Source organism: Alnus glutinosa, chromosome 1 (assembly GCF_958979055.1).
Source record: "Alnus glutinosa chromosome 1, dhAlnGlut1.1, whole genome shotgun sequence".
In the NCBI taxonomy this organism is placed as follows: domain Eukaryota; kingdom Viridiplantae; phylum Streptophyta; class Magnoliopsida; order Fagales; family Betulaceae; genus Alnus; species Alnus glutinosa.
Window position 1 is genome coordinate 19,948,114 of NC_084886.1, and position 72,089 is coordinate 20,020,202.

The 72,089-nt window shown below is 35.8% G+C and overlaps 5 protein-coding genes across 6 annotated transcripts; 1 reads left to right on the forward strand and 4 right to left on the reverse strand.

The window, feature by feature from the left end:
* Positions 1 to 8,932: 8,932 nt before the first annotated feature.
* Positions 8,933 to 10,117, forward strand: LOC133862548 (putative fasciclin-like arabinogalactan protein 20). The gene has a single exon (XM_062298382.1). The coding sequence runs from the start codon at positions 8,933 to 8,935 to the stop codon at positions 9,950 to 9,952; it is 1,020 nt and encodes a 339-aa protein (XP_062154366.1). The 3' UTR covers positions 9,953 to 10,117.
* A 1,542-nt stretch (positions 10,118 to 11,659) lies between these two features.
* Positions 11,660 to 19,117, reverse strand: LOC133876455 (uncharacterized). The gene is made up of 9 exons (XM_062314736.1): positions 18,794 to 19,117; positions 18,163 to 18,350; positions 15,761 to 15,939; positions 14,631 to 14,915; positions 14,483 to 14,541; positions 14,343 to 14,379; positions 14,152 to 14,223; positions 13,416 to 13,737; positions 11,660 to 12,264 (listed from the first exon to the last, which is right to left on the reverse strand). Exons 1-9 carry the CDS (start codon positions 18,912 to 18,914, stop codon positions 11,839 to 11,841), a joined length of 1,689 nt encoding a protein of 562 aa, XP_062170720.1. The 5' UTR covers positions 18,915 to 19,117; the 3' UTR covers positions 11,660 to 11,838.
* A 13,075-nt stretch (positions 19,118 to 32,192) lies between these two features.
* Positions 32,193 to 33,703, reverse strand: LOC133876466 (probable ribose-5-phosphate isomerase 2). The gene has a single exon (XM_062314747.1). It carries the CDS (start codon positions 33,322 to 33,324, stop codon positions 32,509 to 32,511), a length of 816 nt encoding a protein of 271 aa, XP_062170731.1. The 5' UTR covers positions 33,325 to 33,703; the 3' UTR covers positions 32,193 to 32,508.
* A 3,968-nt stretch (positions 33,704 to 37,671) lies between these two features.
* Positions 37,672 to 43,558, reverse strand: LOC133876472 (protein PIN-LIKES 2). 2 transcript variants are annotated; one of them, XM_062314764.1, is made up of 3 exons: positions 43,400 to 43,558; positions 41,434 to 42,868; positions 37,672 to 38,418 (listed from the first exon to the last, which is right to left on the reverse strand). In XM_062314764.1, exon 2 carries the CDS (start codon positions 42,831 to 42,833, stop codon positions 41,478 to 41,480), a length of 1,356 nt encoding a protein of 451 aa, XP_062170748.1. In that variant the 5' UTR covers positions 42,834 to 42,868; positions 43,400 to 43,558; the 3' UTR covers positions 37,672 to 38,418; positions 41,434 to 41,477. The 2 variants fall into 2 exon arrangements, with proteins under 2 accessions (XP_062170748.1, XP_062170741.1); XM_062314757.1 differs by lacking the exon at positions 37,672 to 38,418 and having other exon boundaries at positions 41,345 to 42,868.
* A 12,231-nt stretch (positions 43,559 to 55,789) lies between these two features.
* LOC133851599 (uncharacterized) lies at positions 55,790 to 56,209 on the reverse strand. The gene has a single exon (XM_062288125.1). The coding sequence runs from the start codon at positions 56,207 to 56,209 to the stop codon at positions 55,790 to 55,792; it is 420 nt and encodes a 139-aa protein (XP_062144109.1).
* Positions 56,210 to 72,089: the final 15,880 nt, after the last annotated feature.

Here is a 72,089-nt window from a genome sequence, read left to right on the forward strand (position 1 = left end):
TATGAAATTGTTTACACCAAAGAGAATTTGAACATTAAATATGATGGTGGGAATGCCATAAAATCCAAGGCTTTCACTGCTTGAGCCAACCCGTTAGTTCGAGTTCAAGAATAGGATCTTGTCCGGCCATTTCAAATGAAATTGATATTAATTATTCATTTTATAGTTACGATTTAAAGTTGATGCATCTAATGGTTTATATATATGATTTTACATTATTTAAATTTTTAAAAGACGTGCTAATATTGACTTCACATACACTGTTAGATGCACAAATTTTAAATCTTAACATTTCATTTAAAATAGATAGCATTCATTTCATGAATAAAATCTATTCCTAAGGTTATGCATGGCATAGTACTTCTTTGTGGCAACTAGTGACTACAAAAAATAATATAAGAAGTGGGGGAACAACCTTAATCAGGTTTGCATGCATGGAAGCATCAAAGATGATATTGGCTGCAGGAATTAATACAAGTTAATTGTCTCAATTACTTTTTAATTTGCTAGCTAGTATATAGCTTCCTAGGTTGTTGACTTCTTGATTAACTAGTCATGATCCATCAATAGATGCATGATGCCTGTTTATCGATCTTCTGGTTTTCAATACTAATTCTTATTGGAGTAAAATTCACTTCAAAGACGGACAAAATTTAGTGATTAAATATTAGATGTTATATTTAACTACTCATACCATACATATGTTTATTGTTAAGAATATACGCTTGATATTATATTATTCTCTAGGTTCATTTATTTTCTTTTATATTTAAAGGATAATTTACTTGTTCATTACTTATAACCCTTCTATAAACAGAGGCTTCTATAATACACTTTAATATGCTTAATAGTAACAATGTAAGAGCATTTTTAATAGACTCACAAAAATAATTTTTTGGCTATTTTAATGAACCAATTTGCTAAAATGGTCCAAAATGAGTCCCTAAGAACATTCCTAGTAGACTCATCAAATTTTACTTACCAAAGTAGCTAAAAATCACTTTTCTCTATTATGGTAAATCACTTTTTTTAAAATTCTTCCGGCAGTCTCACCATTTAAATTATTTAGTATCACTATTCCATTTAAATAATATTTTTTCAGATTTATTTATTCTTTCTCTATTTAATCTTTTTATACAATAAGTTACCATACACCTTTATCTTGAGATTAGATCATTGCTAAGAAATTTATAGAAGTTTTCATTTGCTTCTCAACCAAATTCAAGAAAGAAACAAAGAAAAGATAAATGAAAGAACTACATAGTTTATGTCAGGGACAAAGAAACCTTCATGTCCATGAAATAAGGATATCATCGTGTGAGAGAAATGGGAGATGGGAGAAGGAAGTGGAAGAAAAAAAGAAAAAAGTGTGCTGATCATGTGATCGAGAGAGAAATGTGAAACAAAATTGGTGAGAGATTTGGTGAGTGAATATTACTCATCAAAATTGGTTGGTATTTTCACTCACCAAATCTTTTTGGTTAAAATGATGAAGCTGCTAGGAGTGATTTTTTAGTGTTTTCATTAAATTTGCCTATCAAAATAGCTAAAAAACTATTTTGATGAGGCTAATAGGAATGCTCAGTCTCACCAATTTGATAAAAAAAATTGGTGAGTGAACAGTACTCACCAATAATAGTGAGCAATACTGTTTACTCATCAAAACAATAAAAAGCTATTAAAATTTTATCTCTTATCTTTTTCTTTTTCTTTTTTCTTTTTTTTATTATTATTATTATTATTTCTCTCATGCATCATATACAACCTCCCTTTTGAAAAAAATTATTTAAATAAAATAATATTTGTAAATAGTTAAAATGGTGAAGTTGAAAAGCGTACTTCAAAAAAATTGATGGCTGGTAGGTGTGTTTTAAAAAAGTAAATGATTAAAATAAAACTTTAATTATTTTGACCGATAAAACTTGATAAGACCACTAGAAATATTTGCTTCCATCCTCTCTCTTCTGTCTTTCTCCTTTATATCTTCAATTTTAAAATTGAGAATGAATTTATGGGAAATTCAAAATGGCACTCATGCATGCACGTAGGCTTGAAAGGCCTAAAAATAAATCAGTGGACAAAGAAGAAGAATTTTTGGGGTTTGGAGTACTGGAGGAAGTCCACTGAGCTTGAATGAGGGATGAGGAGTAATTATAAGAAGGTGATATTATATATATGCACCCCTTTGTATTCTTTTTCCTATTGGCTTAGAAAAAAATAAAATAATAGGGTATAAATATATGCACAAATTCCCCACAGTCCACAGACCTAGGGAATAGATGTTCATACAAATATATTCATTATCGAGCAATGTGACTGAGAAAACACGAATATTTTGACCTCTTTTGACTAGCATCTTCAGTCCCATGAGTGGGAGCCATTTAATTTAACACTCTCATTCCTTTTTAATTAAGGGTAAGGATATAAATAAATCATTATATATGTTCGACAAATTCATTCGTTAAAATTAAATCTGAATTCAAATTTGTGATCGTAGAAATTCGCTTCATTATTAAATGATATTTATTCGACTAATATACATATTCAAAATTTAAAAAGATTATAATTTAGCCCTCCAAATTGACAGTCGTTTTGCAAGTAGCCCCATGAACTGATGACGCTTGGACTCTGACCTTCCAAATTATCAAAAAGCTTTAAAAAAACCAATTTTGTCAAAATATGCCTATAATACCCTTGCCATGTTTAATTTTTTAATTGAAAAATGACATGTGACAGGGATATTATAGGCATATTTCGACAAAATGATCAGTAATTCTCAAACTTTTTGATAGTTTGGGGGGTTATAGTCTAAGTGTTGGCAGTTCGTGTGACTACTTGCAAAATGATTGATAATTTAGAATACTGCTAAATTGTAATTTTCCCTATATTTATATATTAACCAAGTGTATAATATATACATATAACATATATAGGGCTGAGCCCCCACCACACGAATCGGTTAAATCTAGTTTTCGTGAGGTGTGTGGCCTCAAGGAGTTGTTGGAAAACAAGAGGATTCGAACTTTAAGCTTGATGGTTATTCCGTCAAGTCTAGGCTTTCACCACTTGAACTAACCTTTTAGGGTTAACTATTGACCTATACAATATTATACTTATGTTTCGATACGATCGGAATCCTACGTTCAAACACAAATTGCCAGCACCCCTAATTAATTACTTTATTAATTCCTTAGTCCACAGCCATCAAATCCTCTTCATTTCAATTTCATGTATATTAAATTTTATACAATTTAATTAAATTTTATACAATTTAATTATGTATATCTTACATAAAATCTTGACCTTAACATAGATATTCATCCTATTTCACCACATTTAACGACATAATTCTTATGGCTAATATAAAAAAAGAAAAAGAAACACCGTACTTCTTTGTTAAAGATCATTTTTTTTTTTTTAATAATCTTGGATATCACACGTTTGCCAATTAGTCTACATATATGTTACTTTAGATCGGCCATATAAACCAATTGGGTTTCAAAATTCAGGTTGAGCTTGATTTAAACAAGGCCCAAACATTTTCCAAGCCGTACGTAGGCCTAAAACTTCAACAACAGTATGACTGTATGAGTTAAGATAGATTAATGATAGACACATCGTTCACAAAAACAAAAAGCTAATACCACTAAGATTAACATCTTTTGCATTGATCAGTTAACTCAAGAAAATCTTAATAGTAAGCATTGAGTTAACAAAAAGCTATTACCAGTAAGATTAAAATTGGTTTAATTTCCAAGTGATGTGTCACTATTTTATATGATGGTGACACATTTTCTAAAACAATAAATCGTATTGGATGATGACACGTCATTTTGGAACCAATTTTTAAAGAAAAAATTTAGAAATTGTAACATTTCTCATCTCTAAATGATTGGGTAAGTATTAGAGCGAGGGTTGGCTCAATCGGATTTGAGGAGTCGTCCCCTCATACTTTTTTGGGATAGGAATAAAGAATAAGAATAAAAAATCAAGAAAATCTTATGTATTGGATGCAAATGATCAATTCTTAACATCTTTTGCATTGAGTTTAATCAGAAAATCTTAATCATAAGTGGTGGTGGTGGTGGTTCAGTGATCTCAAGGTAATTTCTAAGTGGTTGGACAAGTATTAAGACGAGAGTTAGACTATGATTCAATCGGACTTGAGGGGTCGGTCCCTCTGCCTTTTTTGAATGAAACAAGATCCTTTTAAATTATTTGCCTGAATTTAAAAGAATTCGGACAAGTGATTGTAAGAAACCCACCTGACCAAATAAAAATTGGATTGGCCAACCACATATCCGTTCAAGTGAGTCTTATAAGTGGTTTCTCACAATCACCTACTCGAATTCTCTCAAATTTAGATAAATAATTTGAGAAAATCCTAATCATTAATTTCTATTAGAAAAAAAAAACCATAACATCTTATGCATTGGATGCAAAATGATAAATTCGATCTTATGATACCGAAACATTACTGATTTATTCACAATTCAAGCAAATTTTTGGGCTGAGTTTGTTATTGACACAATAGGTTAATTGCCAGCTCATAGGGAGAGGATCCACAGTTAAGAACAACCGTAGATCAACCTGAAAATATCAACTTCAATAAATATACATTTAAAATAAATGAATTTCAATAATTAACACAATACATTCATGTCATTCTAAAAATTACAGCCATTCATATGTTTTTATTTAACTATAGCCAAAATCAAAACGTAACCCAACACCAAATACCCTCTAAATCTACCAAAACAAATTGTTTTTTTTTTTTTGTTTCCTCAAACCGAATCAGAGAAACAGAGAACAGTAATGAGATCTGTAAACATAAAGAAACATTATACCCATAAAAATGTTAGCTAAACGGGACTTGAGTGACTTGAGTGATTTGATTAATCAATGTGCTGCATGCAATTAATAAAAAGCATATATATATATATGATAGACGCCTGATCCGTTTTCTTTTAAATTATTTTAATTAATTATTTCTCAAGTATTTTCTTGTGACTGATCATGGGTATATATTAGGGACACACACACACACACACATATATATATATATAGTACTGTACGTAATTAATTAAAATAATTTAAAAGAAAAAGAAACACTCAAATTTTGCCCATTCCTTTGGATATTAATTATCAATGATGACAAGAAGCATACATCAGTAAGAAACTAGTTGAAAATTAAGAAGAGCAGTTATTGTTAAGTAATACGACTTAAAATGTAAGTAGGCTTCAAACATGTGGATCAATCCCCCTGGCCGGCCTCTTCAGGTCAACAATGGCAATAAGGACACCCAGAGCCATGGACAGAAACTTGATGGAAGCCCAGGTGAACCCGAACATTGTAACAAAGCGATCGATCGATATTGGATACGTACGTACATATACTGTCAGATCTGTGCCTGTTTGTTTTTATAGCTAGGCACGTACTACGGTTCTATTTAATATAACTTGATGACTTTTGAAATTCACAATGAATATATCTGTAGGAAATTCAAAATGGCAGTACCCATACATGCATGCATGCATGCATGCACATAATTAAGTAAGCTCAAATTCCCGATGGAAAGGCCAAAAGTCACCATCGACCCTTTTGGTTTGAATTAATTTGCATCCAGTGGACCAAAAAAGTCCATTGATCGAGCTTCTTGTGCTATATTAAATGAGGGAGCCAGAAGTGTTTAATTAAGGACTTGATAATTCTATTCAGAAAATATATACATTGTGCTATATTATCTTCTTCCTTCCTTCTTTCTTTCTTTAATGATGAAGAATCTCGGTCTAAGGTAAAGTCACTTTGTGTACTCAAATCTGTAGGGCAAACCTAAGTTGTTGACTAGGCTTCTTCATTAACTAGTCGTGATCCGTCAATAGAATGCATGATGCCGGCCTGTTTATCGATCTTCTAGTTTTCAATACTAGTCATACCATACATATATATGTTTATTGTTAAGAATACTTGATATTATATTATTCTACAGCTATGTTTATTTATTTTCTTTTATATTTTAAGGTTAATTTACTTGTTCATTACTTATAGCCCTTTTATAAACAGAGGCCTAGCTCTATAATACATACACTTTAATATTCATGCTTAATAGCTAGCTAGTAACGATGTAATTAGAGCATTTTTAATTAGTAGACTCATCAAAATAATATATATATATTTTGGCTATTTTGGTGAACAAATTAATTTGCTAAAATTGTCCAAAATGAGCCCCTAGCAGCTTTACTAATTTGGTGAAAAAATTTACTCACTAACAATAATGAGCATTGTTTACTCATCAAAACAATAAAAAACACTTCAAATTTTTTCTTTTATCCTTTTTTTTTTTGTTTTATTATTATTATTTATCTCTCATGCATCACACACAGATTTCATTTTAAAAATGATTATTTAAATGGAGTAGTTACTGAAAATAACTAAAATGGTGAGGTTGCTAGATGTGCTTTAAAAAAGTAAATGCCTAAAATAGAGAAAAATAATTTTTAATTATTTTAACTAATAAAATTTGATAAGATATGATCGACTACAAGAAATATTTGCTTCCGTTCTTTATAAGTCTTTCTCTTTTATATCTTCACTTTTAAAATTGACAATGAATTTGTGGGAAATTCAAAATGGCACTCATGCATGCATGCACGTAGGCTCGAACGAATTCCTGAAAGGCCTCAAAATAAATCAGTGGACAAATTAAAGAAGAAGAATTTTTGGAGTCAGTACGTAGTGGAAGTCCACTGATCATCGAGCTTGAATGAGGGAGGAGGAGTAATAATAAGAAGTTGTTATTATATATATATATATGCACTCCTCTGTATCCTTTTTTCTATTGGCTTACAAAAAAATAAAAATAAAATAATAGGGTATATATATATGTATGCACAAATTCCCAACAGACCTTGGGAATAGATGTTCATACAAATATATTCATTATCGAGCAATGTGACTGAGAAAACACGAATATTTTGACTAGCATCTTCAGTCCCGTGGGTCGTGATTTGGAGCCATTTAATTTACCACTCTCAATCCTTTAAGGGTAAGGATATAAAAATAAATCATTGCGTATGTTCGACAATTCGGTCGTTAAAATTAAGACTAAATTTGAATTTGGATAGTAGAAATCCACTTGATTATTAAATGACAATTATTCGGCTAATATACATATTTAAAATTTATATATATTTATATATTAACTAGGTGTATAACATATACATATAATGTATATATATAGGGCCGAGTCCCCACCCACGGATCATTTAAATCTAGTTTTCGCAAGGCGTGTGGCTTCAAGTAGGAGTTGTTTGCAAATAAGAGGATTTGAACCTTAAGCTTGATGGTTATGCTGTCAAAGTCCAAGGCCCGGCCCTCACCACTTAAACTAACCCCTTAAGATTAACTATTGACGGATACAATATTATATTCATGCATCGACACGACCTGAACCCGATGTATAAACACAAATTGTCACCCCTAATTTCTATATTCCTTAGTCCACAGCCCATCAAATCCTCCTCATTTCAATTTCGTATTAAATTTTATACAATTTATTTGTGCATACTTCACATAAAATCTTGACCATAAAATAAATATTCATGCTATTTCTCTCCATTTAACGACATAATTCTTATGGCTAATATAAAAAAGAAAAAGAAACGACGTACTTCTTTGTAAAGATATCATTATTTTTTTTTTTATTTTTTTTAATAATCTTGGAGATCAGACGTTTCCCAATTAGTCTACATGTTACTTTAGATCGGCCATATAAACCAATTGGGTTTCAAAATTGAGGTTGAGCTTGATTTAAACAAGGTCAAAACATTTCCCAAGCTGTAGGCCTAAAACTTCAACAACAATATGACTGTATGATTAGTTAAGATAGATTAGAGACACATCGTTCACAAAAACAAAAAGCTAGTACCACTAAGCTTAACATCTTTTGCATTGAGTTAACTAAGAAAATCTTAATAGTAAGCATTTTGTTAACAAAAAGCTAATACGAGTAAGATTAAAATTGATTTCCAAGTGATGTGTCACCATTTTATCTGATGGCGACATTTCCTAAAACAATAAATCATATGGGATGATGTCACATTATTTTGGAACTAATTTTTAAAGAAAAAAATTTGAAAATTGTAACATTTCTCATCTCTAAATGATTAGGTAAGTATTAGAGCGAGGGTTGGCTCAATGGAACTTGAGGAGTTCTCATACTTTGTTGGGGTAGGAATAAAGAGTAAAAACAAAAAACTGAGAAAATCTTATGCATTAGATGCAAATGATTAATTCTTAACATCTTTTGCATTAACTTAACTCATAAAACCTCAATCATAAGTGGTGGTGGTGGTGATTCAGTGGTCTCAAGGTAATTTCTAAGTGGTTGGACAAGTATTAAGGTGAAAGTTAGACTATGATTCAATCGGACTTGAATGGTCGCCCCCTCTATCTTTTTCGAATGTAATAGTATCTTCTCAAATTATTTTTTCAAATTTGAGAGAATTTGGGCAGGTAATTGCTAGAAATCTACCTGACAAAATAAAAATTGGACTGGCCAACTACATATCCGATCAAATAAGTCCTATAAATAGTTTATCACAATCGTCTGCTCGAATTCTCTCAAATTCAAATAAATAATTTGAGAAAAAGAAAATAAACCCATAAAATCTTATGCATCCGATGCAAATGATAAATTCTTTCCGCTAACTTTGATCTACATCATTACATAAACACCATGCCTAATTATTGGACGACTGTGACCTTCCTCACAACCGCCCAACTAACCCCTATTCAAAAAATAACGAACTTTTCATTGCCGTCCAGATCAACGTACCCGACGCTGCCACGTTTCAATTCTTTCCCCGCCAAAAACCAAAACCAAAACCTTCCCTCGCAACATACCTCTCCACGAAGAAATCCATTCCATCAATGGCTTCCCCAATCCTTCTCCTCCTCTCTCTCATCCTCTTCTCCGTCTTCTCTCTCTCGTCTCCAATCCCCGCCGAGACCATAGGCGACGCGGCCGATATCCTGGCCGACTCCGGCTACCTCTCCATGTCCTTAATTCTGGAGGCCGTCTCCAACACCCTCCTCCCAAACTCTTCGTATCTCACCATCTTCGCTCCAGCCGACGGTGCCTTTGTTCGCTCCGGCCAACCCTCCCTATCCCTCCTCCAATTCCACTTCTCTCTCCTCCCTTTGCCCCTCGAAACCCTCAAATCCCTCCCCTATGCCGCCAAGATCCCAACCCTGTTCGCCACTCACTCACTCACCGTCACCACGTCCCCTTCCGACGACCGAATTTCTCTAAACAACCTCATGATTACCGGGTCGCCGATATTTGATGATGGGCTGTTGATTATCCATGGGATCGACCAGTTCTTTGATCCCAACTTCAACGCTTCGGTGCCGGTTCAGATCCCCGGGTCGAATCTTGGATGTGGGTTTTCAACGGAAAATGGTACGGTTGCTTTTTCGGGGGATTACTCGTTCCGTCAAGCAAGTGGGGTTTTGAGGTCCAGCGGGTACTCTGTGATGGCCGAGTTTCTTGATGTACAGGTGCCTGAGAATAAGGAGCGGACGATGATGACTGTGTTTGCTCCAGTGGATGAAGCCATGCTGAATAGGATCGGTAATTTCAGCGAGTACTCCTCGATCTTTCTCCGGCATATTGTTCCGTGCAGGCTCTTGTGGAATGATTTGGTGAAATTCGATGACGGGACGGCGTTGGTGACATATTTGGAGGGGTTTACAATAAATTCGACGAGGTGTGGTGACGTATTGATGCTCAATGGCGTGCCGGTTTTCTATCCGAACATGTATATCAGTGACTGGCTCGTGGTTCACGGCCTTCGCAAGGTTCTTGAGCTGCCGGAGAGATCAAAAGAAGCTGTAGGAGTTCCATCTAAGGAGAACGTGCCGGGTAATTGTGAGGAACGTGCCGGGTAATTGAGAGTTCTATGGCTTTTGCTTTCTGGTGAATATCTCTGTTACCATGACTTCTTGAATTTGGAGGTTCTTCAATTTTGTGGGATGTGATGTTTGATTTTGTAAATTCTGTTTCAAGGGCTCCCCTCGAATTGTTAGGAAAATGAAGAGTATACTTGAATTGTTCAACAGTAGTGCTTTAATCAATGAAGGCTCCATTCCAGAATTAGCATTTCAACTGATCTGCAATGCATGAGGGCTACTTGCTTGCATTTTTAGTCTTACTATTGACTTGTGATTGAAGAAATCATAGGATGGATGTGTGAAAATACAAGATTTTTTATTGCAGTTAATTAATTTCCGAAATCTTTGATGATAAGATACCATACATAGCCTTTGATTATTCTATATCATTATTATTGACACCATAGTTTGCAAACTCAACTGAAATTGATATTCTATGATATAAGCTTGTATATAGCTTTCTCTAGGTGGTGAAAAATCATAAATTCTTAAGCCTAGCGAACTTTAGGAGGCCATGAGAAACATGAGTGCGGCTGCGTGCTGTAAATTCTAGAAATATTGAAAACTGACAGGAACAAAAGTGTACATATATAGTTTTGACCTTAGTTAATGGAAATTAGTAAGTAGTTTACACTAACATGTCAAGCTCTCCCCCTCCATGTGAGTACTTGGCATTTAGCATTCAGCCATCATTTTTCAGAAGTGGAATCATTCCATTCTTCTGTCTCTGTTCCCATTGATTTCTGGTTACTGAGCTACAATGGAGTCCTTGAATCCTCTGTTCCTTGGCAAACATTCTCTTACAAGTGGAATCATTCCATTCTTCTGTCTCTGTTCCCATTGATTTCTGGTTACTGAGCTACAATGGAGTCCTTGAATCCTCTGTTCCTTGGCAAACATTCTCTTACATTCTCTTACATTCTGTTTCATTATCCAATACAGAAAGTTTTTCCGCAATTCTCTTACATTCTGTCTTGTGAAAAACATGCTTGTTTTGGAGAAGGATATATATGCTAGAAGCTTGGGTTCCCGTATATGCAAAAATTGAACTTCATCACAGTTTCACCTACAAATACAGGATATCAACTTTATAAGTAGACGAGAAATCTGATTCCCATATTTCTTTTTTCACCCACTAGAAATGTAGTTATTTGGTCCAAACTAATATATAGTTTTGTTGTTAGTGCTAGAAAAGAAATATGAATAGGTTCCTCAACAGATGCAGGAATTTTAACAGCAAAATGTGCCTTGGTTGTAGATGCATGGCAGTTATATAAATGATGCATCTAGGGGATTGAAGAGGTTTGTTTGTCATCCTAATGTTCTTGGTGTAACTGTCATGTTTATCATACCGTACATGGAATTATAAATAGCAATACAGCTCCCATAACAAAGTATGGGAACCATATTCAGTAACTGCTAGTCTGAAAGTCTTAATGGCAAGAAAATTTTTTTGGCCACATCGATGGTCATATTCCTCCTACATTTCCACCATCATCTTCTACCTCTTCTTTTGAACCGGTTACTAAACATCGACCACAACTACTTGTCCCAGATCATGCTTGTGAACCTGGCAAAGCAAAATTAATGATAGTTATCGCTCGTTCAGACTCTACAACTTCAGAAATCAGAATAACTGGCTTGCCTGGGAAAATAGATCTTTGAAGGATCAGTATAACAAAGTACATTAAGTAGGGCAAGACAGTAAGAAAGATGGACCAATTCATTCACTTTCACTATACATGTAACACAAATACACTATAATATTAAGCCCTCAACTCAAAATGGAGCTTCGCCCCACTTCGGTTCCTTCCCCCAGTAGGGGTTACAGTAAAACTCAAAAATATGAACCCATCTATAATACTAATTTTCTACAAAACGGACTAGACTGCACTTGGTGGGTTTGATATTGGTACATCATGGTTGATGTTACTACTAAAACAGTTCTTGAAACTCCTGCTTTCTATTGGTAAGGATAAGTTCACAAACGCTTCCTCCCTTTGGGGGCGGTTTGCGTAGAGAATCCACAGAACAAGACAGAGCAAGACTCCAACTGAAATCATGACCAATCCTGCATTCACTATCTTCAGATAATGGCCCAACGGGGGACAGTAACTTGTGGTGATCATTTTGAATGTATCCCTCACAAAATTGCAGTCCTGGAGGCTAAGTAAAGGCGGTGTGTAGTGCTCAAGTGCATAGCTCTCATTAACTGCAACCACCAACTGTCTGAAGATGTTTGGGGTCACCCTCCCCATGGTGGCGCACAGCCCAGATGCTGACACTTTGCATGTATAGTTTTGCCATACCTGAAAAAATTTACACAACCAAATAAGAGGACCTAATCAAATCTTGATTGCATGTTACAAAAGAGATAATAAAGAATCTTCCATGACGAATTATTCAGAATGGATAAAAAAAAATACCCTAGCAAACACCATAGTCCTTCCTCTGTTATCTTTTGTTCCTTCTTACGTAGACTATTATGTTCATATGGAAAGCCAGAACAGTTATGTATTAAGTGGTTTACACTGTTATGACCTTCTGTTCATCTTGCAATAGCACATAGGCAAAGTTTAATTCGAGAATCAAAGTCTTCGTTTAACATGGCGTAAGTCTATACAAAACCTTCACCACTTTGAAGCAGTCAAGCAATATAGCAGATTAGGGGAGTATTCATCTTCCAGAGGAAAAGAATGTGTTTATCTCTCTTTTATTTACTACACTTTTTGGGTATATGTGCAACATGAAAACTTCATTTCAATCAGAAAGCACATATGACATATCCATTCCCACAAACCATGACTAGAATGGGCATGTGAAACTCACTTCTATTAAATCCTTCACTATCACATTCTCTTTCATGTCCCAACCCCAGCACTCTCCTCCTAAACAATCTCTAATATCTTTTAAAATTCACGACTAAATTAGCACTTCTGGACAATAATTTAGATTTCTTTGCCATAAAAAACTTTGTATTAGAAAAACCTATTGAAAAGGAGAAGAAAAGGAAGGAAAAAATATTACAATCTCATTTCAATTTCAACCTAGACCAAAGCTGATAATGAAATATATAGTTAAACCCGAAGAGCAGTTAGCCAAACAGAAGACATTTAATTGTTCAACTAAATATGTACATGACCCATGCCTTGGATGGGAAGCCACAAGCAATGCCAGTGATTAAGCATTGCATATTAGATGTACCGTCTGTTATAATTTTCATCCCAACATGAAGCTACAAATTAACATTTCTGTACAAACTACCAGACGTTTCCAGCTCTCTTGAATGTATCAATGGTCTTCAATTACATTATATAACTCAACACATCCTGGTGTTAAGTGGATTCTATTAACTAGAGTTCTAGCTGTTTTGTCTCAATAATCAAGTAGTTTCAGAAACATATTCAAGAACAAGAAATGCAGATTTCCATGCCAAATAATTAGAATTGATTAAACGTACCACAGAAGCATTTGCCACAGACACCTCTTGAGACCCACATTGGCGATCTTGCAGCTGAGAGTCATAAGGATAACAGAGTGCCGGCATCAGAGGACCAGACTGATTGCAATAATAAGAACTTTCCTGAGAGGGATATGTATTGGCATATGTGTAAATAAATTCATTGACGACGTTTACAATTTGAACGATAACTTTTTTACTCTGCACAAGTGTCTGGTTTGTGGTTCTTTGGTCCACGCATGGAAGGATATTACTAAGAGCTGTTTCTGCATGTGGATATTCTACCCATTCCTCCATGGCCATACAGGTGTCAGAAACTGTACTGAAATTCCAAAAGTACTTCTTTTAGTAATTGGATTAAAGCATGTTTTGCATTTAGTTGTAAGTGCAGAAGTGAACGTAGCATATATTTCAAAGGCAACTACGAATGTCATAATCAGGCTGAGCTAGGTGTTTGGGGTCTTCATTTGAGGAGGGGGGGGGGGGGGGGGGGGGGGGGGGGCAGACTAGTATGATAACCGAATGAAACATATATACAAGACCTACAGACTGCAGAAACAACACATAACTTCAATTGTTTTATGGCAAGCAACTTTCTGAACATCACTTGTTAAGGGAACTTAGATAATTGATATCAAACTTTTCAATTCACATGAACAATCATTAAAAAAAGAAAAAGAAGAGAAAAGAAAAACAAACTTGGTACAGATGTATCCAACTAAAATCCAATTCTTACTTGTTGAGAATTACAAAAACTCCACAAAGCACAAATGTAATCACCACAAGCAGCCATCCACTTATTATGAATCTGCAACAATATGTTCTTAGCCATCAAATACAAATGTGAAAAGCATCAAGCATATTGAAGTAGGAATTGTACTGGATGTGGCACATGTCCACTAAACGCAAAAAAAAGAAGAAGCTTACATATGGATTGCATGTTTGTGCCCAAGGATAGAGAGTACTGCCACAATATAAATCAGTAGGTTACAAAAAGGCAAGAGTCTAGTGGATGAGAAAAAATAGAAAAAAGATATCATTCATTTGGATTTTTCAGCAATACGTACTAAGGCCAATCAGAGCCAGGAGAAGCATTACTGCTGCCACAGTTATTAAAGCAGAACGCCTGCAACAATGGACTCAAAATTAACCAACTAACATCATGATGTTGAAAAGGAATTCCAGATATAGATAAAAAGGCTAGCATATACATACACAGCATTGAAGACTTTCTTTATTTTGACAGAATTTTCACTTGTCTTCTCTGTCAGTGTATCTGCTGCAGTATTGAGATCCATATTCAACTTGTCAATATCATCCATAACATCAGAAGGGAGGAACACCTGGGCCACACTAATAGTTTTTGCTAGGGATAGATATCCTGTGACATTTCTTAGGATCTCCACAGTATAGTCCGACTGGTTTACAACATAATTCAAAGTTCGCAAAACTTCACCGTGAAATTCATCCTGCCCAACGGAGAGGAGGATACACCCAGTACTGTGTGAGAAAAGGACCAGGAGGAATTAGTAAATTTAGGAATAGTAAAGACATAATTTATCGTGTTAAAACTGGGAAATGCATGCAAGAAATTAAGAAAATCATGAAACTTCATACCAAAAAAAATAATTTTCCGTTCAAAATTAAAATGCTAGTGTCAAGACAAGAAGCGATGTCAAGTATAATTGGTTCCAACGTGAGTTTTAGTGTTCCAGCAATTATGATATGCTTCAAGTCCTAGAACATAAAGGAAACTTCTGAAGAATTAAATGGAGGCCTTCCACTTAATTAACCTCAGGGCAAAATGAAGGGAATATAGAGAAGAAAATGCTAGGAGAAAGAATGAGAGTTTTTTCTTATACTCTGCATGATCAAAAGATCTAAACTTATAACAAAAGTGAAGGTTTGGCATTTGCCACAAGGCACATAAATGTAATTATTTGCAAATAGCCTTTCAGATGGGCAGCTCATAAAATAGTTAAAGGTTATTAAATACAGAATGATAAAGTTCCTTTCTCTGACAACAGTATATTAACGTGTGCATGCATACTAGCGAAACTAAACCACTTTCTGTCCTACAGAAACACACATAAAAATGTTATCATATTCAACTTCAAACATAGAATCAAGTTCACTTAACAATTTTTCATGGGAGACATAAAAGTATAGCACTGGGTGTCAATATTCAGACTTACATAGACAAGTTAAAGAATAAATTTAAGAAAGTATTAAGGACAAAAAAAATGATAATGGAAAAAAATGAAAAATAAAAAAACAAATAAATAAAATCTCCAGTTACAAAGATAATAGTAATAGTTCAAAATGATTGAAGTTCAGAATATTACGCTGCAGCGCATGTGAATACTATAAGTAGTATAAGACAAATTCTTTGTGAACCGGGTGATCCTTTGCCTTTTATGTTTATCCTCCACCCACAGAAATGATGAACCACGAGAGACAAGCCAAAAGAAAAAAACCACAGGACAGCAAGAATGAAATCAGGGGCACCTGTAAATCCAACAGACTGCAGATATAATGGTTAAGATATGATGAACACATGTTAACAATAACAATAATGATAATGATAATGATAATTATTATTCTTATTATTATTTTTCATCTCAGAAGAGTATGCAAGCATATAGAAAATACCAACTGAAAGTGGAAGAGGAGCAACAGATAGAATGCACTGCTTGTATTTATTACCAGTTTAAGAATGTAATCTAAAGCAAAACATAGAAGGTAATGCACATTGAGTTTTGCACAACAATCAAGCCCCCCTATTAGGCGGGACTTGACATATTATTACTCAACAAATTCACAATATCCTGAATCAGCAACTACTTTTTGAACACAAATATTGTACAAAGACAAAGACACACAAGAGCATAGTTTTCCATTGTTATACCAACAACACCCTCTTACTCTTTTCCTTTTTTAATTGGTAAGTAACTCAACACATATATGGGACTTGAACCTGACATGTGACGCCCCACATCGCCTGGGAATGAGGATGTGTTATTTGTATAAATGCACCCTTTATGACACAACGCGTTTTAAAGCCATAATGGCGATGAACCTATCAGAACTCCGTAGTTAAGCGTGCTTCTGCGAGAGCAATCTCAGGATGGGTGACCTCCTGGGAAGTCTGGTTTGGGGAGCCAAAAAGCAGACAATATTGTGTCATTGGGAGTGGGTTGTTACAAATGGTATCAGAGCCATTGCCCAGCCTGAGATGGTGGGAGCGTGTACAAGCCCATGAGGGTCGCCAGCGGGGACGCTAGGTCCTAAGAGGGGGTGATTGTGACGTCCCACATCGCCTGGGAATGAGGATGTGTTATATGTATAAATGCACCTTTTATGAAACAACGTGTTTTAAAGCCGTGATGGCGATGAACCTATCAGAACCTCGCAGTTAAGCGTGCTTCTGCGAGAGCAATCCCAGGATGGGTGTCCTCCTGGGAAGTCTGGTTTGGAGAGCCAAAAAGCGAACAATATTGTGTCATTGGGGGTGGGTCGTTACACGACACCTAACCCACCACCCTGTATATATATATATGTTTTTAATAAGTCATGAAATGCATATCAAATAGCGCAGATGGGCGCAACCCTAATACATAGGCAATATACAAGAGAACGCCTAACTAGAAAAAGAAAAAAGTATAAGAAAATCATTAAAACTAATCATTAGGGGACCTAAAAATGCAGCTGTCCAAGTAAAAAGTGAGTAAAAGAAGGACATGAGCTCCTCCAACGTCCTCTCTTAGTTCTCGAAATTTTCTGTCATTACGTTCCCTCCACAAGCACTACATAAGGCAAGAAGACACTATCTTCCACACAACAACACTCTCAGAACGACAACCCGTCCACTAGCAAGCAAACAAATCAACCACTCGATTAGGCATAACCCATGACATCCCAAAGTGACTGAAGATAGCATTCCATAGAGCACAGGCAACCTTACAATGGAGAAGAAGATGATCCACAGACTCTTCATTCCGTTTGCACAAACAACCCACCAGCCAATATTTAATGGGGAGCAGAAGTGTTATTTGACCCAAAGGCCATTGGCCCCTCTTATGGGACATTGTGGCTTGTGAATTGTGATCTGCTCAACTCTTTCACTGCAACAGATATGTTATACACGGTATACACCAGTGGCAGAATTTTTGGGCTGGTATATATTTTGATATTAATATATCTTGGTTGCATCCCCTGCTTTCAAGCAGTTCACCATGGCAGCGCTTTAGAATAGAAATAAACGTATGGCCATAAAAGTATAAAATCTATCTCATGCATTAATTTACTAAGACTTTTTTGTCCTTTTTTTTTTTTTTTTTTTTTTTTGCCCTTTTCTTTTAAATTGATCCCAAGTTAGTTTCATATGACCCACAATCGAGTTGAGCTTCCAGAACATTGATTCATTCTGAAATTTTCTTACAAAGAATGTGCTGATTGAGGTCAGAAGAATAGTAGAAAAATTGGGCACAGTGCGAGTAGTTCTATCACTCTCTAATTCCTGAAGATTATCATATTTTTCATCAAAAAAGCTTTTCGTTTCTCTCACAAACCAGTAAACATAAAGAACATACTTTCCAGGACAATAGTTCCACAAACTTCTTCAAATTATCAAGTAGATCTTAATTTCACAAGCGCAGAAGCAGGAAAGTATTGCAAAGCTTGCTGGGCAATTGAATTTAAAGGAATCAATCTAATAGCAGCTATCATAATCTGAAACAGGACTTACAGCCCAGTAATGGCGATTGGCAATGTCCCAACCACCTCGGTAGCGCCGAAACCCACGAAGAATGTCCACCCTATTCGTCCGATTTGCCGCCAAAACGAGCGTGCTCTGAGGGGCATTATCGGTTGCAGGCCCTGGAGCTTGTGCAGCCTGCGAAATTGCATTCTTCCACGGCCCCAAATTCTGTTCTCCTGGATATATAACAACAACAATACGAACACAAATTCACAAAACTAAATTATTCGAACTCAGAAACAAAAACTAAGGTGTCTTTGTATTAAAGCGTACAAGGTACACCGCCAGAAATTAATGTCTAAACGGTAAACCTTAATACTTTATAACAGACAAAACTTTTGTCTCGTTTGGTAGCTGAGAAAAATGAGGGAGAAAATTTTTTCCCATTATATGATTTTCAACAAAAAAAAAAAGCAGAAAAAAGAGGAAGAAGAAGAAGAAGCGAGCTAATATTTTCAGTCTCCTTCTCCTTCCGTTTTCCGTTGTTTTCTCAGCAAGCAAACAAGAAAACGAAACGACGCTTAGAAGATCGAACCCATTACTCCGATCAGCGAACAAAAACGAAGAATAAAACTGCTGCATTCAGAATTTTCAAGCGTAGGGACTCGAGAGGACGGACCTAGAATGAAGTTGAGAGGATCGGGGTGGTGTCCATTGCGAGGCTGAGCCGAAATGGAGCTCAGAGATGCCAAAAGGAAGAAGAAGAAGAAAGAGAGCCCAGCGACCAAGAATTGCTTCATGTCATTCGCCAATCTCTCTCACTGACTCACAGCAGCCACCTCCGAAGACGAACCGAGACCATTTTCAATCCAAATCCCTGGAAAAGATTCAGATTTCAGAGTCTGATCGGCATTTCAGTATACTTGTCCGCTTTGTATTTGATGAGAAGGCAACGGAAGATTTATAGGACGCAGATTCGGAGCTAAAAAGAGAAAAAGTCTCACATGGTGGGGTTTCAGTGACGGTGATTAGGCTGTGGATACGAAAAGAGCGGGTGTTATTAATTTAATCCTAATCAATCGCCTTCTTTCTTTTCCTCCTTTTTACTGTTAATTGAATGACTCAATTAAGTAAACCACAGTTTTTTCTTTTCTTTTTCTTTTTCTTTTCTTTTTTTAGCAATTAAGTAAAGCACAGTTAATTCACACACGTTTTACTTATTTGGCCTTTGCTTAACACGGTTTGCTTCCTTTTTTATTTTTCTTTTCTTTTTTCACTTTCTGTTCACCGATTGCTCTTCCTTTGATCAATCATGAATTTAATACAAAATTAAGCGTTTGATTCGTTTAATAAAATAAGTTGAATTAAGCTTGATATACAGTTTCATATTCATGTTTCAAAACGATCCGAACCTAACAAATGATACAAAAGCCGACAATTTTTAATATAACGTAAATCCGACACAAAATTAAAGAAGTATAATCGATATATTAGACTTTTTTTAATTAAAATTAAATTACATAATCTTATATAAATTGTACTCGTGTAAAGTTGTGTATATGGAGAAAGAAAGATCGGCAGGTTGTTTTATTTGAACAGCTTTATGATCCCACTAATCTAAGTACTAGTTTTAAACAGAAACTGAGAAAATAATCTACAGTGCTTATGTGCACCATACCACAGTACGTAACATGTGTTATACTTGAGATTTCGTTGACTCCAATTTCGTTTAGTGGGCATGATGATGATATCGGAGGGTTGTTATTGAATATAATATGCGTGTGTTCCAAGTAGAGTACAAAACGGCGAGTGTAATTTAGTTAGGGAAAGCCGTGGGAAGGAATAGAATGGAAAATGTGTTGTGACTTGTGAGTGATTAGGAACATGCGGGGCCCACCCACCGCCTACTCTCCTTGTACGCGCTTAGGCGGTGGTCATGCTTTTTTGCATTGAAAGCAGGGCACCGTCTGCGTCACCTCATCTCCGATGGGGATGGCTCCGTTTGTCAACTATTTCTCCTCATATTTGAGGATTTTTTTTTTTCAGTATTAATAAAAAGTAATGAATGTGATTCGGAGCGGAAAGAATTTATGTGAAAAAGTAAATATTTTATTTAAATAATAATAAAACATTATTGATGTAATGTAAAAAGGAGAAAAAATTTAAAAATATTTTAAAGTTGATATTTTTTTTAGAGAAGTAAAAATAAAGAAAAGAGAAGAGAGGGAAATATTATACAGGGTCTTATAAAAGCCAATTATATTTTGAAAACTTCAATTAATTCTTTTTGAATTATCGTTATTTTTATAATTATCTCTCCAAATTTAAAAAAATTTCAATTTAGCGTATTTACTTTTTAATTATTTTTTTAATTTCATTAATTAGTTAGGAATTTTTATTGAATCATGTCAAAATTTTTAAAATACTCTTTTTTTTTAAAATATATATATATATATATATATATATATATATATATATATATATATATATATATATATATATATATATATATATATATATATTAATTTTTTTTAAAGATTCAGAAATGGGTATTTTTATAAATTCTATTAAATCTTGATAATAAACGCTTAAATCCTTGTAAATTTTTTTTTTACATTTTTTCCTTTAAAAAAAATTGGAGTATTTTGAGACTTTAACATTCGTATGTTAGGATTTAACAGAAAAATTTTAATAGAAATGTGGAATTGAAAAAAAATTTAAAATATTGATACATTAAATTGAGAGTTTTTTTAAGTTTATAAGGGGTAATTACAAATAAGATGGAATTTCAGGAAATTAAATGAAGTTTTTTCTTATTTTTTTCGTGTGATTAATGATTTAAAGAGACAATACGAGAAAAACCATATGAAAAGTGATCCAACGGTGAAAAATTTACTTAAACAGATACGTCATTATCCATCCAAAATTACAAATCTCCACCATTCACGCTGCTGATGATACCATTACGATAAAAAGTTGATGGGCATGGTTTATTAAATTATTTCTAGCTTTTTGCTTTATTGCTTTTTCAGAACGACTTTCAGATCATATATATATAATATCAGCACGCCACGTACGTATACATGGCTTTCTTGGGAGTTACCTACCTAATTAATCCTCCCTCCACCATCTGAAACACATCGCATATTCTTGTCGTGTCTTTCTTAATTTCCTTGTTCATGCATGGAATTAATCCCTATCCCTATCCCTATCCCTATCCCTATCCTCGATCGGGTGTTGTCAAGCGTGACTTGTAAATAGTATTAACTTGACGATTATTTTCATTTAAGGGATTGATCAGTGTAATTACCCATTTGTACGTGGGAAAAGGGATTTTAATTATTTGCTTCCAAAAATAAGTTGGATATCATAGATCAGTTCCAATATTTTGTGATTATTATCATTATTATTATTTTTTAATGAATAATATTCATATTTCAAGAGAAATACATAAATCTGTCGGAAATATTTTGAGCAGGTGTACCAATATTTCACGTTCCCCGCCATTGTTTTTTTAAGTTTAGGATATATAGATATACGTGTGTATTCCCTGACATAAAGAAATACATAAATATAAGGAAAATGTTAGATTTACAACACCAATACAACAACTGTACAACAATCTCTCACACGAGGGTGGGTCTCATATACTGGGGTCCACTCTCATGTGAGGGATTGTTGTACAGTTGTTGTATTGGTGTTGTACAAGAATCAAATCCCTAATATAAAATAGAGTAATGATTCACTACCACCTAAATATACAACTTTTCACCACCTTGTCTATGTGGCAAGGTGGTCCCCCACTTTAATTTATTTTTAAAAAATAAAAAAACTCAAAAAGTAGTGGAGGACCATCTTGCCACATAGACAAGATGGTGAAAAGTTGTATATTTAGGTGCATTGAATCATTATTCTATAAAATAAGGACAAGTATATTATATATATAAATATAGTGGGAGTCCAACTAAATTCCAAAAGAAGGGCCAAATCTCACATGCGTACGTTATTGTTTCTGTTGGGCATAGCTTGGCTTACCCGTTTTAATTGGAGTAGTTTAAGGTCTACATCAAATGCGTGGGTCACAATCCTTTTCCAGGCAAAAATATTGACAAAGCAGAAGACAAATTAACTATATATAGTGGTTCATAAGATTTTTTATTTATTTATTATTTTTTTTTCTAATTTTATGACAGAAATTCTAAGGTACGATGACTTCGTATATACACCGTTAAAGGGTAAATTTCGGACTCGTGCAAGATGCCCTCCACACGAATTCAGTAAGACTCGACTTTCTTGTGATCGAATATGGCAAATTTCAAAAAATTGTTAGCACTTAAAAGAATTCGAATATTAAACTTGATGAAAGGTGCCTTAAAGTTAAGTGGTAATTCATAAGGTTACTCCTATATGTATGTTAGATTATCAAAGTAGTTAAAAGATTGCAAAACTGTGACGTAACCCTGGGATAACTCCACCTTGGGTTTGGTTTGATTAATTAATTACCTGTTGTTGTTAATTATCATATCTCAGGAAGCACAAAGAGAGTTCATTTTTCTCTGGTTAATTGGTTCTCTTTAAAGGTTTTTTATATTTTGTAAGAATATGAATTAAATTATTAAATTTATTAATTCTTTAATTTTTTAGGATATGTACGTACGTAATGAATTAATATGGTATCTAAGTTCAAACTTTATCTTTATTATTCACTTCTCATTTCAATTAAGTATTTTACATGCAGGCTAAATTTAACTTCTTAAGGGGAGTTTGAACCCAAATGTAAAAGAGAGTATTAAAATATGAATTAAATAATTAATTCATTTATTCCTTTTAATTTAAACTTTTAGATTAAGTGGTAATTTAACATATTTTACGCCAGTTTGAGATTGCATTGAAAGCTTTTCCGAAAAAGCTTGATATAACTTTTTAGAAAAAAAAAAAAATTTATGTTCAAAATTACCCTAAAGTTAAAAAAAAAATAAAAAATAAATTATTTATCAAATCAACATTTTTTTTTTTTTTTTTGTTTCCTGAAAGAACTTTTTAGATATTAAAAATACATGTTTAAGCTATATATATATATATATATGGAGTTATTCTAGACGTTATATCTATGTCCCTCTTGTTTTTCTCTATAACTTTTTCCATGTGTCGGCAGCGCTATCCGGTTCACCGGTGCTCCTATTCTCCAAGCAATTTGGGACCATGCCATGCATGCATATATGCAGTTAATTGTGACCTAAAATGGAGGTTGGACAGCCACCGTTATTTGTATAACAACGTAACCTTGATCATTAATTAGACTTGCCAACAACCAACCCTAGCTACTTATGTAAGTTATGTTGTCAAGAAAATTAAGCTTATATTATTATTATTCAAGAGGATAAGTTTTACGTAAATGATTTATCGAACACGCAACAAAGAAAAAGTTGATAGGTTCGAATGACATGTTTTTCTCCGGGGACGCTTAACATTTATTAGAATAGAGTTTGAGAAAGAAATTTGTGTCTCTGAATTTATGAGTGTATGGGAATGTTATTTTCGACATTATTGCGCATTGCTTCACCCATTAATAGATAGCTATCGAATTTAATGCCATGAATAATACGATTCCATTAGCTTACCATTTTGTCTTAATTTCCTCTCCCTCCATTTAGGTCGTAGGGAATTTCCAGCCATAGTTTAACATACAGCATGGGCAAGTAGCCGTGGATATTTTCATTAAAGAAAAAAAAAAAAGTATTGATGTCTTTAGTATTTCCCTTTCACCTTTGGACTACAAGAAAGCTGAAAAGGAATGCCTTTATCATTTTACATTTTTCAACATATATAATTTTTTTTTTTTTTTTTTTTTTTTTTTTTTTTTGGTTAAAAGGCGGAGAGGAGAGCAGGCCCAGAGATAAAAAAGAAAAAAAGGTGTTTGAGGAGGAGAGAGGCTCCACGCCTCTCTCCCCCTAATGGTTCTTCACTCCTAGTCTTTTTAGGGCTACGAAGGTTTTTCGTTTTTTCACTGCTTAGATCCAGTGAAGCTTTCGTTATATATCCTATTTCTTTTAGGGTTATGGAGCTTTTGTTCTCCTAGTCATTTTAGGGCTAGTCATTTTAAGGCTACGGAGCTTTATGTTTTTTTTTTTTTTTTTTTTTTTCCTTCTTGTTTTTGGTTTCTTCAGGTAAGAAGGCTAACACAAGACGTCTCGTAGGGAAGCGGCCTCTCCATCTATGTCACTTGCGAAAGTTTGGCTGAACTTTATTCTTCTGCATCTATTTTTGAGGCCAGATCTATGTTTTTCCGCCGGTTCTTGCAAGACACGCGTAGTTTCGCTTTCGACGTTGGCTTGTGTTAAGTGCTTTCTCTAGTGCTTTTTTTTTTCTCTGTTTGTTTAGAGTAGTTTTTTAAAGTCTGTTTGTTAAATTTGCAGATTTTACTGGACTTTTTATGGCTTGTTAGCTAAATCAGTCATTTTTTCTTTTCTTTGTTAGTGGTGCTTTATTGTTAATGAGTGGCTCAAACATTTGTCCTTTTAATATTTGTTTATTTGTAGGCAACACTCAAGTCAAATTTTTCTGGTTTAGTGTGTAGGGTGTCGATGTACCTCTATTCACTGTATTTGCCTTCGCGCCTCTTCAAATTAATGCATGGTAACTCCCATTATTTTGTTCGAAAAAAAAAAAAATACATATATAATAATTTCATCTATAATTCTATCAATTGCCGCCGGCCAGTGGCGAAAATAGGGGGCTGCGCCCAGAACCCCGCAAAATTCTTGGAAATTAAATTTTATACGTAGTTTTTTACCCCCCACCCCCAAAAAGAAAGAAAAAAATTATATATATATATATATATATGTTAGAATTTTCCTTTAAATTCTGCAAAAAATTTCAAAATACCTTCCATTTTTGTTAAAAAAAAAAAAAAAAAAAAATGCAAGAATTTAAGTGTTGGTCAGAATTTAACGGAATTTATAAAAATACTTACGCCTGAATTTTATAATTTTTTTTTAAGAACAAAACATAGTGGTATTTTTAGAATTTTGATAGGATTTAACGAAATTTCTAACAGAGGGTTAAAATTTAAAAAAATTAAAAGATTGATACCTTAAATTGACACGTTTTGAAGTTTGGGTACTTTATTTTAAAAGTGATGAAAGATTAGAGATTATAAGTAAGTTTTTCCTAGAATGTATAATGTATTTAATTAAAAACTGGATAATTAAAATAAAAAAATTAAATTCTAATTAAAATTAGTAGAAACTTTGCATTGCCTAGTCTAATGTTAATGCAATGCATGCTACGAATTATGTTTCTTTAGAAGAAGACGTCGTACTCTTATCTTTTACCCTTCCCCCAGCACCTTGTTGATCATTTCATTGAAAGCTCAAAGCCAAAGGGGTTGCTTCTTAATTTTTAAGCCATTTTCACTCTATCAAAGTTCACAACATTAAATCACGAATAATTTTATATATGTCAATACACAGATTCACATTTATATTAAAATAGGCATGCTTGAAAATTATGGTTTAAAGTTTCACGTGAGTTTACTTATCTTGCTTGTTAAATTTCTTCACAAATCCTTCCCCATAAGCTTTGGCTCATTCGTTTGAACGATAGGTATCATTATGACAGTACCTGGACAGTGTTTGAACGGTGTCGTTCTAACAGCATGAACATTGTTAAAATAGTATATTGTTCATCGTTAAAAAGGTGAGGTTTCTTCTATGCCCCACGTGGCTCCCCACCTAACCGTTCAAATGGTACGGTTCTGTCTGTGCCACGTGGCACACCGTTCGAACGACATCTTCCAACCGTAATTCACACTAATTGACTAGCAGTGAGATATCTAGCTAGCGTACGTGGTTTTTTATATAACTTTTATTGAGGGTAGGGGTGACGATTTGTGTTCGAGTGTTGAGCTTGGGTCGTGTTGAGACATGTGTATAAGATTATATAGGTCAATCTTAACTCAATATATTTAATTAAACTAGTCAGACTCTTCAATCTAACCCATTAATTTTGAGTTAGGTTCGAATTGGGTTTTCGAATCGTGTAAAAAAATGTCGAGTTCTGGTCATGTCTAAATCAACCCTAACCGACCCATTTAATTAAATAGGTTAGATCCCTCAATCATAACCCTCTAATTTTGTGTCGAGTTCATTTCTTTTTAATAATAATAATAAAAAAAAATTTCATGTGAGTAAATTCAAACATTAGGTCAATCAGGAGATTGAAACCTCGACCAACATTATGAAAAACATGCCCACTTACCAATTAATTGAGGTGACCCCAAGAAACAAAAGGCCTGTTGGGTAGACACAAAATGTGAGGGAACATGCTAATTAAACAGGAGATATTGGAGCAGCTGAGTACTAATGTACATGTCTCGATCTCCAGCAAGAAGATGATGAGTAGTTGTAGCCATCTTTGTCGTCATCTTCACCTTTTTGAATTTGGGTGCTCTTTTTCTCCATTGATCAGTTTGCATTGGGACCATGTCATGTGACTTGCTGGCTGCTAGCTGCTCGATCTCAATTAATTAGTTGACGTTACTAATTAAGCCACTGTTTCAGTTATATGCCCCTGCCTACAAAGGTTGTACGTCCAACCACCCTTATTAACTGTATAATAACAACCTTAGTTAATTTATCAGACTTGTCAACAACCAATGCTCTCCTAGATCTCATCACAAACCTTAATCCTAGATATTCAAGATTTCACCAAAAGTGATCCTCGACCGATGAGTAGTATTCAAGATTTCACCAACTGACCAAAAAAAAAAAAACAAAGAACAAGGAAAATCTGATAAGAATTTTCAAGAATACAAGATGGGCAAGCAGCAAGAGATTGATGATAAAAAGATGATATTTTTATTATGTAATCTTCATTATTTAGCATTCCCTCTCTCCATCTAACTACAAGAAAGAAGTGACAAAAGGGTTGCCTAACAATAAAATTGGCAATTTTCAACACGACTAATAAATCTGACGCGAAATTAGTAGGTTAAAGTTGAACGGTTTAATTTGCTCGTTTAATTAAATGGGTTTAATTATGGTTAACTTATATAGTCTTAATTATATTCATGTTTCGATATGTGACATTTAGACTTGATAATTTTCGACACAACCCGCGAATCCGACATGAAACCAATACGAAATTAGCAGATTAAGGTTAATCTATATAGTCTTATACATATGTCTCGACACAACCTGAACTTGACACGTAACATTTAGGTTAGACAATTTTTTATACGACCCGTAAATTCAATACGAAATTTTCAAGTTATGATTAACCTAAATAATCTTATACTCATGATTATTAGATACGATTCAAATCCGACACAAGAATACGACCTTGTCATTCCTAACCACCTAACAGGGATAGTAACAAGAGAAAGAGGTGCAAAAGCCTTGCCTAAAGTAATTTTCCTCATCTAATTAATAGTTCAACCTATAATTCTAGATATTGGGATTGGCCCAATTACAATCTTTAATCAGAAGGAAGAGGAAATCGTGAAGTTGTAGTAACTGGAAGTTTGCTTTATTTCTTTTTCTCACATGGGGGAGATCGATCCTCAGCACTTTTCGCATGATCTGGTAATTATACGCATAATGATTGCTAAATCCCAAATAAGAGATCCGCAAGAAAAGGAAACCAATGAACCTAAACCAACTAAGGAATCGTATAATTGCTGCAAAATTTCTATTTTTTTACTTATGTTTGTTTCACACATTTTTCAACGCATTCATCATTCTTTTTCTTTTTCTTTTTCACAAAAAAAAAAAAAAAAAAAAAAAAAGAAAAAGAAAAGAGTTGCAATCAATCCAACTTTTTCGTTATTAGGCTTATTGTGATTCTGAGAATGGCAGCCCATTCGGCGGCGTTTTGAGAGGAGCCCAATGAGCAAACGAACCTAATAGTAAAATATCTTAAAATTTAAGAAAAATTACAGTTTAGCCCCTCAAGCTGTTAGCCGTTTTGCAAGTAAGTTTACAAATTACTAACGTTTGGACTCTGGCCTCCTAAACTGCCAAAACATTTCAAAAAGGCTAATTTTGTCTAAATATGCCTATAATACTCCAGTGATGTGTCATTTTTCATTTAAAAAATAATAAAAATTAAAAAAAAAAAAAAAAAAAAAAAAAAACTAATTTTATTTTTATTTTTTATTTTAAAAAAAATAATATTGCATCTCATTTATACAATAAGTTTTACAATAGGGAATACAACAATTATGTTCTCATGATATAGTACTGCCCGAATGTAGTGTGTAGATTGCAAATTCTGAACACTACTCTAAATAAGAAATTCTGTAATAACAGAGAATAAAAAGATATAATAAAATATGTAGGAAAAATATATTTTATAAATTACGAAAGCAGTTTATTACAGTTTCTAACTATTGAAAATGCAGTTTCAATATCTGATTGTTGAAAAAGCAGTTAGAAAATAGAGTTTCTGACAGTTGAAAAAACTGTTAAATATTTTAAAAATATAACCGTTAGAATAGCAGCTGTACGCATTAGAAAAATACACATGTAAATAATAAGTTTGTGGCTCGCGTGTGACAATGCGCAAGTGCTAAGTGCTTCTAAAGCGTTAAAAAGCAACACGCATGGTGCGTGCAACGGCCAGTGCTTCACATTGGGTGACACAAGTAACATTTGTGTACTCAAATTTTCAATGTGAAGCAAAGAGTAATTAAAAAAAATAGAGGAAAAGTTGAAATATTAAAATTTGAGAGAAACTTAAATTTTTATGAAATAATTTTCAGCAAAAGTTAACACCCATGCCTGTTCGACAACAATCAAAGTTTTATGTCTTCACCTTCACTAGATGACATGAAATATAGTAACCTTATCAATATGATGGAAGGATAAAGAACATATGAGAAGCTTGGTGAACCTTTTTGCAAAAAAACAAATTTGCGATAAAAAAGAGGACACTGACAAATATAAAAATAAAGCATGCAAGAAAGAAGTATGGTGTAATCTGGCAGAGAAGCTCTGTTTAGTCTAAAAGACTAGAAGAATAGAGGATAAAGGATCCTTGTCATATAATTTATGAATCTTAGTAGTGTAAACTCTTATGTAAGTCTCTTTTGTCTTTTAACTTGGCATTCATTTATAAATAATGGTTTTTGGTGCTTGTCAACCATACTTGAACCGCCTTTTGGGAGGTTCGGCCACCCCAACAAACACTCAAAGCTATCTTTTAAATTTTTTCTTTTCTTTTTATTGCATTGCTGTCATCATCTAGTCCATTCATTTAAAAAGAAGGGTAAAAAAAAAAAAAAAAAAAAAAAAAATCTACTGCACCAGTTGATATTGCATCAGATCCAAATCCACCATAGGCTGCCACTTGACTTGCAAGCATGCACAGCCAATACTGGAGGACTTGGCCCTTGCCACCCTCAATGCCCGCCCGCATACGCTTAGTCTTGCCAGCAAGTCCCTTCTGCTCCCGACTCTTACAACTCTTTACTGGCTTGCTTATAACCGTGCTCTTGTCAGGTTGCACAACATGATATCACACACTGCCTAAATCCGTAGTAGCCACAAGCTCTACTATGCCCCGCACATTGGCCTACTAATGCAAGACAATCACCACATCAGTGGTTAGAGACTTCAAGGTAATTCTCAAGTGTTGAACGAGTATCAGGATGAGGCTTTTGACTTCCAGAATGGAAATCTTTAAACCTAGTTAGTATTAGCCGCCTTAGATGCCTTAGATTTCACTGATGTTCTAATGAGATTGGATCAAGCTATGGTTTAATCAGACTTGAGAAAATAGCTACGATTCTCACTGTCTAGGATCCTCTTGTGCTATAACATTCCAGTTCTATATTGAGACGATGAGTAGCTAACATAGATTAAGTTGGTTTATAAAGATTGTCATGAGTGCTAAATTTCACATTTTCTAGTTATTATGTGAAACTGGACTTTACAAAAAAATTTAAGGAAGCTCCAAATTGACTAATCATTTTAAGATGATAGTGCAGATATGACTAGCGTTTTTTTTTTTTGAATTGTTACATGTGCGGTTCCAGCAAGCATATGCTACCTTCGTATGCCCAAATAGAGTAGTTATTTTGGTCACTCCCGCTATCCTTTTTTTTTTTTCATGAGAAGAAGAAATCGTCCAAATGTAATTTTATATATATAATACAAATGAAAATTCCTTCGTTGAGAGGTTGATTACCACCTTCAAACAAATTTCTTGGAAGCAAGTGCTATCATATTGTTGAACAACTGTTTGTTGCGTGCGAGGAGCTTGTCTGCCACAAAATTGGGTACTCGAAAAGTCTCAAAATACATTGCAATGATATAAAAAATAAAATCATGAAATATACAAAAGATGAGTGTTTTATCACCAATTACGTAAAATATAAGAACAGAACATACTCGTCTAGTGCACGGAAAAATTTGGACACTCTTTGACATGGGTTTGTTTCATCTCCATGGACGATGCAATTAATCATTCGCCACCCCTTTGTTCTCTCCTTCGACAACACCTACACGAAACAAAACCAAGCTTTCCAAAAGGCATCAAGAATAGAGCGAGATGACTCCAGTTAACAAGACAAACATATTGATTTCAATTTCTAACTACATTCTTGTTAACTAAGCAGTCTACACTCAAAGGATGCACACATCTCAGAATGTAATAGAATAGTGGCTCCTTCTGGTTGTCCATTTAACAGCTTAAACTACAGCTTCACCAATTGGCTGTGCAATCACCTTGCTTCCCAAGCGACAACCAGAAGCCTAGAATCTTTTCAAGATGGTTCAATGTTGATGCAGACTCGCATGCAAAATCCATAATCATGATGCCTGCGTCGCTTTTGAGTCAACATGTCACTCCTGCTCTTTTTGGGTTGGACCAAATCCCTCCAGGCATGCATTGAACTTATACAAACCCGTGGGAGAAAAGGTTCAGCTCCTTCATTTCAACTAGTTTCTCTTTAGGGAACACTGCGAATTGCTGTATGTTTTCTGATGAGGAGCAATCACTGCAAGAAAATCCTCATTGGCTGAGCATTCTATCAGTGCTCAGTTGACAAAGTAAGGCTCTCAGACTCAAACCTTGTGAACATTTCATATCTTATACTAATATGCACAGTGGTCTGATACTCAACATTATTAGCAGAACCAAGTAAATCAGACAGCTGCAGTCTTACAAACCAGAGTGTGTCCTAAAGCAAGGTTCTATGCTGTTATAAGCAAAAGTATACCCAGCATAGAAATAGATAAAATCAAATGACAAATCCTATGGAAATTTCACTCTCCATGACAATCTACAAATCAAGAGATATGAAATGGATAATCATCATCCCCTAAGGCACCTTACAGCATTCCTAGTGAGCTCTCCAAATTTTTTCTAAATTTTAGCTAAACAACCTACTTTTGTTATTTTATCTATCACTTTTAACAAACTTCATACACCAAACTCTCCAAATATTTTTTTATTTCAACTAAATATTAATTTTTTTTATTAGTTTTAAGCAACCATTCCAAACAAATGAGGAGAAAGGAAAAGTTCAACAATCAAGTTCGTTTCCTAAAAAAAGAACTTCAGTTTAACTTATAGTTTTTTTTTGAAATGGAGAGCTCACTAGGGATGCTCTAAAAGAGTTAACTGAAAAGTTAGACTAAAGCTTAGTGTACAGCAACTAGAGCAGTATGCCTCCCCCCACACCCAAAAAATATATATACAGATTCTTCTGTTTTTTTACCCTTGGTTAGAATGTACCCAGATTAAACAAGAATTACCAGTGAAACATACATCATGTCTTTCATGAAGTCAAGAGTTGCCCTAGCCAGATTTCAAATGAAACTCACGTTGATGATACCTAGGAAAGCGATTGTAAGTACTGAATAGGTGAACTCATGCATTAACGCCAATTCTGCTAAGCTCCAAATACAGAGAATGAAGACACCAGGCAGAACATGAATATCTGTTCACAATTGCTGAATTACAACTATGCAATACTACAACCATCCAAGAAGAACTAAAAGACTTACATTCAAAGCAGAAAAGGCTGCTGCATCAATTGAGAACTGTTTCAGTAAAACCAGTAACATCAAATATGACAATGACCAAAAATCATTTCATTTCATTTCTAAGAAGAGAGTTACATCAGACATTCGAAAGGCCTGTCATTCAGCTGTGGCCAAAACTCCAGAGCTCCTAATTCTTTCTTGCTATTCTTTTATCTCAAAACAATAACAAAACTTGAGGAGACCCTCCCCACCAATTCTATCAAATCAATGACTGCAGCAAGCAAAACCTTTTCTCCTATTAGAATAATCACCAATTAACCTTCTTTTCCCCAATTTCGCGACAAAACCAAAAATTCCAACACTCCAAGATATAAATTTGTTAGATAATAATCATAAAAATCAATTATAACTTATTCTTCACCGTGATACCGAGTTCCCCCGCCACAATCACCGTGGTCGCCATGTCAATAAACATGCCGTGCTCCACAACACCCGCGAGCCGCAAAATATCATCGCTCGCAGCCTTCAAATCCCCGATATCCTTCTTGAAGTACAAGTCCACAACGTAATTCCCGTTATCCGTCACAGAGGGTTCGCCGTTTTCACCGCAAGTCCTGAGCTTCGCAACGCAGCCCGAGTCTTCAAACAGGGCCTGCAGCCTCTGCGCCGTGAACTTCCAACAAAAGGGCACGATCTCGACCGGCATGGCGAGCCCACTACCACCCAGATACTTGACGAGCTTGGACTCGTCCACAATGACGACGAACTTCCGGCAAGAGCTTTCCACCATCTTCTCTCGCAGGAGCGACCCACCTCGGCCCTTGACGAGGTTGAGGAAGGGGTCGACCTCGTCGGCTCCATCGATAGCGAGGTCGACGACGGGGTGGGCGTCGAGATCGGAGAGAGGGATGCCGAGGGAGAGGGCCTGCTCGTGGGTCTTCTTGGAGGTTGGTATGCCGACAATGTTGTGGAGTTTGCCCTGGCGCAGAAGCTCGGCGATGCGGTCCACGGCGTGCTTGGCCGTGGAACCGGTTCCGAGGCCGAGCACCATGCCGGACTCGACGTACTCGACGGCCTTGTAGGCGGCGATCTTCTTGAGCTCGTCCTGGGTCAGAATGACCGGAGACAGAGAGGCAGGAGATGACGAGGCAGGCACCAGAATCCCCGTCTCCATGGGAGATTTCTCTGACCCAACAAAATGGGGATAAGGAATAGCCATTCCCTTGAATATCTTTACCCACAGAAAAACAAAAAAACAAAATCTGGGATTGGGATTTTAGGCTACTCAAGTCCAAACAAAGCTTTCATTTTTCTATTCTGTAAAGGAAACCCATGAACTTGATGGGTTGGAGATAGGCTCAATAGTCTATATGGAACAAATACAAAAAGCAAGATATGGGTTATCTTGGAATGTGTGGTGGCAAGAATGAGGACGAAGACGAAGTGAGAGAGAGAGAGAGAGAGAGAGAGAGAGAGAGATAGGGTTAGTGAGGAGGAGGCGCACACACCTAGGGCTTGTTTGGCTCTCTTTATAAAGCAAAAGGAGAGGTGGGGAAGATGGTGGAGAAAATCGAGGGAAAAGGGTTCTAATATATATTGCTCCCAAGCAAGGAAGGCAGCCAGAAAGAGCTGAAATCTGCCGTATTTCGCGCGGTGGAGGAAAGAGATTCCTCCAAGGAACACATCCCTGATGCCGTGGCCCGTGGGGTTGGCTTTCACATTTTTAAAAGATTTTCTTATTTTTAATTTTTATTATTATTATTATTATTATTATTATTATTATATGAATTAAAAACTTTATCTGCGTCATCTTTAGGTTCTATAGTTTATTTTTACTGAGTTGACATTTTCATAGTCTACCTTTCTTTTTTTTAATAGATAATACAGTTTAAGCATGGCAATTATAATCAGATATGTTAATAAAATTATCCCATAAATCTATAAATCATTAAAATAAACTAATCATTGGGAGCTTAAAAAACTCATAACATAGAGCAATGAAATAAACGATCGTCAGCAAAGATTCATCTATTATGCAGCCTACAACAATTAATAAAAATATAAGTAATTAAATATTTTCTTAAAAATGAAAAGAATAAAATAAAATAAAATTGTATTAAGACAAAAAAGTATAACAAACTGAATATATATATATATATATGACAAAAAACATAATATCCTCATTTATAGAAAGGAATTTGATTTAGTTATATCCGTAAATGAAAAAAGAAAAAAGAAAAAAAGAAGAAGAAAACAAGAAAGAATTAGCATTGGACTTTCTGACTAATTAAATAAGTAGTTTTTACGTGCACATATATACATATTTGAGATATGTTATTTGTATATGTTTTATATGTGCTTTATTTTATGATCTTAGGGCCCTCTGTGTCCTTGCAAATTGAATTCCACCATCCGAACCGCTTCGTTTTGGGACCTTCGGTTAACGCTAAGGTCAGATCTAAACGATCAAAGTTCATTTTTCTTGAAAAATTTGGCATAAAGGGCTTTTCCACTCATAACCCTTTTTTTAAAAAAAAAAAAATATACAAATGCCAAAATGTAGTGTATAATTTATGTGTATCTCTATATATTCACACAATATTAGCGGATATAAAATGATATTTTTACACACATTTGTAATGAGTGTGAGTCCACATACATGAATGTCATATTCTTTGTGAGTGCGTATACAAATAACACAACTCTTACACATAAATCTCACCTCTATTGAAAAAATATGTACAAAATATGTGTTCAATGAACATAACACAACTCTAAGCCGATCGGATACCATCTGCCTGGAAAAGCTCGATCCACTTGTTCAAGAGTTGCCAAATCAATTCGCAGAGAACAATCTCCCAAACGTGACAAAGGTGGGATCAGATTATCACGTGCAAAGCAACTTTTGGCTCAACTTGTTGATGGGCAATTTTGCCAGAAATACTCACTAAAAGGTTAATTAAAGAAGGTGAGAATTCTGTTCAATCATGATTCATCACGTACATATCTATTCCCATTTCCCACAAAAGTTTATTTCCAACCCTTCCTTTTCGTTCCGATTTGGTATCATTTTCCCTTTTCAGATTGTGTAATCTTTTAATTTTTTTTTATTTTTTTATTTTTTCTAGACGTTAAAAAAAAAAAAAAAAACTCTTAAAAAAGTAGTTTAATTCCATATATTTTTTTTAAAAAAAAAAAAATTAAGAGAAACTGTTAATAGTATTCTAACGGGTTTGCTTTTTGTTCACTTGATGCTGAGGTTGACATCAATCCCATGGCCATGGGTATCAACACCCATTCATCTGAGAATTATAATAATACGAAGAAACACTTCACTTTTTTAAATCTTAGAATATATGGAAAAATAAAATTAAATGGGTGGTCTATATTACTTAGGAACCCAGTGGGAAACAAGGCGTGGGGCTTGCTTTTATCACGATTCTCCGCATATTCCCAACCACTCGATTTTTCATTTATATATATATATATATATATATATATATATATATATAAATATTCTCTGTTAGCGTGGAATCTGGTTAGATTTCATATGGTCTTTAATATTAAAATATTTTAAGACTTTTTTCAGTACATATTTAAATATTACTTCAATTTCTTGGAAGGCACTATGCAGAGGCCATGTACTTGCCGTTTTGACAATGACTCACAACTCACAAGCAAACGTTCGTTTTGGAGTAAACAATCTATCGTCAACTTTTGTCCTCTTCAGCTTCTCAAGATTTTTCCACATTATCTTCTTGGGAACGTTCAATTCTCATGTTGTCTCTATTACCCACTTGTTGTCTCTACTTTCTATTTTTATTTTTACTTTTAGTAAATTTAATCTCTTTAAGAAGGGCTAGCAGTCAAAGTATCAGCAGTTAGGTTTATATTAGGTCGAGCGGTCATAATTGTATTGGGTCGACTAATCCGCCGATCTGTTAAGAGTTAATTGTGACACGATCCGTTTAGTTAAATAAGTCAGACCCTTCAATTTTGACACGACAAATTTAAGTTTAGTGGATGACGCGATACAACCACTTTAGCCCATTTGATAAATAAGTCGGGTTGGGTTGACTTGACCCACATAAGCCATTTAATAAACACACCACGTCGAATGGATTTAAACAAGATCGTGTAAAAAATTGTCAGGCATACTTTATTACAATAATATCCATGGCAACTAAGTTGAGCTACAAGAAATATAAGACCTTCAATCTGACCCGCGTAAACATGCAATAACACGGTTTTCATGTGCGCTTATCCAAACAAGAGTTGGCCTTGTCGGATTTGGTTTCTTCCGGTGGCGGGGGTAGTCAAAATGCATCTTAGAACAAGGAAATTTTTGGACAATGTTTGACCAGGAATTGCCCCCTTGGACCAACAACCTTGACCATATATGTTTGAAACGACACATGAAAACCAAATTCTCTGCCACGTCTGTGGACCAAACTCTTGACTCAAAGATGCTTTTTCTCGTGTCTCCCAAACCAATTCCCCATTCTCAATTACTGTCACAGTCCAAAAACAATGAAACCATTAGCTCCAGACCAGCTTATGAGGGAGTTGAGAAGGCTAAGACGTAGTTATAATAGCGGAGGAGACACCATCTGGAGTGGTGGGGCAGAGAACCATTAAAATCGAATATTTTTTAAATCTAGATCCGGATATAGAATTTTCGAAGAGCCAAAAGTGATGTGATGAAGGAGATATGTTGTGAGAGATCAAAAGGAACGGAAACGCATGAGGTACATGCGGAAGTGAAGGGGGCTAGTTGATGATTGAGCGGCAGCTGGCAATGGAGTAGTAAAAGGGGCGCGTGGTGGTGGAAGTTGTGGATTTTCAGTAGATCTAACCTCTAATAAGCCAAACAAAAGACTAGAAAAAACTAAATAAGAAAAAAATAATGAGGGAGTAACAAAGAGAAGATGGAGAAGAGAAAAACATGAGAGTTGTGGGGAGATCTTCCCTCCTCCCTGAACTGAGATCCAGGGGGAGGTTTTTTTTGCAGAGAACTTTTGAGAGAGAGAGAGAGAGAGAGAGAGATGCCCAATAGTTCGAGTTGAGATTTCTTAATCCAATTTCCTAGATTCTTTTACCTGAATTCTCACTACTGCCAACTCTCAGATTTCCATTTTTTGTTTCATGTAATATCCAAAAAGAACATACCAAGATTAGATAGAGTTATCACAGTTAACAGGGCATGTAGCCTCGACATCACATAGAAAACGGGAACAGTAATATTTCTGGATTTCAAATCCAATTTTCTAATATAAGGCCGTCTAATATGGTTTCTCAGTGCTGAATGGTTTACAGGCTAGCGGCTATCTCCTTCAGACCAACTTGGGCTTGTGTCTAACAGTCTTAAGGTAACTCCATTTTCAAAAAAACTCTATGTAGGAACTGGATCCTCTTATATATCTTAATTTTTCACACAAAATACAGTAAATTAATCTCATTTGATGGTTACCTGTAGATTAACTAAACTGGTTGACGATGAATATGCCTCTTCACCTGCAACACCTGCTATGAAACGGAAAACACAGAAACTGAACTCTATGGTACGTGTTACAAACAGGAAGATAGCTAGCAATCCGATGGAGCATGCCACTTTGTTTAATTTATACACATTGGACTTTAAGGCAAAAGATGTTCATACAAACCTCAAGCATTTATGAGCCGTTACAGCAGGCAATAGTATACAGGAAGAGGGTAGATAAATGATGTTAGAATAAGATGACACTTCCTACTGTGCACACAAACAAAGGTGTGAAGATGTACTTTCAAATTTCCATGAACACGCTCAGGAAAAAAAAATTGCTACTGAAAAGTAAATTCCGTTTAATGCCAAATCCACAATCTCAATCACTAGCAAAAGAAGCACCACCAAATAACCTTTCCATGATTACATAAATCACAGAATCATTTGTAACCTCAGCAAGTATACCTCATAAAATAAGTATAACATTAGGCACAATTACAACGGCGAAAAATTCTCCAAACAGTCTTCGACAAAACATGGTCAGACATCAAGTCTCAAGACAATGATCGCCATCCCTACAAAAAATAGCTGATAGGGATGCCATATGTCAGGGTTGAAGCCTGTGGTTGAGCAAACTTTATTCAGTGACTTGGGGTCATTTTCTTGACCAACATGGCTAGGCCATTTGCACTTGATGGATCAGGGAGGATACCTACCTCCTCCCACAAGATCAAAGATCAGAACAAACAGTGCAGGGCAGCCCGGAGGGGGCAAGACGTGCACAGTTAACATGAAGGCGGAGGGTGTTTGCTCTCAGAATGCCACTTTAACCTATGTTGGCACCAGTCAGAATGTCAGGTGCATGTATGTGTTTTGGAGTCATACAATTCCACAACCCCAGATTATGAGGCTCATACAAGAAGTATTCATTTAGTAGTATGGATAGTTTTACTTTAATACACATTACCCAGGCAACAACAGAAGAGAACAGCAGCACAAATGATTAAAATTATAATTTTGATTGGGACAATGAAGCTACATTAACGCCATAACTACTTTCCAGATTACCAAGTGATAATCAACATGAAATTATAATAACATATCAATGATACCAACAATGGATCTACAATTAATCAACACATGCTAACAAATAAACATGAGGTGGCGATCTTTTAGCACCCTGAAATATATTGTCCTCACATACCCTTCCTGAATTGCCAAGGTAAGACAAACATAGAAGTTTCCAAGGTCAAATGCAGGGCCGGCTCAAAATGGTCAAGCGCCAACGCCCCCCCTATTTTTTAAAGGCCCCCCAAAGAAAAAGGTTCTTTATATTTAATTTTCCCAAAAAAGAAAAAGAAGGTGAAAGGTAGTGAAAATGAAAGAAGGCAACGTGTGAATGAGAGGGTGAAAGGCCTTTAGGAAAAATAAAATGAGAGGAGACAACGTGACATGTCAAGAGGACTTAAGATAAAAAAGGTAAAAAAGAAAAAGAGAGAAGGTGACATGATATGTTTGAAACCCTAAAACATTCGAGACCAAAGCATATGCCAACGTGCTTTCTACTATAATCATAATATTATTGACAATTTTCATAACTGTTGTTTACAATTACTTATCAAAAAAAAAAATTCCATAACTGTTGCTTCTATAGAAAGAAGTTTTTCAAAACTAAATTGATAAAATCATGTTTAGACTATGTTCTAAGAAAGATTAAATTGATTAGTCATATTATCTATTAAGACTAGTATATTAAAAAACTTGAATACATGAATTTGATTAGTAATTTTGCATCTCAAAATGAGAAAATCATTATTTTTAAACAATTTTTTCATATTTTATATTTAATATATTATTATACTAGAATTAAAGAAGCCCCACTTTAAGTTTTTGCATTAGGCTTCAATTTATATTGAGCTGCCCTTGGTCAGATGAATAGACATCAAGTGCATTCAAAGTAGGTTATTATGTTCAAATCTTAGAAACAGAGCTAGGCAAAACCCGCCCGATGGTATTGAGCCGCATGGTCGGCTCCCGACAGACCTCAGCTCAGGGTCTGTAACGAGTTTTAGAATTTCGACTGGGTCAGGTCGGAATTTGGAATTCATTTTGCAAAAAAACTGAATTCCAACCCAACCCAATAATATAATAAAAAATTTGAAAGTTGTAATATATATATATATATATATATATAGAACCCTAACATATGACTTCCCTCTCTTTCATTTTTGCTGCTACACTGCACCAATCTCCTCTTTGAGGGCCTTTCCCTGCAATTTCTGCTCCGCCCAACTTCTCATTATTCTCTTCCACTGCACATTTCTCCGTCACCCTCAGCTTCAATGCCGACCAAGTAAACCGCCTCTGAGGCCTCTCCACCACTCTATCCCTGGCCTTACCATCGTCATTGATTGAATTCCCTTCATTCCTCTCATCTTTCATCAAATTCTCATTCATTTTATCAATTCCTGGCTTGCTCTTCTTCTCTTGATCCTCATTCAGCTCGCTTTCGTGGGTTAACGTGACTGCAGTCGAATCCTCCTTCTTTTCTTCCTTCACTGAATTCACGGCCAGTTCCACCACTCCGCTCCTCAATTCCTCGTCGGAAATTGGCAACAATGGATCGCCCTTGGACACCCTCTCACAGACCCTTGCTCCCCCCCTCTCCTTACTCTTCGCTCCTTTCCTTTTACCAATTTTCTTTCCCTTTTCTCTGTTTTTGGAAGCCAGATTCACTGCTTTCCTGTCACCGCCTCCAACCACATTCCTTTCACCATCCCTTTTGGCCTTTGCTCCACACCCCCCCAAACTGCCTTCCACCCTACATGCGACTCATGTGCCACACCTGCTGTGCATGAGCTCCATGCGTTGCCCCCCTCTTTTACTTCACGCGACAGATATAAGACTCTCCCTGCTTAAAGGTACCGGCAAAATCCAATGATAAACCCAAATACCAAGCCAACCCAAGATTTCCAATTGATAATAAAATTCGATGTCGTTTGGCTTGGCTCGGAATCTATTTTCCAACTCCGACCCTTAGGGGTCGGTAACCAGTCCTACTTAGAAAAGCAGTCCCATCACCTCATTTTTCTAATTGTGTTTCAAGCTTATTTTTGCCTACATGCTAAATTATCAAGTCTTAACCACATAAAACAATTTATAGAAATGGAATCAATCAAATAACTCATTTTAGTAACCTTGATCTCACTCTATGGAATAAGTCACAGTCTTGCTGAATTGTGCATTTAGTAACTTTGGTTGCAGCATTCATTGTCCATACAACCAAAAGCCATATTTTACTGGTTTTGGAAAGATTAATTGTCTAGGACTTCTCCACCAAATTTCCAAAAGACTAAAGATTTATATCAGCTTTAGATCACTTCGCATTGAACTTCTTCTATATTTCCCTTTCTCAGTATTTTAACAAACTGATCTCTAGGATTCATTTAGCCAATGTCAACTAGTTGGGAATGATTGCTTAATAATATTTCTTTTCTGAATGAGTCACTTTTCCAGGAGGAAAAAAAAACATATACTTCTGTAAATGATTTATTATAGTCAATGGCTTTACCAGAGAAAGCTTCCAGAGCTACACACAATGCCTAATAAAAAATAAGATGACTAACTTGGGTGCTAACAAAGCTTTACAGAACAAGAACTATATTAATCATTCTACAAAATCAACTTTCATAAAAGAACCATCATTGATTGGGGAGAAGCATCACTTACCCCCATCACCACTACGAAGCAGAGCACATAGAGGAAACAAACATGTAAATCTTATTTAAGTAATATACCATAATAGACAGAGTGAGAGCAGTAATCTGAGGGTATTTAAACACTAACCACTAATTGAAGGGTCCTTGAGGCAGTAAAGTATTAGCCAAACCTCAAACATATGGGATTATTTTGAAGTAGATATAAATATACACCGAAAGGGAGAAGAGGGCGAACACATGCTGCCAAAAGAGAAGTGCTGACGCCTCACTAACTGCATATCCCCTCAAGCTGGCAATTGCTCCCAATAAAATGGCACTTGGTGTTGTGTACTGCAACAAAAGTACAAATCTGTACATTGCATCACCGTGGACCAGAAAATCCAGTTTATCAGACAATGCTACTACACCAATTCCAAGCACGGGAAGCACCAAGAGCCTCGCTATGCTTATACCAACTGTAGTTCGAAGCCCAAGTTTAGAGTCATTTGGCCCCTCAGCAAGCATACCCCCAAGAATAAGCATCACAGAAGGCACCATTGCACCACCTAAAATCTCTAAACTGTCTGTAACAAAAGATAGTGGAGCATCATATCCAAAGAGAAAAGCTTTCAATTGAGGCACTGTCCCAATAATGATAGCTAACAAAGAAGCAATAGTTGGAGGTTGAAGAATGTGCTGTATTGGAGTTTGTTCGGCAGCAATTCTGATCCTCCTGACGACTTTAGGCTCAGCCAAACATCTAATGGACCTGGGACTGTTCGCACTGCCTTCTCCTGAAACCTCAACGTCAGGAAAAGATGACTGAGAAACATTTGATATGCTTTGGAAAATTCTAGCAATAAAGGGTGTCTTGGAATGTTCAGTTTCTTTATCTTCAATACCCGGCCATTCAGCTTCTACAAGGAGTGGCCTACTGACATCATTAACTGCTTCTTGTTCTTCAATCTCACCCCCTTCTTCAACAATCTCATAATATTCCAATGGAGGCTCCATCATGTGATACACGAGGGTATAAACAAGAATCACAGAAACCCATGAAGAAAAAGAGACATAAGCCACCCCTCTCGAATGACAATGGGATCCAAATGGGTTATCTGCGGTATGACAGACTGATCCAACAATGGCAAGAGGGAGATTTCCAGTATTACCAAATGCAGTCATGATAATGGTGAATCTTTTAAACTGTGGAGGCGGGCGGCAAATAACCACGACCAAGTACCCAAGGAAGCAACCAATAGCTGTACTGACTAATACATTAACCGGTATAAACCACCAATCAGCAAAGTTCTCAAGTGTAATGCTTTCACCGAGTTCGGTAAAGATTAGGCAGGGCAAGAACAAAGCAAAAACAAGCTTGCTGAGGAGCCTAAATGTCGCTCTAGGAATTATTTGAGTTTTTGGGAGTGCAAGAACCAGACCTATAACCGTGAGGGAAAGGAGCTTCATCAAAGGGATTATTGCACTTAGCAAATCTTCACCAGTAGACTTCATATTGTCTTGATAGATCACCTTTAAGTAACGCAACATGTTTCCTTTTTGTGCTAAAAAACCAGCAATTCGTTCTGCAATAAATCAAACAACAAATTCACAAAACTTGAATGAAATCAGTAGTAGTTTCGGTTCGTATAACACCAAAATCCAAAAACAGATTAACGTAAACGCCACAAAATTTTGGAATGCCCCAACATGAATTTAACATATTATTAATAAGAAATGTAAACAAAATCAGTGACAATACCACGCGGATCACATAGATTACCACAAACCACAACCTGATGGATAAAAATACAAATTTGAATTTGACAAATTATCAAAAATTGCAGATTGATCAGTAAAAACATGATTGACAAAATCATCACAAAGCACCCCAAATCAAAGCAATACACCATGGGTTTTCACAAAGCCCAGTCAAATTTAGTGAAGACGCAAGTTGGATTTTCTCCAGATCAACAAAGAAAAGAAAAGAAAAGGGTATCGCAGAATTTTCCTTTGCTCTTACAAAATCAACGAGAATAATGGGGTTTTTCAAGCATTCCACAGTAACATCATACCCAATTTGCAGAAGTTAAAAGAGACAAAGAATCAGAACTTACAGATCATAAAAGCGTAAAACTTCTAGAGCCCTAAAGATTCTGGATGAGGCTTTGAGTTGCAGAGATAAGATTAACGGGGTTTGGATAACAACCTTTATCCCCAGGGGCCAGGCATATGGTAGAGTGCAGTAGTCCCCTAATTACCACGTTGATACGACGGCATTAACACCTAAATCCCACGAGGTTAAAAAATAATAATAATAATAAATCAAGCCACACGAAAACTCATGCATATATACCCAACGATTAAAATTTATTTCTAGAATAATTTAGATAAACTAAACTAATTCCATTATTTTAAATTGGTTGAAATTTAGAGTAAATTGGTTCTATAGTTTGTCCAAGACCACCTAGATGATCATCGTCCATGGTGTTTCTTCTGAGCAAAACGGTAAAAAATTTGGCTTCCTCTTCATAAATGCAATGCCCCAATCCCTTCTTACATGCAAGGCAGATTTGAGTTTTGTCTTATAAAAAAAATTGGCAGAGTTGAGTTTGTTATCATTTATAGTTGGATAGGTCCCGGACTCGAGTTCGGTTCGTTTAATAAATGAACTAAGCTTGAACATAAATTTAAGTTCAATTATTAAACACGTTAAATTCGTATAAACTTGACTTGTATAAACTCGTATAAATTCATATTAACTTTATTTTTACAATATTATTTAACTTTATAATGCGAACATCTTAAGTATGTAAAAAATATAAAATGAATTATCTTCATAATGTAATAAATATAACTTGAATTGTTATAATTGTAAGTCTTGATATAAATATATGTGTGTGTTTATATATATATATAAAACATATATATATAAACTCAAGATTGTTTGAGATTCGAATTAATTTATCTAATTAACTCAAATGTTAAAATCTTAACCATAACTAATTAACTAATGATTGGTATGAATTTAAAAAAAAAAAAAAAAAAGAAGAAAAGGTTAATTGAGCTGCTCGTGAACAACTAGAGTTCGTTTGAAAATAAATAAACTAATTTAAACAAATTATTTAACTTAATGATAACTTCGAGTCCAAGTCGTGTTCAAAATAAAATTACACAAAAATAATGCCTTATCAGTGGGAGTTTGGGTTTGAGATTTGTCGCATTCTATGTGAGCCCCAATTTGTGGCATAACCAAAAGAGCCCCCATAGCCTAAGATCATAGGGCTTGTTTGTTAAGATACAATCCAGTACAGTGTAGTGCGTCCGGGTCCCACTCCACAGTATAATTCAACCTTTCAGTTCAACATTTACTTCCATCACATGATGCTCCTTCTTTTAAGGTGTTCTTGCAACGGTCAAATAAGTTGATTCCCATTTCGCCCCTCAAGTCAAAAAGCGCACCTCTTCTTCTTCTCTTGTCTGCTGTCTTCTTCAACTTTCTTCTGCACCTCTTCTTCTTCTCTTGTCTACTATCTTTTTCAACTTTCTTCTGCACCTCTTCTTCTTCTTTTGTCTGCTATCTTCTTCAACTTTCTTCTGTAAACACAAGTCTCCTCAGCCTAACTGTTAGAAATCTTGCACGTGTAAACTGAAGACCTCCTTCTTCCATTACCAAGTTTTCCTCTTACATACTCAGAAATCTAAGGGATACGGATTCGTAAGTATTCACGCGTTTCCCCCGTATTAATTCTATTCTCCTTCGTGGGCCAAATAATTTTGTACGCATGTGTTTAAATTTTTATCATATTCTCCCTCTACCTGACATTTCGGGCCCCGGAATTGGCGAGGAGGGCTTGCCCTGAACCAAACCTGGTGATCGACGGGCGGAGAGCCAATTTTAATATCGCTTCGTTTGGACAACCTCCGCTGTCGCCCCCCGAGGTTCTAATTTTTTTTTCTTTTAAATTAATTTCTTTTAGTACATTAATACTATATATTCATATACATATAGAGCTACGTACATATATAACACTTTGGATGTATTTGTTTGAAATACAGAAAGAACTCAAGGTGGTACTTCTTACCAAGGAGGTGCACCGTCGTCCTATAGTGGAGTCGTGGCACCCTCACGTGCTCCCCCACCTTTGTAGAATTCCTCATCAGGTAAATTTCACACTTTCAAACATTTTATTTTAATTTTTTTTTTTAAATGGGAGGTTATATGTAGAAGAGGTGTGTTTTTTGACTTGAAGGGCAAAATGGGAATCAACTTACTTGACCGTTGCAGGAACACCTTAAAAGAAGGAGCATCACGTGATGGAAGTAAATGTTGAACTGAAAGACCGAATTACACTGTGGAGTGGGACCCGGACGCACTACACTGTACTGGATTGTATCTTAACAAACAAGCCCATAGACTTTGTCCAGCCCAGCTAAAAGAAGCAGTGACACCATGCCTATATTTGGGGTTTTATCCTCCAAATTTGGGATGGGGGCCTGTATTTATTAGGGTATAAATACCAAATATGTGTAGATGGTTTTGCTAAAAAATGAGACATTTTGGCGGGGTGGGGAAAACACCCAGAAGGGTGTGTTCCCATTTCCCTGTGAAAAATGGTGGCCCAAAAGGAATTGGGTTCAATTATAGATTTTGGTCCACTGAGAGTGGTAAGGCGGTCTTCATTGTTACCATTTGTTTTAGCCCTTTATGTGCAGTCTTCCACGGGCTTTTGAGCCATTATCTGGCGGCCAAGATTAGACCCTTTTTTTTAAAAATAATAATAATAATAATAATAATTAATTAATTTTTCTTTTATGAATAATATTTGATTAGACTTTTTCCGAGTATATCAAGCATATGCTCTAAAATAAATTTTTTTGTATATTTAGCTAATACGAGGTAAAAATTCCGTTTAGTAGCTTGTTTTTATTTTTTTATTTAAACCTTCATATTTTTTTTTTTAATAACTACTTTTAAACAAGCACTATAGCTTATATATTATTGTTTTAATAGTCTCTCTTCTCTCTCTCTTTTTACCACAATCATTTTTCTCTCTCCTCTTTTGATGGTTTAAGAAAACAATTAAAAAAAAAAAAAAACTGAGAAAATAGAGAATGAAATGCAAAATCTGTTAGAGTTCGCATTGAAAATGTAATAGGTAAAATAGAAAATTGTGTTTTTTTTTTTTTTTTTAGGTAAAAAACATAATATTGCTAGAAATGCTCTAAGTGAACAAGCTATTTTTTAGCTTGACTAGAAAACCTACTTTTTTCAAGTGAACTAGTTATTCTTGCACACACGTTATACACAAAGTCCTACGTGACACTTTGTTTTAATTTTATTTTTTTTTAAAAGAAATCTTGCCACATAAGACTTTAGGTACAAAGTATGTGCAAGAATTATTTTTCTAACACAACACTCACATGCATTAACCAAAGTTTCGAAACAATATAAAAAATAATAAAAACAAGCATCAACATCTATTCATACAAAAAAATAAGTAGTTCAGATTTCTAGGAGATACATCTCCAAAAATTTCAATACAAGTTGCTAGACTCAAAATGATCAAAATCATTCGATGATTACATGTCTTATGCTATGGGTGGGTGTGCGGATGCAGATGCAGTTATTTGTAATATCTGTAACTACGTTCGCAAAAATACGGATATAACTTTTAAATATCCACACTAACGACATATTTTTACTATCCGCATCCGCGCAATTATTGTTGTTATTAAATGCAATTATTATTCGATATCCACATATTAGGTAATGACCCTTCTATGGGTCTTTATTATGATATATTTTTAAACTATTTTGAAAATAATTTAAGTTGGTTTCTAGTGTTTTGGGCTTGTTTTTATTATTATTATTTTTTTAAGTCTTAATCTTTTGAAAAAATATTGATTTCACATTACTTTTGCCTTTTTGTCTAAGTGTTACACCAGAAAACAATACAACCAACCAAATCAATGTAAACATAATTTATACCCAATCCAAAACAACACCATTTTGGTATTAAACACCAGAACGACATTTTTTTTTTGGCTAATTTATTAAATATAATATATAAAATTTATATTTTATATAAAATAGTATGTGGATGCGGTTAATAAACCGCTATCTGCATTTACGGATAATATTTTTTAATAATTGCATCAGCATATGTGGATAGCGGATGATGAATAACGAATAGGCGCGGATAGCGTATGCGAACTGTAACACCCTTGCCCCAAATTGGGAAAGAGATGAATAGCTCACATAGAGTAAGTGGTTTATAAAGATACTTATGGGTGCTAAATCTCATATTGTGTAATTACTATGTGAAACTTGGCTTTATAAAAGATTTTAAGAAAACTTCAAATTGACTAGCCTAGGGACACTCCAAATTGACTAGCCTAGGAACACTCCAAATTAACTAATTCTTTTAGAGTAATAACGCAGATGTAACTAGCGCTTTTTCTTAAGTCATTACACAAGAGGTTATTAACTGCCTACATGCATACCCCCTACCTTATGCCATTGATCAATACAAGTTGCTCTCTGCTCGGTCTCTAGGCCACAACTAGTTGCCACCCAGCAGATTTCGACTCTTAAAACCCGAAGAGATACAAGGACATGCACCAGCACCATAAAACTATATGGATGTAGAAACAAATCAGAAGAAATTACTGAAGTGGAAACTGTATTGCGTTCTTATACATGTTTACTGCAGCCTAGCTAATGGAGTACCATTTTCATCACATCAATCCCTTCATTTTTGAAAGCAGCTTCCAGAATCTAATTGCATATTTGCATGTGCTGCTCTTATTTTCCTTCCTTTAGAACTATGGCCCGTTTAATAACTCCTCTTCCCTCTCCCTCTCCCTCTCCCTCTCCTTTTCTTATGAAATAATAAAAAATTGTTGGTATAATATAAAAAAGTAAAAATTGTAAGGAATGTTTTGAAGAAGGTGAAAATAGAAGGAAAAAGGAACACATCCATGAAGCAAGTGCTGCATCTGACATGTATTCAGGACAAGTAAGATTCCTTTCATGATTCACTCATTCCAGTTAATTCATGCGTTGGAGATATTTCAAAAAGTGTAAACTGGTACTCCCTGCTCTAAAGTGGACCAAAATAGAAAAGCAGAAAATACAAAAATGAGTGAAAAGACAAGACATAGTACTTGGGTTTCTGAGTAAGATTCCCTGGCCTGGTTCTTAGTTCAACAGTACGAGAGTCGGGGACGGAGGGAGGGGGGCCATGGCCTACCTCATAAGAAGAAGAAAAACAAAATTTCAGATAATTTATTTATTTATTTTTGGGTCTATTAACTCTTAGCAAGATTTTATTTATTTTTTTTTTTTGTCCGTTGGCCCATTTTTTTTTAATCATTTTTTTAATTGGTTTCATTTCATTTGAAACGATAACTTTATTATTAAAACTTTTTTCTTTAATATTTTACGGGTAGCAACGGATATATCCAAAAATGGTAATAATAAAAATTAACTTTATAAAGTTGCATAGGTTTTATTCAAAGTAAATGAATGAGGTTTAGTAAAGAAAAAAGATAGATGTGGACTCGAGAAGTCTGGCTCCATCTCTGACGAGAGTACTTTAAGTGAGAGTGGCCACACCTGAACCATGGTTACAAGAAATAAGAATTTTAAGACGATAAATTAGATTTAATATTATTAATATAGAAGTAGAAGAGGCTAATAACATTCAGATTCTTTTTTTTTTTTTTTTTTTTATAAATATAATCTTGTATACTGTTAGAGTATATCAAAAGATTAAGAATTCAAAATTCAACTGAAGACTATTACCTAACTACAGTTAAAGATCACCTAATCAACTATGACAATAGTTACAATTGAAATTTATTACTTAGTCACAATTATCTAGTTATATAGTTGAAGTCGATTTGTATTATCTAATTCTCTTATAAATAAGCGCTTGTTATATTATAAATATCACTCGAAGAAATAAGAGTAAATGTAATTTTTTAAGTTCTATCCTTGAGATATTTCGTATTATATTATCTTTCATATATAATTAAATAAATCTTTAAAAAAAAAAAAGAAGACGTTATTACGTGGATGTCATGTGGTGGACCGAACCACATCATTCGTTCTCATGGTCACACAGTGAGGGTGGCAGCTGGCCGGTACAACAAGTCGTCCATGTACCATAGCTTCAATACTTCCAATGAACGAGGCTCAGGCTTCAGCAACCTGCCAAAAGTACCCATCTTTGCCGAGGGCTTCGACAATGTGTCCTACTTAAATTCAGAATGGTTGGAAAGGAACTATCTTGGTTGGGATCCAAATCCATTTACAGCGGCAACCACGTAAAATAACTGGTTTGCGATGGGGAATCCAACCTAATCTGGGAACCATGTCAGTCTGCTCCAAATGGAAAATAGTTGGGAAGGAACCATATGCTTCACAACTCTCATAGCATCCGGTACATGATCATCATGCATCTTAGCGCTGTTACACAGAAGACGGGAAAGTCCCCCCGGCCAACACCCTTTTCTTCATTAAAAAAAATAGATTTTATTGAAAAAGTGTTTTTTAATATCACATCAAAAAATGCTTTTTCATTAAAACTCATTTCTTTTAATGAAAAGAAAGTACTTCCTTCGTATGTCTTCCATCAATCTACATGAGCTGCCGTATATTGTGCATTCACGCTTTGTTTGTCTCCAAGTAGCAAAATACTGGTGACTACTTTATGCATGTGAGTCTCATTGTATATTGGTCTCCCCAATATATCTTATGTTATATAAGAGTTGTGTATTTAATTAAGTTATGCAACAATCATTTTCCGACTACATTTAGTTTAATTATGGTTACCCTCTATGCTAAGAGAGTAAGAGGGGTTCGCTGGGATCACTAGGTAGGCATGTTTTCTTCTTCCTCCTTATTTTTCTCTCTATTTTGGTTTTTGGTAAAAAAAAAAATAGGTTGGCATTTTTTTTTTGAAATCAAGAAAAAGCGGCAAATAGTAATAGGAAAAAGATTTAGGGTCCGTTTGGGTTTGCGATTTCAAAAAGTGCGATTTAAAATAACGATTTTAAAATGTGCGATTTGAAAAAAGTGATTTTTAAAAACGCAGTTAAGCGTTGGGCAAAATCACAGTTTAACCTTTAAAATCGCGAATTTACCTTTTAAAATTCTGCGTTTTCAAAAAGCACCATCTTATCTGCTATTTGAAAAAGCAGATTTTCTGCGTTTTCAAATCGCAATTTTTAAAAACGCAGTTCCCAAACGATCTATGTTCTGCGATTTGGTTTAAAATCGCACTTATTGTTTATGAAATCGCAATCCCAAACGCACCCTTAAACGGAGAAAGCTACCTCCTGAGCCATTGTGGGTATATATATATATACCTTAACTTGGGGTGAAAATGACGTGGATAATAATTGTCTAAATTTGTTATTCACACCTAACAAAATGCGAATAGTAGTTTTAAAGTGTATAGATGTGATTAATAACTTCATTCACATTATCTTTAAATATAATATATATTTAATTACATTATCAGAATTAACTAAAACGACGTCTTTTTGAATTTGTTAAGTTTAGGAAGTACCTTTAGATTATGTTAAATTTTTTTTATGGGATAATTGCACCATTAATTCCTGTGGTTGACTTAAATTATAAATTATTTCATATGGTATCAACATGAATTCGGAAATCTCTGTACTTGGCTTAATTTACAAATCGATCTCTGAAGTCAAATTCCATTAAAAAATTTGACGTATTTTGTTAAACACCACATCAGCCAATAAGATGGTAACATGTGTCAATCTTAATATAAAAATATAAATATATTAAAAAATAAATAAAACTTACTTTTTTTAAAAAAAATTAATTTAATTTAAAAAAAAAAAAAAAACAAAGTGGTGGCCGCCCCAGATCCTGAGGACCCCCAGGCTAATGGGGTGGTGCGCGGCCACCCTTTGCTTTTTTTGTTTTTTTTTTCTTTTTTAAAATAAGTTTTATTTATTTATTTTTTAATATATTTATATTTTTTTATTAAGATGGGCACGTGTTGCCATCTTATTGGTGCTGACGTGACGCTTAACAAAATCTGTCAAAATTTTTAATAGAATTTGACTCCAAGAATCAATTTGTAAATTAAGCCAACCACATGGATCTTTAAATTCATATTGATACCACATGGAGTAATTTGTAATTTAGGCCAACTACAAGGACCAATGGTGTAATTATCCATTTTTATTATTATTATCTCAAAGTCATACCTCACTATATTTACTTTTTTTTTTTTGGGTAATCCAAATCTCGATTAGTCTATGAAACAATGACCCTTTATGATTGATAATCGTGAATAGTATAAAAAGTGAAATCTTAATTTATTTAATCTTGCATATAGTAACAACTAAATTATTTAATCTTGCATATAGATTTAGATAATAATCAAAACATTCATTATCTTATATGCAGATAATGGATAATAACCGCAATAATAGCGCGGATGCAGATACCTAAAAGTAATAACAGCATTATGCGGATACAGATATTGCTAATGACCGTACCCGTATTTTCACCCTAACGGCTTAACGTTATAATTCATAATTAAAAGATTCAGATGTACGTGATGCACATATCTTGTTCTTTTTTCTTTTTCTTTTTCTTTCATTGGATGGCTTGTAACTTGCTGACGTGACATTGATATTGGTGCTTACATGTCAAATGAGACACACATAACAAATGAAAAACCATTAACTTTGACAATAAAGTGACAACAAGACTTATTTGGAATCTGGGTAAAACCTAAACACTTTATTTTTAAACTAAAAACTCAATAACTAGATCTAAATCAAATGAAAACATAATGACCAAATATAATTTTGCCCAAGGTAATTACAATATATATGAACGAAGGGAAACGCCACTCTCGCTTAACAACCTGAGGACTTTCCATACATTCGAAAGTTCACGAAATCACACTGATAGTTCACAAGTAGTCTCGTGTCCAGAACATGACTAGCTAGCGAAATATATACATTTTGGGAAGAGGAATGCTAGAGCATCTCCTTGTGTTCTCTTGGTGTTCTCCTACAATGGCATAGATGTAATTTTTTTAATTAAAAAATTGCATATATGCCATTCAAAAGGACATAGATCTAATTTTTTAATTACGTCTATGTCATTCCAGGAGAACACCAGGAGAACATTAGGAGATGTTCTAACATTTCTCTTTTGGGAATTCTTGTTTGGCTAGAACCTAGAACTTAGTTTTGTTGGAGAATAAACATGATTTTCAAATACATTGAACACATCTTTTTATAAATGTATTTAGTATTATTCATGTATGAGTGTTATGGAGAGATGCATGTACCAATATTTAATTGTGTACGTAAGTGCTAGATGCATCAACTCTAGCCTATAAATACATATGTACATCTATTCACTTGTAGCAAGCCAAGAAATAAATTGAGCTGTTCTTGAGTGCTTCCAAAATATTTGAGTGTTCTAGTGTTTCTCTTATTTGTCCTTACAAGCACTTAAGCTTACCGGGTAATGCTTGGGTGAAGCAAAATTTCCGAATGAATTTCAGAAGTTTTGCTTCAAATAAGCTTACCAGTTTTTCGTAAGGAAAGTAGACAATTGGAGTCAAAGGATGTACAAGACAAAAGAAGAATGTTAGAGGAGAAGTTGAGAGGTACCATGAAATTAAGATTAGTTGCCAAAGATTATAGTCAAGGTGCTAGTATTGACTAGCTATAATGAAGTATTTGCACCTGTTGCTCGGTTAGAGACCATGCATCAGATTGTTAATTTCACTTGCTGCCCAAATTGGATGGGAAAAAGGCATTTTATATGGCTTGGCATTGAGAGCATGTAATAACAGATCGAATCGATGGATATATTTCTCGAGTATGGGTTCATTAAATGTCTTCATGAATAAACTCTTTATTCTAAGGTACATGAAAATAGTAACGTGATGTTTGTTTGTTAGTATGTAGAAAATCTTATTTTTGGAGAAAGTAATCCAATTAAGCACATTCGACGAGTTCAATAAAGCAATGACTCAAGAATTTTAAATGACGGATATTGGTCTTATGCCGTACCATCTTGGCATTGATCAAGGTGAAGTAAATGAAGGCATGTTTATATCTCAAGAAGGCTATGTAAGAGAAGTCCCCTAGTTTTCACCTTCTGTGTATTCATTCAGTTTTTTATTTTTAATTTGAGTATTTTAGTAATTTTGGTTCAATTCATTAAGAGCATATGTTTTGTGATTGCCAAACTATGGAATATAAATAACTGTTCCATTTTACCATCCTCAATTTTTAGGAATAGCTATTATTTTTTTAGCCGAATACTTATTTCACGTATTAAACAGTCTTTGTTTTCTCTAAACAAAAACATTACCGGACAATCAAAAATATAATAAAACACTCAAAAACTACTTTAAACTCTATATCACATACTAACACATTTAAAAGAAAATTTTAAAAATATTAACAAACAAAACGATAAATCAAATTGCTGCTTTTATAAGTACAGAACCCACTTGACCACTTGAGAAATTGTGATTCAAGCCCAAGTTTAATAACCCCCTCTCATCCTCCTTTTTTTTTATTTTCACATCTCTAAAAAAAAATTATTAAATTTAAAATATTTTTAATATTTTTAATTTTTTATATCATATCAATAATTTTTTATTATTATTTAAATAAAAAAATTTACTATCATATAATCTTTTTTTACCTTTTTATATAAAATTTTACTTTATATCAAATCAATCGTTTTTTTTTTCTTTTGCTTAACAAAAAAAAAAAAAATTTCCATAAGGAGAAGAAAAGGGTTATTAAACGAGGCCTGAATTGAGTATGAACCACTATAGCAAAGGCAAGCGTGGCAACGTCTAAGCAGGGTCCTATAGAGTTGTAATGAGCCTTCCAGCTGTATGACAAGATATTAGCAGAGTACGGAAATAATAGAGAGTTGTCTACTTTGAGTTGAAAGACCTTGGATATTTTTTATTTTTATTTTCAAACAACGTATGATTAATATGATGCCTGCCCCAAATCTCTCTCTCAGCCTGCATATAGATTTTCATGTCGGCGTTTCACTTCCTTCTTTATAAATCCCCCATGCCTCCTACGCATTTCTCGTCGAACCTTCAGTTCCCATTCTATGCCAATCCCCTTCCATCTTCCTCTTTCTCATGCCACTCGATCTAATTTTGTTGTGCGCAAAAATTGTTACCTTATATGTTTCTGCTGTCATGCCATGCAAACACAACGCAAGCAGAGAGAGAGAGAAGGACAGATACTTCTCGTTCTCCAGCCTCTAGGGTTTCTCTGTTGCGTGTGTGTCTATGTGTTTGAGAGAGCTAGAGAGGTAAGGGTTTATGGAAGAATTAAGGAGCTCTCTTTAGTCCAGTCCGAGGCGGTTTGAGGGGTTGACACTCAGCTGCTGACTCGTTGATTCGAGAACTCACCAAAACGTGCAAGGTGTGTTTTTGATCCAACGATGCAGGAGCTGTGATCACTTGAAGCTGTCACGTCTTGGACTGAAGGGAGCTCCCTGACGTTCCACAACCTTACCTTTCACCCTTGTAGCTTGCATATATAGTATATATATTTGTGCGATGAAACCGTAGTAGTTCCGGTTTTATTCATGTGTATTAGATTTCCTTTTTATCTCCTCTTAATGTTTTTACTGTTCTTCACAAGTGAGGGGGTTTAAAATGGCACAATAATTAAAAAGATCGCAAAAATATAGTGAGATTCTTAGTCTTTTTTGTTTATACTAGAGATGTTATGACTTTTGATATCAACTTTCATATGATTCCATGTCGTAGGATTATATGTTAATGAAAAACCAAAAATATAGGGATATTTTTCCTACTATATTTATTTTATATTGAAGGTGAGAGATATATATATCGTGTTTATCTTTTGGAAGCCAATTAGAAGTAATAGCTAGTTTTTGCTTTTGGAAACAAAATGTTCATAGAAGTTAATTATTTCTAACCTTTTGTTTTGTCTTCCAGGTATTGGTGAAGAAAGCCATTGTGTTTCTGCGTAAAATGTGAAGCTTTAACTGGGTCGAAGGTGTTGCTGCAAGAATTATTTCCATGATCTTGCATGTTGGGGAAGGAGATGATGCATGTTCGAAGAATCCTTTGATATCGAATATATCTTACACTATAAACATTACAGACTTGTACATTGAAAAAACTGTATCAACTTCCACACAATATTTCTGTATAATTACTTTTGCAAGCATTACTGGCCAGTTTATCTATCCGATCTTTATGTATGGATTTGCTTTGTTCTATTTAATTAATAAAAATACTGAACTTGATCGGAAGTGCAAGCACTAATTTCTGGCTAAATAACTAAAAAAAAAATGCTAGTACATAGATCAGACGGTCAGAACTCACTTAATAAATGGATTTATACATGCATTTAGACGAACGAAATAGTATACTAACGCAAACAGTGGCTAGCTTGGGTGAATCCCACCCAAGACATCCTTAGTAATCTCCATCAAATGAAACAAAACCAGAGCGGTCGATGTTGGCACTTGGCACGCTCAAAATTAGCAGAGACAAAAGTCCTAAAGCCAAGCCTGGCCTTGTATTCATCAACTGGATTTGCAAGAAACCCAGCAAGTGGCATATAGAGGAGTCGTAGCTCGTGTAAAACTGCTTCTCCCAATCCATCCAATCAGGCGGTGGCTGGTAGTTCCTCTCCATCATCTTCATCACATGCAGTCGCTTCCGAAGAACAATCATGCTTTCGTCCACTAACCGGCCGCCAGAATAGTTTTGGTCATGATCAGGTTCTTTTCTTGACGCAAAAACTCTGGCGAATGCTCTTTTTGGATGACTCTGGCCATTTTTTGGGCTAAGAGAAAGAATATTAGGTGAACAAAGAATAGAAATGGATTCCATTGCTATGGATGTGAAAAATGTGAGTGGTTCTTGAAGATGATATTTGTAAATGGCGTACTTGAAGAGGGACGTACCTGGTGGTGGAAGTACTGTATTTCACAGTATTTGTAGACGTCATACAATAAGGTTAGAGATGATAATATTAGACAATATTTTTTATTTTTTATTTTATTTTTAAAAAAAGGGTGGCAACTGTCACTTCAAAGGAGTGAAATGTGGCATTGTCAAATGATAAATATTAGAGATGGAGTCAAATTATACGAGCAAATAATGGAGGTTCTTGAAAAAGAAGAAAGAAAAAAAGAAGAAGAAATAATGGAGGAGCATGGTCGGTTGGTTTGCATAGTACATCCGCTCGAGAAGAAGTAATTAATAAATCTCATTACGGATTTTCTATTTCTTAAGTCCATCTCTTAATTAATAAGTAATGGGAAATAAAGGTCTTCCTGTTGACTTTTTTGAATTATTGCCGACTTAACGCTTTTCAAGCAGGCCCATAAATGTATATATTTATTTGTTCTTCAAAATATTAAGTATTGTGTACATATAAAAATCTACGTTATGTGGTGGAGTGGACAGATGGTTCATGATTGTAGTCGACTATAATTTTTTTTTTTTTTTTTTAGAGAAAACTTCATGGTGCTGAATTATCACGCGCATTACAAAAAATTAGGTATTTAAGATTTTTTTTTTTCACTGCCTTTTGCAAAAGGGCTGTTAATTGCAGAGTATCATTATCTTTTCCAAAAATGACTCTTTTAGCTAAGAGATAAAGTCCTATTTTAAGGAAGCCGTTAAAATCTTGACCGTTCATTGGAGCAATATACCCTATATCTAGTGCCCAGAAGAAGAAGAAAAAAAATTGACAGTAATGCACTAAAACTGACATCCCTATAGAGACTACTCACTAGACTCATGAATACTACAAAAGGGATGTAATGATGATGAGTCATTTTTCAAATGACATCCAGTCAAGTTAGAAGGCTCAATACTACAAAAGGGATGTGATGTTGATGAGTCCTTTTTCAAAGGACTTGAAGACATGTGCTGCCCAGAGTAATTGTCGTGGGTTGAAGACATGCTACACGCAAAGGACGTGGGTTGAAGTCGTGATCAAGCTGAAAGACGCAGGACTTGAAGACGTTTTGCTATATGACGCTAAGTATCCCCACGTTGATATATGATGCCAGGTATTCCCACGTTGCCATTCGCTTGTATTTCGTAGAAACAGGCGGGTGAATTTTACACTTCCCGCTTGATCTCTTACTCATTGCCTAGCCTCCATCACTGATAACAATATCAAAACATAGCAACCGGCCATCAAATATTTCTCTCCATCACCATTGTGTCTAAACGTCGTCGCCTTGGAACGTTAGTTGCTATTACAATACTGTGAGTTTCTCCTCTAACTGATCTCTTTCATATTCCATCATTTCATTTCTCTTTATTACAAATACTAGTGAGATATTTGAGGAAAATGATGTAAGAAAACTATTAGATTTTGGTTTAGGTGTAATTAGTGTATTTGTGTTATAATTGTTAACCGGAAGAACATGTTCCATTCTTGCATTTCTCTTTATTATAAATGCTAGCTAGTGAGGTATTTGGGGAAAATGGTGCTTGAAAAATTGAAATTGACTTCTAATATAAAGCAAGTGTATGTGTGCACAATGTGTTAACAAAATAATGCGCAAATTAAATAACACCAGATTTTTGTTAATGAAGTGGAAAAAACTCAATATGAGAAAAACCACTATGGGGCAGCCAAACCCAGGATATCCACTATTCAGAAGACAATACTAGATACAAAGTAGTAACACTCACATACCCATGATGCAGTGATCGTACCTTGTTCTCTAACGTTTAACCCAACACGAATGCCTCCCAACCAGGTCTCCTACCTGAAGGGGTCTTCAATGGAATCATTTACCTTAGGGTCAACCCCTAAGATAGACTTCAAATTAAGCGCAGCAACAGCACACACAACAACGGCTTCAGAGAGATCAACTCAGCTCAATAATCTCACAATATAGCTCTCTAAGCACTAATGAAATTCAATACCGAATTCTTGCAGTTCTCAAGCCTAGGGGCCTCTATTTATAGGCTGACAGTTTAAATGAGCGTCTGGCTTGATAAAATTGGGCATCGTCCGGACTGTGGTCATAGGCCGTCCGGATGGACAACTGTGCGACTGAAATTCTGAAAATTTCGCTGAAAATCTTTCCTATTTGAGAGCCGCGTCCGGACGGTGTTGCCCTGTAGTCCGAACGGTTGTACATTCACTACAAGTAATTTTCATATAGAGGCTTCGCGCGTCCGAACCAAGAGGATGGTCGTCCGGACGATTGATCTGATGCACACAATTTCCATATTTCATACACACGCGTCCGGACCATGATGACTAGCGTCCGGACGTCTGGATTTGAATTGCGATACTTGCCTTATGGATGAGCGCGTCCGGACGGGAATCCTTGTCGATCGTCTGAACTGTTGCAACGATCTTCCCATATCTGCGTTTTGGAAAGAAATCCTGAAGCTTTGGTTGAACACTGAGGGTCGTTCGGACAGGCTGCTGAATCGTCCGGACGGATGTTGCTGACTGATGAGCGTCCGGACGAAAACCACTTTGTCCGAACGGATGCAAGGGAACTGAACTGATTGATTTGAATTCTGCACAGAGTCCTTTTGAAGCTCATAACTGAAGTGTAGACTCTGAATAAACCAGCATCCCTGTGAAAGCAGCAACATTACATAGAAGTGATTTTGTTCAACAGAATGCAGCCAACACAAAAATTAACAAACTCCCCATTTGGCCATTCTGGGACAAAAATCACTTGACCAGTTAAAAATACAATCCCGGTCCAAATAAAAAATTACTTCCCATTTTTTGTCACAAAGGGTAAAACAGAGTAATGAGAATGAAACACTCAAAAATTACTCCCCCTAACTGTCTCAAAAGGACAAGAGTAAACAGAGTAATAATATCCACAGACAAAAAAGTTTTAAAATCCAAAACAATAAGAAACTAGAGAAGAGTCTGCAAGTGGCCCAAAAGAGAGGAACAAAAAATCCTCGAAGTACCAAATCCTGCTGATCCACTGAAATCAAGTAACGGAGAGAAATCCGTATAAAAAGCTAGATTTGTACTACTTCGGCTTCTAGCTCAGGAAGCCGGGAACCATGGATTGAAAACCTTCAACCTCTTGATTTTGCAAAGCCTGAAAATTGGTTATTCGTAGATTGACATCCTCTAAGCAACTGGTCTGCAAGATAATTGAGGAGATTCACCACTGAACCTGTAACTGATAAAGATCCAAGGGAATGCTACAGAAGGTTCTGCATGAGTTAGGAGAAAAGCTCATCTTAATCCTAAGACCTTTGGAATTTGAACAATCGACTTCAACAACGGTCAGTTTTCCAAAGGATCCATCTGTCAGATATTGTGTTGGGAGCTGCTGGATGACATATTCTTGAAAAGATTTAAACAGAAATATTTCCAAAAATAACACCACAAAGAAATATTAGAACATGTTAGTCTAAAAAAGAAAGTGGTATTATGACAGCTGTCAATTGGATGCCCAAGTATTACAAAAGAAAGATCGCAATCCGGATGACCCAACACAGACAGAGTAGGATTTTCATGCACACTATCTCAAGAGAATATCCCAACAAATATTCAAATATTCTAAAAGTACAAAAACTTGAAAGAATAACGGAAGACACAATAAAGATCATGGGATGAGAAGAGATGTGCAAAGAATGCCAAAATCTCGGGAGAAATCCATGAGAAAAACACACATGTCATGATAAAAATGCAAAGATGTGTGTACGGCAGAGAAAGAGAAGAAAGTCTTAAACCTATAGAGATCCCGTCCAGACATGTCACTTAACCGTCCGAACGGCTACTGCTAGGACAGCGTACAGCAAGACTGCGCTCGTCTGGACGTAAGAATAGGTCCGTCCGAACACTTCACATTGAAAATCTGAAACTTGAGGAAAATTTGCAGAAAAATATTTTTCTCAAAAGTTAGCTTCAAAACACGCATGTATAATCAACTGATAAAACAGTCAAATAGCATTGCAAAAATATAAATGAAAGTTAAGTATTTAATAAGCACAAATTTCCTGCAAATAGAAATTTTTTTTAAATAGATTACTCAACTCATGCAATGCGTGTATGTGTGTGAAGACTTTCTCAATAAGGTATGAAATTCATTGATATGACAAAAAACAACCAGATTTTCCAAACAAGAGAGAAAATAATGAAAGAGCAGCCAAAAGTCAAATCTTATCTTACTAGGGCCTAGCCACCCTCATCTGATACACTCCCCCTAAGATGCAACACCTAATTGTTTTACTTGTACCATAAAGGACAATGTCAAATTTTACTTGCACCATGAAGGCTTATTTCAGCACAGAAGCAGTGAATGTAAGCATATAGCACAGAAAACTGAAGAAATACTGCTTGATTCTAGTGATGCTGCAACCTAGAGAGTGCCAGAATTTTTAGGTTCTAAATTCAACTAGCATGTGGTCAATTTGACCATCTTAATCAAAGACATCTTTCTCATTAGAATTTCTAGAAGCAAGAAGTCAAAGAGGAAAATGTTGTACCTTAGGGGAGCCTTGGATAGCGCACATTTTCATTGCATGAGAAAAGTAATTATCTATCATTAAGATGCCATAGGAAAACTTAGCAAATATCATGCATAAACTCTCAATCATATATAAGCATATTTAATCAATGCACAATGAATTGAGATATTAGGTAAAAACACATGCAATATCTGAAAAGTTATCAAAAGAAAAAATAAAATTCCGCATCTTCTCCCCCAATTTTTTTTTTGTTGAAAAATGAGACAGAAAAAAAAACAACAAAGACATGCTTATGGAAAAGGAAATGACATCTATTCCCAACATGTAGGGTAAAGCCAAACTTATCTTCATGGAGAGAGGTTTAGAAATACCAAGACAGAAAAGCAGCCGCCCGATGTGCTTTTAGCTGTCATCCCCAAAAAAATATCTACAGAAATTTCTCAAGATAACAAGAAAATGTAGGGGATAAAATAAACGGTTCCTCAAACAGAATGCAAGGCATAAATAAGATATGACAAGATAAACAATGCAATGCAAACATACCTGACATGCACTAGGATTTAGGAACCAAAATCCTAGTATGGGAGACATCACCTACTAGGTGAGTCAACTCCCCCTCAAGGGGTGAATGGTCTCATCCTTCTTGACCCATACCTGCTTAACCCGTGGAGATGGTTTGTGGGTCATGCCTATTTTGGCCATACTCCTTCGCATACCTTGTATTAGGCTTAGCAATCCTTCATAGCCATGGCTGCCATTGGGCTTTTGCTGCTTTCTCTTGTAGCGTCTTAATTTGTTCTTCTTTGGTTTGTCACTCTGATTGGCAGGAACAAACTTTTGCTGATGCCATGGAGCCTGAAGAGCCATCGGAGGTATAGTGCCTGATGTAGCTCTTGTTGGCAACTTCATCTGAACCTTCAACTTCTGGAGCTGTGGATATTTGGATCGGATGTGACCGGTGATGCCGCAGTGATGACAAGTAGGCAAGCTTCTTTTGTTTGAATGCTTCTTGACATTCTCTGCAGAATTATGATTAGCATTCTTACAAATAACATTGCCCTTACCTTTTGTATGTCTCCTATGAGGAGGGACATATTTAGATGAGGAAGAATCTTCAATTTCACTTTTCCTCAGAGCATCCTGCTTAATCCAAGGCCTGTGGTGTTTCAACAAATAACAGTTTGGCCTAATATGACCAATTTTCCCACAATTGTAACTAGTAGGAACAAATTTACCTCGGGTTCCTGATTCCTTGGATTTTGGCTTCACATATTTATTCAAGCAAGAATTTTCAAAACAAGCTGCATCTACTATCACATGCTTAATATCAACAGAATCTAATTCAGAATCAGAAGCATGTGAAGTAGAAGTACTTAACTCAGCAGTCAAACCAGGCTTGTTTGAAATATCTGAATGAAGACAAAGCATGCTTTTCAAATTATCACTAAAGAATTTTTTTCAAGAGATCTTTAGATTCTTTTAATTTATTCTCAAGTGTATCAATAATGTTAAATAGCATGATATTCTCAGATCTCAAAGAGTCAATCAAAGCATGTGATTCAGATAATTAAATAATCAAAGACTTTTTTTCTTGCTTCACCTTTTTAAGCTCTTTATGAAAAACTTTAGAATGTTGAGCATTCTTCAATTTATTAAAAATCTTAAAGAGCTTAATATCAAAATCCTCATTAGATAACTAAGAAGAATTCATGATAAAAGATGTAATAAAAAAATAGAAGTCACAAGAGATGAGAATCACACTCAGGAAATAAATCCTTAACTTAACAGAGTGTACCTGCTCTGATACCAATTGAAAAATTGAAATTGACTTCTAATATAAAGCAATTGTGTGTGTGCACAATGTGTTAACAAAATAATGCGGAAATTAAATAACACAAGATTTTTGTTAACGAAGTGGAAAACTTAATATGAGAAAAACCATTCCGGGGCAGCCAAACCCAGGATATCCACTATTCAGAAGACAATACTAGATACAAAGTAGTAACACTCACATACCCTTGATGCAGTGGTCATACCTTGCTCTCTAATGTGTAACCCAACACGAACGCCTCTCAACCAGGTCTCCTACCTGTAGGGGTCTTCAATGGAATCATTTACCTTTGGGCCAACCCTAAGATAGACTTCAGATTAAGCGCAGCAACAGCACACACATCAACGGCTTCAGAGAGATCAACTCAGCTCAATAATCTCACAATATAGCTCTTTAAGCACTAATGGAATTTAATATCGAATTCTTGCAGTTCTCAAGGCTAAGGGCCTCTATTTATAGGCTGACAGTTCAAATAAGCGTCTGGCTTGATAAAACTGGGCGTCGTTCAGACGATGGTCATAGGCCGTCCGGACGGACAATTGTGTGACCGAAACTCCAAAAATTTCGCTGAAAATCTTTCCTGTTTGAGAGCCACGTCCGGACAGTGTTGCCCTGTCGTCTAGACAGTCACACGTTCATTGCAAGTAATTTCCATATAGAGGCTTCGCGCGTCCGGACAGTTGATCTGATGCACGCAATTTTCATATTTGATACACGCGCGTTCGGACCATGATGACTGGCGTCCGGACGTCTGGATTTGAATTGCGATACTTGCCTTATGGATAAGCGCGTCTGGACGGGAATCCACGTAGTCCGGACGGTTGCAACGATCTTTCCATATCTGTGTTTTGGAAAGAAGTCCTAAAGCTTTGGTCGAACACTGAGGGTCTTTCGGACGGGCTGCTGAATCGTCCAGACGGATGTTACTGACTGATGAGCGTCCGGACGAATGCAAGGGAACTGAACTAATTGATTTCAATTATGCACAGAGTCTTCTTGAAGCTCATAACAGAAGTGTAGACTCTGGATAAACCAGCATCCCTGTGAAAGCAGTAACATTACATAGAAGTGATTTTGTCCAACAGAATGTAGCCAACACAAAATCTAACAGTGCTGGATAACTATTAGATTTTGGTTTAGGTGTAATTAACGTATTTTGCTTATAATTGTTAACTGGTAGAACATACTATAATTTGGTAGGGTTTTTATGTAATTATACGCATTTGGCAAGAAATGATGTGATTCCCTATTTGGTACTGCCACCATGTCTGCAAATCCAACAATATCATTGACTGTGTGCATATGAAAATGCCTAACATTGCCTGTAGGTATGGCCTTCTATAGCCAAAACAGAACAACGGTAAGAGTGGTCTTAATAAGAATCATTTCACACCACTTTAAAATGCTTCCATATTTTCCTATCTTTTCGACCTCTTTAATCCTGTGATATGAGTTCCAATGCAAGAGTTCCAAAGAAACAATACAGAATCTAAGTAAATGGTAGAACCATAAATAGATCTCCCATCCCCGCATGCAAGACCCAGCTCGAAAATATGTAAAAACAAAAAAGAAAAGAAAGAATTCGCTGGTCGAAGGTGAAATATCATGATCGGGGCTTCTGAACCAATGTTGTGGCTGTCATTTATCTTTGAATTTCAGTCTCCAGTTTTATCATAACAGGATGAATTTTTTTTTTTTTAACGTAATTATTTGAGTATTGGGAGATTCTGAAATGCTGCTGGCTGTTCGTCTTAGACAGAATATGAAAATTGTATGCAATTCACATTGAATTATGGACCATGCATTTTTTTTTTTTTTTGATGGTAGGAGAGGCTAAATGAACTCCATTATTTATGTATTTTGAATTTCGTTACAAGCATAACTATTTTGGTGGAACAATTATAATTGACCAGTTATTGTGATTGATGTCTGTGTATATGGAGATGTCTTGAGTATGGTTTGTGCATGGTTATAATTTTTGGGAGCAATTATATATATATATATATATATATATATATATATATATATATATATATATATATATATATATATATATATATATATATATATATATATATATATGGGGAAAGTACATTTTACCCACCTGATGTATCCACATATTGGCAATTTGACGCACAATATTTAATTTTTGGTAGATGACCCCCCTGACGTTTACCACTTGTTCTATGTTGGACCTTCCATCCACTTAGTCAGTCTAAAGAGACAGAAATGAGGTCACGTGCGTTGCACATGAACTCTTAAAGAACAAAGTTCCAAAAATACCCCAATCAAAATGGTGAGGTGAGTTTGGCTACATAATTCCAAATATCCAAAATACACTGTTTGCCCCGAACCTTCCGAGCTCTTCCAGACCAAACTCAAGCGTCTTTCACGCAGACCAAACACAAGTGGGAGAATCTCATTGGTTTCTGGCAACGGAGCAGCCCCGGAGCTGCTGGAATACAGAGAAACGCTGTTGGTTTTCTTCGAGTAGGGCCCGTCGTTCCTCACCGATTTTCTTCATCGGCACCAACGACTGGCAGCAAAGGATCGTCGGCTGCTGCCCTGTTTCTTCCCCGTCCAAAGTTGTCATCGTCGACACTAAATATCTAGTCGCCGAGAAGATCACGTATGAACCGTGTCCCTGAAATACATGATTCAGAATCGCACACACTTCCGTGGCTGTGTGCATGAGCACCACTAGGAAGGTGGACAGTAGCTGGGTGTGCGTGGTTTAATACATGGAAGTCTCTTGGTGAACATGTTACGCCTCGTCCGGCAGCATGCGTCCTCCTCCTTCCTCAACCAGTTTTTTTGGTTGCAATGCAAACTTCATATCAATAGAACTTGAATGACAGGAATACAACAATGAATTATTCTTTAAACTGAATGTCTTGAATACAAAGTTGATACTAATCATAGAAAACTCTAGCAGCATAGTCTCTTAGACATTAACGTGGAAGCATGGTGGAGGAAGTGCTTGCTCTGGGCCAAATAGCATGTCCAACTCTGTTTCGCCCACCACTTTTTCAAGCTCTCTAGCCAACTCTGTTTCGTACAACTTCATGCACATCCTACTAACGAAGAAATACTCATAAATGGCTAATTTCCATTTGTTGCAATATCTAGAATTGGCCAAACTTGCACTGTTTTCCAGTGGCTACTGAAATAACCAAAGAGAAATTTATTATAAAATCTAGTTTCGAAACAAGCAGACCAAAATGTAGAGATCTTCAAAGTCCCTCAACGCACGCACCCATGAGATCTCTGGACACCTAAATTCAACCATAACCGTTTTTTCTCACAGTTTCAGACATCTAAATTCTCAGTGGCAATATTATCATTAGTTTAGAATGTACATTTGCATGTTGTTTCCTCAGTTCTACAAGCCCATTCAAGTTTCCCTTCCTTCACACACTGATTATAGATACATTTCCTTCTTCTTGATCTTTCTTTTCTTCTGCTCATGCTGCAGAATGCTGTAGACTAGCGGTACATAAAACTTCAACTAAGGAATCATGTAGGATAAGGGAGCTAGAGAACCCTCTGTTCTCCCCAGTTTTATAGTGTGCAAACAGGGGACCATTTCTCAGCTTCCCAGGCAATGCTTTAGGATCCACCAGTCTTCTACTACATACCACTTCTAGCAACTAAGTATGAAAGACAAACACATCATAGCTGATTGTAGGACCTTATTAATGGAAGAGTTTGTTTTCTCGTATACATAGAGGATTGATCATTAAGGAAGAAACTGAGCAATATCTTATAGTCTTTTCTGTACAGTACAGAAACAAGCCAAACCAAAGAAAAGAAGTTCATGAAGTTTCTACCAAGCGCGGCCTCTACAAAGAAAAGAAGTTCATGAAGTTCATGGAGAAACAAGCCTCTGCAGTGGCAGTCTCCTTCCAAAACCCACCGTTCAGTCCAAGTAGGGATAAGAGATTGATCTTCTCAAACTACAGCTCGTCCAGAAGCTTGATCTTCTCAAACTGTTGACACTCCACTTGCTCCAGCAACGTGTCACACTTCAGATGAACATCTTATCTCCAGGCCACTAGCTCCAACGACGTGTCCAAGTTTGGCTTCATCTCTTGTTCCATACATGCACAGTGTTATGCATGTAAAGCGTGCACTGTCTTGGGATATTTATAGGCCTGGTTGAAAATTATGAGCAAAAGGGATATATCAGAAATATGCCTTTGCAAAGCGTGCCGCCGACCACCCCTTCGACATGGTCCATGACAAGGACCGAAAATTCCCAGAGGTGGATTGGTCTTTGTTCGACGGCGCACCTCGCCGACTGAACGACCAGGTTCGCTCCGCTATCTTATGGGTGCTACCCTCTTTGTCCTCAAGCATTAATATCAGAGAATTCAAGGCCTTTTTGGCTAGCCGGACCTGCCCATCTCCGATCGGCCTTTGTTCCAACACATTGAGGAGCTTGCGAAGCCAGGCGATGGAGAAGAAGGTTCTGTATATATATTAAATGAAACGGTGTGTTTTGGATATTTGGAATTATGTGGCCAAACTCACCGTTTTGATTGGGGTATTTTTGGAACTTTGTTCTTTAAGAGGTCAGGTGCAACGCACGTGACCTCATTTCCGTCTCTTTAGACAGACTAAGTGGACAGAAGGTCCAACGTGGAACAAGTGGTAAACGTCAGGGGGGTCATCGACCAAAAATTAAACATTGGGCGTCAAATTGCCAATAGGTGGATACATAAAGTAGGGTAAAGTGTAATTTCCCCTATATATATCTATCAGGTTCTCAGATTTAGGTAACATTTAAATTGATTCTAAATTTCAATTTTTGAAATAAAATATATAACATGGAGCAAAATTAAGTCTTTTACAAAAGTCAAAGAACACGTACAGTTTTATAACCAGATGAAATCTTTTATTTAAGCTACCTTTTGTAGCTAGCGTCAAATATTGGGCACAATTCACGTCCTTGCAAAAATGACGTGCTCTAGACAGTTCAAGTCGTGTAGTATATAAAATGAAGCAGGAATGAGACGTGGTCTTAGGACTTTTAGAATGATGTGAAGCAGGCCAGGATATCAATGACCCAATAATTAAGAAGTGTGTTGCCCATGTTTTAAACCAGCCAGCAGTTGCTATATTTCTGTCCCTGCAAAAGGTAGTTTTAATTTGTGTCCTTTTTCAAAGGACTTGAAGACCATTCACGACCTTATTGGTGGAATGACGTGGGTTGCCCACCTTTTAAACTAAAAGGCTTCCAAAAATTTTCCTAGACTAAAGGTTTACTACATTTTGTAAATGACTACATAAAAAGGACACCCATCTTTTTAAGGTCCTATTTCATTGTTTGTAGTCTTTTTGAAAAGGACATAAATGCAGTAATTTCTTGTAGTGGCGTTTTGACGGAAGGACACTAAACTTCAAAAACTGTGGAACCCTGGTATTCAATTATCCTAAACCCTCACTTTAGGGTATTCCGTCTGGTTCAGGCGTTAAAACCAGACGGAATTGCAATCACGTGACATACACATGAATTTTTCATCCCTTTCTACCCGTTTCTCCCCCAACCTAAACACTATGTTTTGCATATATCATTCGACCGTTTTGTATATTAAATCCCATTTTAAAATCAGATTTTTCCCCAAATCGTTTTCGAACTCTCGTGAAAATCGAACTCCCCCCGATCAATAATATTTCGAGAAGAACCCTAACAGTGCTGGTTCCCCGCAGTGAGGTTCGGCAATACACACAAGGATCAAGACATTAATGTTTTCTTCACAAAAAGGTAATGAACTATTTTGTTACTTTCAGTGTAGAAGTTTAGTTATTTAACCCTAGTTTGTGTGGTATTCCTTTATTTTGTAAATGTAATTAGGGATTCTAGTTTTTATTGAAATGTTGTATATTTCGAACACGATACAACGTGTTACGTGTGTTTTCTCATACTTTTCCAGTCGTATGGTTGAGTTTGTTTCGAGACCATTTTGGTTGAGTCTGTTTCGGGACCACTGTCAACGTCTGGGTCTTCTTGATGCTGCCGAAAGGGTGTGGTCCCATGTTGTCGTTATTATCTAGTTTGGGATTTGTTGTGGTTATGTTGCAGAAAATGTTGATAATTTATATGGTTGTTTTGGTCAGTGGGTGGGTCCTGTTGAGTTTGTCACTGTCGGGAAATTGTTTGTATTTGGTTTTTTTTTACTCATTTGGACTATTTAATATTGTTGTATTGTATTAGGAATAAAGCTATTTGTGGACCCAATGTCTTTATTTTGTTTGTTTAAGTATGCTTTTGTTTGTTTAAGTCTGCTCACTAGAACTTGTCATTGTATTTTTACTTTTTTAGGACACATCATGTATCCAGAATTGATAATCTTTGAGGTGCATTATGGTGGTCGGTTTAATAGAGAACATAGGGCCAACTATGTAGGTGGGGATGTAGCACATTACCCTGACCCATTGACAGAGACGAGGTGTCATTTATTGAGGTAGAAATAGTAGCTAAGACTTATTGTATGTTTCCGGTGACCTAATTTATTACAATATATCTACCAAGAGTTTAGATGAAGGGCTACGGCTTCTGTCTTTTGATCATGATGTCCTTCAAATGTTGGAGCACTACATTGGGCATGGAATTGTAGAGCTATACTTGGTTGCTTTTGTTGCAGTTGATGTACATGTAGATCTAGAAGGAGAAGAGGATGGTGTTGATAAGGAAGGGGAAGAGGAATGTGAGCAATAGAATGTATACAGAACTGATGGTTTTTGGGATGAGGTTCTAAGTGATGACACCGATGCCTTTAAGTTAGATGGTGATGGTCATACAGGAGTTGGATTAGATGCTGATGAAGGAGGAGAAGTTGAAGTAGGAGGAGATCAAGGGTTTGGAGTAGAAGAAGAAGATGGTGTAGATCTAGAGGTGGGGAGAGCTGAAGGAGGAGTAAATCAAGAGTTTGAACATGAGGCTGTCGAAGATGGTCATGAAAGGGGTGAGGATGGTGTTGATTCAGGAAACATAAGTGATGTACTGGTCTCTCCTACTCCTAGTGATGAAGAGGATGTGGATGAGGTTGAGTCTAAAAAATGGGTCTGTGTCCAAAAGAGGGTGTCATTTAGTGCAGAAGATATGCTAAATCCTACTTTGGTGCTAGGTAACACTTTTAATGATGTCTATGAGTTTAGAAAAGCCATTAAACAAGCCAATGTATTGAAGGGGAAGGACTTGGCTTACCAAAAGAATTCAAGGAAGAAACTTATTGCAATTTGTGCAGACAAGAAATGTAAATACAGAGTTTATGGAAGGCAGTTGAAGGATGAGACGACATTCATGCTGATTTCAATTAAGCCCAAACATACATGTGCCAGGAGATACAAGAATCACTTGATCACTTCAAACTGGATAGCCGAGTGGTGCATAGATAGTTTTAGGAATCAATTGAATATGCCTATAGATGTCCTCAAGAAAAAGGTGAAGAAGAAGTGGAATGTTGATGTCCACGATAGTTCTTTGTATAAGGCAAGGAAGAAGGCACAAGAATCCATATTTGGGAAGTTAGGGGAGCAATACTATCGTCTATGGGATTATTGTGCAATGATAAGAAGCACAAACGTTAGGAGTTGTGTCATTCTGATGGTTGAGAGACCTATGCCTGAAGTGTCTTGTAGATTCCAAAGGATGTATGTATCCCTCGCAGTCATGAAAAAAGGATTCAATGATGGATGTAGGCCTGTGATAGGTTTTGATGCTTGCTTCTTGAAGGGGGTTTACAAGGGGCAATTAATGACAGCTATCGGAAAGGATGCCAATAATAACATGTATCCAATTTCTATAGCGGTGGTAGAGGCAAAGATCAAGGATAGCTGGACTTGGTTTCTCGAGGCATTATTAGGAGATCTTGGCCGTAGTCCACATGGATGGACCTTCATTTCAGATAGACAAAAGGTAATCTCATCACCATTGTTTTTTGTATATAATTTTATATGATATTTCAATGACTGTGTATTTGGTTTTAATATGTACAGGGCCTCGTACCAAGCCTTCAGGATGTGTGTCCTAATGCTGAGCATCGTATTTGTGTGCGCCACTTGTATGCCAATTTCATAAACGAAGGTCATCGGGGGTTGCTACTGAAGGACATGCTGTGGAGAGCTGCTTCAGCATACACACATAATGAATTCCATGCTGTAATGGAGGAGATTAAAGGCATTAATGCCAAATCACACAAGTACCTTGCAAAGGTTGACCCTAAAACTTGGTGTGGGGGATGGTTCAACACACATGCAAAATGTGACCTCCTACATAACAATTTGGTTGAATGCTTCAATTCATGGATCACCAAGTACTGGGACTGGGACAATACCATCTTGACAAAGTTGGAAGGAATTAAGGGCAGTTTAATGAGAAGATACCCAAAAAAAAAAAAAAAAAAAAGATCTCATTAATGCAATGGAGGGGAATGTGGGGCCCAAAATAAAGGAGAAGTTGGAGATGGAGGAAGATGAGGCCGGTCATTGTTCGCCATCATATGATGGGTTATTTGAGGTTGATTGCAAGGGTAGAAAGTTTGTGGTCAACTTACCATCGAAGATGTGTGGGTGTAGAAAGTGGGATATAACTGGTATCCCATGTGCACATGCCATCTCATCAATATGGCTTGGTGGAGGCAACCTAGAGGACTACTTGTCTCAATACTTTGACAAGGAGATGTACTTAAAGGCGTACGCATCCATCATTTACCTTGTATCAAGTGAAGAGCAATGGGTGAGGACAGATCAACCCAAAATTGAACCACCTAAGTCAAGGGCAACCATATGGAGACAAAAAAAAGTGAGAAATAGAGGACAAGAGGAGACATCAAATCCATACACAGTGAGAAGGGGTGGGACCAAGAATCAGTGTGGGAAGTGCAAGAAATATGGTCACAATACACGAACATGCACTGTGAGGAAGAGGCATGATGAAATACAAGAACGTAGAAGATCTTTCTACAGAGAACATGTAGGAGATATTGACTGCAATCTTGATAGGGTAAGTTGTTCATTTGGTTGCATACTTTTACGTACCTCTTGTTTATGTAATTAGATATTATTTAATCTTATTTTGTTTGCCATATTGTTCATTTGTTTTTATAGTTGGGTGGCTCCTCCAGTGCCCCACATGTGGTCCATTCTACTGCACCAACCTCCAATGCCCCACTTGTGGATCATCCAACTGCACCATACAGAGTGCTTCATCTTTTGGTAATCCAACAACTAGTAGGGGTCAAAAGAGGACAAGAGGAGAGGGTTTGATCACTTCATTCTCACAGCATAGGGGTCAAAGTAGGAAGCAGGGCACTCTGGGTTTTGCCACTAGGATAAGAGCATCTGCAAGATTGAGATTTGGTGCTACACAAGCTAACAACCCAAACAGCAGAGGCAAGCTTGTAGTTGATCTCACTGAGGATCTCGTTGGACCACCCAAAATTTCTGGGA

Bases quoted from the DNA above. Each gene is read 5' to 3' on its own strand.
- LOC133862548 (XM_062298382.1), top strand. From the start codon at position 8,933: ATGGCTTCCCCAATCCTTCTCCTCCTCTCTCTCATCCTCTTCTCCGTC.
- LOC133876455 (XM_062314736.1), bottom strand. From the start codon at position 18,914: ATGAAGCAATTCTTGGTCGCTGGGCTCTCTTTCTTCTTCTTCTTCCTT. The intron at 14,224-14,342 runs GTAAGCTTCTTC...ATATTGTTGCAG, and splicing joins CACAAACATGCAATCCATAT to ATTCATAATAAGTGGATGGC. The intron at 12,265-13,415 runs GTACGTTTAATC...AAATTTTTTCAG, and splicing joins CTGTGGCAAATGCTTCTGTG to GTATGGCAAAACTATACATG.
- LOC133876466 (XM_062314747.1), bottom strand. From the start codon at position 33,324: ATGGCTATTCCTTATCCCCATTTTGTTGGGTCAGAGAAATCTCCCATG.
- LOC133876472 (XM_062314764.1), bottom strand. From the start codon at position 42,833: ATGTTGCGTTACTTAAAGGTGATCTATCAAGACAATATGAAGTCTACT.
- LOC133851599 (XM_062288125.1), bottom strand. From the start codon at position 56,209: ATGGAATCCATTTCTATTCTTTGTTCACCTAATATTCTTTCTCTTAGC.